General features: G+C 32.8%; 4 protein-coding genes across 4 annotated transcripts; 3 read left to right on the top strand and 1 right to left on the bottom strand.

Annotated features, from left to right (window-relative positions):
* Positions 1–15,471: 15,471 nt before the first annotated feature.
* Positions 15,472–40,602, top strand: LOC123268043. Its single transcript, XM_044732923.1, has 9 exons — positions 15,472–15,616; positions 15,680–15,879; positions 37,529–37,633; positions 37,696–37,863; positions 37,944–38,192; positions 38,280–38,431; positions 38,548–38,703; positions 38,873–39,177; positions 40,114–40,602. Exons 1-9 carry the CDS (start codon positions 15,505–15,507, stop codon positions 40,383–40,385), a joined length of 1,719 nt encoding a protein of 572 aa, XP_044588858.1. The 5' UTR covers positions 15,472–15,504; the 3' UTR covers positions 40,386–40,602.
* Positions 40,603–40,885: 283 nt separating this feature from the next.
* LOC123266673 (39S ribosomal protein L38, mitochondrial) lies at positions 40,886–45,012 on the bottom strand. Its single transcript, XM_044731037.1, has 6 exons — positions 44,825–45,012; positions 44,558–44,713; positions 42,481–42,808; positions 42,238–42,396; positions 41,959–42,095; positions 40,886–41,855 (listed from the first exon to the last, which is right to left on the bottom strand). The coding sequence occupies exons 1-6, from the start codon at positions 44,952–44,954 to the stop codon at positions 41,563–41,565; spliced, it is 1,203 nt and encodes a 400-aa protein (XP_044586972.1). The 5' UTR covers positions 44,955–45,012; the 3' UTR covers positions 40,886–41,562.
* Positions 45,013–48,546: 3,534 nt separating this feature from the next.
* Positions 48,547–50,369, top strand: LOC123267033. Its single transcript, XM_044731515.1, has 2 exons — positions 48,547–48,581; positions 49,471–50,369. The coding sequence occupies exon 2, from the start codon at positions 49,624–49,626 to the stop codon at positions 50,317–50,319; it is 696 nt and encodes a 231-aa protein (XP_044587450.1). The 5' UTR covers positions 48,547–48,581; positions 49,471–49,623; the 3' UTR covers positions 50,320–50,369.
* A 1,852-nt stretch (positions 50,370–52,221) lies between these two features.
* On the top strand, positions 52,222–54,585 carry LOC123266840 (piggyBac transposable element-derived protein 4-like). Its single transcript, XM_044731280.1, has 2 exons — positions 52,222–52,664; positions 52,770–54,585. The coding sequence occupies exon 2, from the start codon at positions 52,776–52,778 to the stop codon at positions 54,555–54,557; it is 1,782 nt and encodes a 593-aa protein (XP_044587215.1). The 5' UTR covers positions 52,222–52,664; positions 52,770–52,775; the 3' UTR covers positions 54,558–54,585.
* Positions 54,586–69,540: the final 14,955 nt, after the last annotated feature.

The following is a 69,540-nucleotide window of genomic DNA, read 5'->3' as shown; positions in this document are numbered from 1 at the left end:
GGTGGAATGTCACAGAATTCGTTTTAAAAATTTATAAATGTAATTTGAAACATTCTGACCAAGTTTTGAACTATTAAAAGCCATAATTGAAAAATATGAATTTTTTTTCGTGAACACCCCCGCAACCCCCCTTGTGGGTGGAATTTCGTGAAATCCGTTCTTAGCTGACCTCTACTTGGCAAAAGGAATATTCCTGCCAAATTTCAAGTCTCTAGGTCTTATAGTTCCAGAGATATCGTGATGAGTGACTATCTATATCTATAGAAAGTCTCCTATATATATATAGATTAATTTATATAAATTGACAGTAATTAAACTATTTTGGTCTAAATAAGAAAAAAAAATTAGGACGCCGGTTGACCCTAAAGGCCACCCCTGCAACTTCCCGCTCATTTAGTACTTAAGCGCTAAAAAATAAAACATTACGTTTTTGAGCTCTTCGAGCTCAAAAATATGATTTTTATGTCACTTTGTGCTCTTCGAGCTCAAAACTCTACTAGCAGTTTAATAAAACAATTTTTTGAATTTTCAAACGGCAATATCTTTTGAATGAATGAACCGATTTTTACGCGGTTCGCGGCAATCGATGCAGTTTTTGAAGCCCCATGAAGAATCTTCAAGTTTAAATTGATCGAGCCAGGAATTTCGAAGTAATTCCAAAAAAACGCTTGTTCCGGTTTTCTTTCGACAACGATAACTCACGAACGAATCAACCGATTTTGACCGGGCTTGCGGTGATCGGCGTGGTTTTTTGATTTTAAGAGCTGATTAGATTTTGAAATTTATTGGTGAAGCCATTTAAAAGTAATTCCAAAAAAAACACATTTCAAAAAACTTTTTTTTGTACACAGATTAAAAGATTTCTTGACTGGAGAATAAAATTCTTGGCTCAAGTAAATTTTCGGGTGCCCGAAGGAAGACCGAAGTTGTCTTGGCCGAAGTAAAAATTTTTTTTGAAATTTAATTCAAATTATCATAAATACTTGATACAATAAATTTTTATATTGGATCAAGATTTTTAGATACTTTAGGGAAGCAGCGCCACATACTTCAGCTGAGAAAAAAATTTTTTCACCTTGGGAAAATTTTTCTCTTGAATATTTGACACCCATTTTAGATTATTTTAGCACGCAATTATACATATTGAATGAAAGAAAATGGTTCAATATTATTTGATCTTCCCATTTGACATATTCGTCAATAAAAATATTAATGAAAATTTATTATCGAGATATTTAATTTTTTGGAGCAAGAGAAAAATTTTCTCAAGACAAGAAAATTTAATTCTGTCAAGAACTTAATTTTTTGGAGCAAGAGAAAAATTTTCTCAAAACAAGAAAATTTGCTTGATTTAAATAAATTGTCTTGGATCAAGATACGTATTTCTTGAAGCAAGAGAATTAATTTTGTTAGAATAAGTGAAATTTCTTGTGTCAAAAAAAAAAATTTTTTTTCGCCTAAGAAAATAATTAGCAAGAAAAATATTTTCTTGGTTCAAGTGAACCATTCTTTCTGTGTAGTTTTTTTTAGATTTCTCAGAATCTACTGGTTCGAATCGGTCTAAATGGTATTCAAAATCTAAGTTTGGTCAATCCCTTTGGAATGGCGTCAACCGCGATTAAATCGGTCAAGCCGTTCAATAGTTATAAGAGGGTCACATACATACATACACACATACATACACAAATACACACACACACACACACACACACACACACACACACACACACACACACACACACATACCAGCCACTATAGTGGCGGACAGCGTGGAAGAGGCCGAACTGCTAGTTCGGGAAACCATCGACACCGTCGAGACTTGGCTCAATAAGCATCACCTGAAACTCGCCAGACAGAAAACCGAGATGGTCGTTTTGACCCGTCAAAAATGGTTTCCAAAACCATTCGCTATGGACATGGGAGGAACAACGCTGACGTCAACAAGGGCCCTGCGGTATCTAGGGGTAATGATAGACGAGAAACTATCTTTCCGTGAACACCTCGACAGTGCATGCAAGAAAGCCAGCAAGACTGTGTCTAGCCTAGCACGAATTATGACCAACACCATGGGACCAAGAACAAAAAAGAGAAGAGTTCTTCTAGAAGCAGTCCACTCGGTACTGCTTTATGGAGCGGAGATATGGGCAGACATATTAAAGCAGAAGACCTACCGGCGAAAGATCGCAGCAGTACAGCGGCGAGGCGCTCTCAGGGTTGCCTGCGCCTACCGCACAGTTTCCGAAGCGGCTGTATTGGTCATTGCAGGAGCCGCGCCCATCGACCTATTAGCGTTCGAAAGAGCAAAACTCTATGACGCTAAAGACAGTGATGATAACATGAAGGACGCAAGAACGAGGATAAAGGCGGAAACGCAGCAAGAGTGGCAGGACCGATGGACATCGGGAGAGACGGGCAGATGGACGGCGCGCCTGATCCCAAACATCAACGTCTGGCTCTCTCGGAAGCACGGGGATACGGACTTCTTCCTGACCCAGCTATTGACGGGACATGGGCAGTTCAACGCCTATCTTTTCAAGATGGGTTTGCACAGCACACCAACGTGCAAATACTGCCCGGATAAAATCGACGACGCCGAACACACATTCTTCGAGTGTGCTCGATGGAAGGACTACAGAAGAAGCACCGAAGAGATCATAGGCACCAGGCTCTCCCCCTCAAGCCTGGTGACCTATATGATCAAACAAGAGGAAAACTGGTCAGCTGTTGCAGTTTATGCACAGCACCTCCTGAAAGACAAAATCGCAGAAAGGGACCAGTAGCCAGGAGTAGGTGTCGTGAGACGCAGCACGACTGGATTGAAGTAATGCTAACGCGGTTCCAATCCAGTCCCCCCCGTACCATCTGGGGAATAGGGGAAGAGGAATGTTTTTTTTAGTGGGTAAAAATCTCCACACTACCGACTATCGATATCTGCCGGAAGATGGGCGGCAGAGTTAACGATACCGGTGTCTTTTGAAGATCTTTTTTCGTACCTCTTTACTGACATCATCGTGAAAACATTCAGGGAAACTTCCTAGGGCCTCAAAACGTCAAGATCTGATGAGAACTCGATTTTCGAAAAACGGGGTAAAACCAATAACTTCCCGATTTTTTTTAATTTTCAATTTTCTTAGCGGGAAGTTAAAAAGGTAGAATAAAAATTTTTAAGTAAATAATTGAGTTAAAAGTTATTTTTTATTGACAAAACTTTTTACTACCGAGAATAAAACTGTTATTTTATTTTCATAAGTTAATTCCTATAGAAATTGAGGTAAACAATTTTTTAACTAACCGGTGACGTTAGCCGAGTCGTCTAAGGCGCATGGCCTATAGAGAACTCGGACTAACTTACCGGCCAGGCGTGGGTTCGAATACCAAGCTGGTCTTAGAAACCAACTTGGTTGATATTCGGCCCTTGCCGCGTAGGTTAAGATTTACACAACCCAAAAAGACCCAACGTATCACTCCCAACAGTTAAGAGTCGGCGATATGACCACAGCAGTTAAAACCGACTCTAAATAATAATAAATAAAAAAAAAAAAAATTTTTTTAACTTATTTGATCATTAACAGAAATATTTTATAAAAAATAAATTCCAAATAAAATATAAAGTATGCAAAAAAAAAACTTGTATATTTTTTACTCACATTTTTTATTTCTTATTCATTACGTTCCTCGGCGTATTCTCAGCGATCAAAAATCGGTCGTCCATGTTAGTGGAAACTTTTAATAGTACTTTGAGAGATAAAAAAAAAAAATAATGAAAGTATAGAATAAACTGGAGCATGAAAGTTGAAAGAATAATAATAATAAAAATAAAAATTTGAATATGATCGAAGAGAAATGTGTCTTCAGGCGACACTTGCAGAAGAATCGCTATTTTTTTTTCAGGCTATATTTTTCATAAGTTACTGACAAAAGAGACAGGAAGAAAATGGAGATTGATGCTCGGCGAACTTTTAGATAAAATGTTTTAGTTAAAACTTTACCTTATTTATTTTTACGTTAATGGAACAAAAGCGTGAGAAACACGATTAAGAATCAAGGTGTAACCTTACCATACTTTACAAAGCCGATTACTTGCGTAAGAGTTTTAGTAATATAAGAATAAGAGTCTTCATTTGATTATTTTCTTCTATTCAAGGAGGTACCTAAGCAAAAGTAAAGATTCCTAGCTTTATCCCACGCCGTATATTTTCTTCCCTTTTATTATAGCATAGCAGTAGCTCTACCTTCTTGCTCCAAGTGTATTGCCCACAGGGGAAACTCTATAAGACCATTATGAGATCTACGAACTTGATTACTTCCTTTTCTCTATCTCTGTATTTTCTTTCTTCTCGGATTCTTTTAGTTTTTAAGATAAAAAAAAATTATTATTTTTCTTATCTCTCGACACTTAGCTAATCAAATTTTTTTTTAATCACTTCATTTATTTTTATGTTAATATCATTCAAGCAAAGAAAATTTTATTAATCCATAATTTGATTGAACCGCCTTTAATATTGCTACTACTTTGTCGGCGGACTCAGGCTGGATGAACTTTCTTTTTGGATGAAGGACTTTCGACAATCAATTCTCGGTTTATATATTTATTACATAGTAACACTTTTTATTTGTTTAATAATATATTATTGATAATAATTTTTAAGGTTTTCTTTTACACAAATCTGAAACTAATGAATAAATAATTTTACCAATTGATGCAGTTTTTCGAAAGATACATGGAAAGAAATTTATAGGGATCTTTCCAAAGATTATGGGAATGGTTCCTATAATAAAATGATCATTATAGGTATCAATCCTATGCTCATTATGGGAATCATACCCATAGTTTATTGGAAACGTTTCTATACAATAATGGAATAGCTTCAATATATTATGGTTATGGTTCCTATATTGTATGTGCGTCATCACTATAATATTATTGGAATGGTTCCCATGATATTATAGGAATGGTTGCAATACTATTATAGGAATGGTTCCTATAATATTATGGGAATGACGCACATAATAATAGAAAAATGTTTATTTTCATAATAATGAAGCAATCACTTTAAAAATATAAAGTAATTATTATATATTTTTTTGCTAATAAATTTTTTTTTGTAAATGAAAATTGATTTCTCACTAGAGTGAAAAAATTTCTTTTTCATAATTTTTATTCACGTGTGTACTTAAGGTAGTACTACCGGTTTTAGAATTGACGTTCAGAATTTAATGAAATTTGGCATATTGGTACTTTATAATATCATAATTAAGCAGTAAAATTTTTGGAAGCCTGGCAAGTCCTGAAAAAAAGATATTAATATCTACATATTTTTGCTTTTACCATTGATCCTTATGGAAAATCACAGACTTTATTTTATTTCACAAAACTGGACGTTCAGATTCTTATAAAAATCAAGACAACGAGATAAAATAACATCTAGAACATATTTAATAACACTCAGTATGGTTTCCAAGAATATGAGAATATTTATTAATAAAAAACATTCAAAATTTATCTCTGTCTCTCTTTCTCCAATGTGATTTAGTATAGGGAAATCTACTACGTTAATCAAATAAGGTTAGGTTTTGGGATTTGACTCTTGTGGTAACGGTAGTACTACCTTAATCTTAAATTGTTTATTCCAACTCAGTTTGTCACACGAATTTTATTCCTGTGTGCGTCCCTCCCTGCGCCTAGTGTTGGCAACAGATCCACACTCGGTGTGTCACATAATTTTACTATTTTTGTATTAATATTATTAATTTGTATACTGTATATCATTTATCACTATTTATATTGAGACACTACAAAATGTCCCGATGTTACCAGCCTGGCGAACTACCACCCGAAATTTTCGTTACCGACACTAGCTAAATTAATGTGTAGCCCCGTGACGTCACAAGACGACACGAGGAGGGAAAAATCAGCTACGAACCTCAAAACTTGAGCGATGATCGACACTTTGATCTATCCCTCGGTGTCAACCACCACGCTAGATATTTCTTAGTCAATCTTACCACTATTACTACTATTCGGTGATTACTCACCAAAATCATATATAAAATCTATTATTAATTATTATGAAATCTTATACTACTTTTATTAATATTATCAGTTCATATTAGGTGATAATTCACCACAATTATTGTTAAACCACGTATATTTCTATCATTAAGTGTATGTTCTCTTTATTATCTATATTCTATTAAGTTGCGTTACCAAGTTATTCATAAAATTATAACAAAAGTGAATAATTGTGCAATAAAATTGAGCTCATTGTTAATACTACTATATATCATTATTGAAACAACACCACACAACTATTTCGGCCAATCTCGTCAATCAAAAGGGTCAATCAAGGACAAAGGGTCATCTTCGCAGTCAAATTTGTAAGTAATTAAAGCAAGTTAACTGGCACGCGCGAGAACTTTTGTCTAGACCTTTTCTATTAAACAAAATACCGACATTCATACGGAAGCGGAATATTCCAAAGAGCAGTGGATCCCAAAACTTTTTATGAAACTTAGGCGACTATTCTCTTATCCGCGAGGTTTAGTGGGCTAAGGAATTAAATTTTTTAAGATTGAAAAATTTAGTGTTTCAATGGCGCTCGAACAGGGACGCTGCTCTCAAATAAATGTCGTCTATTCCCTGTAAAGTTAGAAATTTACAAATTCATCTTTTATAGAATTAAAAATTCATTAATTATATAATACTTTACAGAAAATTTACTTAAAATTTAATTAACAAAATTTTTGTTAAAAAAAAAAAAAAAAATTACCAAATTCATCTAAATAGTGAAATTTTTGTTATATAAATTCATAAATTTATAAAATTAATTTTCCGAATTGACAAAAATTCTCACGTTCTCATATTAATTCATTTAGTTTAAGCATCATAAATTGAAAATATTCCTATTGTACTATAAATTGTAAAATTATAATCCTATTATTGTAAAGATAATTATGCTGATGTCATAGCTGAGAAGTACTCTCAGTAAAATTTATCAAAAGCATTTTCAGTATTAAATTTATCAGTATACAAATCTTTACAAGGTTATTGTCTAATACACTTTGTGTGCTGGGTCATAAGCCATCAACACGTTGCATACTCGAACTCAAGTAAAACACAACTCAAGGTCAATTCACGCGTATATTCTTCGAAAAATCGGTTGTCGTATACTACGTATTGAGACTCGGAAATAAAATAAATTCTTTTATTTTTCTATAAAGTGTCTTTTGTTCAGTTGAGCCGGAACTAAACCTTTCATCTAAAATAAATATTAGAAAGTATTTCACTATCGAAACTAAATCTCTTATTTGATTTTATTTTCAAAATAAACATTTAGTAGAAAATATTTTATTATTAAAATTAGATATCGCCGTTAAAATAATTTATTTTATTTAGCTTTGCAGTTCGAATTTCGATAATAATATTAATATTATTAAACCCAACGTTAAAATTTAGGGTTTAACCCAACGTTAAAATTTAGGGTTTAACCCAACGTTAAAATTTAGAGTCGCGTTTATTAACCGAATGCAATGCGCGTTTGCTCAATTAGACGAGCCCATGCCTGAACACCGACAAGTTAGGATTATTATTCAAAAATTTAATTCAAAATTTTTATTTAAATTTGCGGAAGAACATATTGACACTTATTCAATACTATATAAACGCGTTAGTTCTTGGCAACCAGTAGTAGATTCATGTCAACGCTCACATAATAACAAAGAAGCGAAATCTAACACGGATTCCGATTATAACCTAAAAACTCAAACGAAATTAAATGCCATTACTAAATCGGAGTTACCGAATTCTAATATGATTAAATCGGAAAATGACCAAAAGACCACGCTTTTTGCATTGTCGAGTTCAAACCCAGTTAACTCAGGTAACAGAATTCTAAAAAATGACCACTCGGACGTACTTGTATCCGCAATAACCACTTCCAAGCCGCGATGCAGGATATGTTCGAAAATTTACAAAAGACACTTAACCAATTATCTTCACAGACCGTGTGCGGCCGTTGTGGACGCAGTGGACATATTGCTGCAGTCTGTTGTTCACGAACTACAGACGAGATACGGAAAAGAGCTGGCATACGACCCTTTACAAAAAACCCGGATCCCGAAAACCAAGTAGTTACTCCGGTGATCTCCAATACACCAACTAAGGCTCAAATATCCGCGATCCAAACCCTTACGGCACCTATTTCTTTAACTAGTGTCCCAGTTAGGTCGGTTTCTAACAACTGCGAAGAAAACAGTTCAGAAATACCTGATATTAACCAAAACGAATTAGATTATGAGTATATGGACTATGAGTCAGACACTGAGTCAGAAATGCTTAGTTCAAAACCTGAATTAAAAATCAAATCCGGCAATGAACTTAATGACCTCATGCTTATACATAGTCTCGGCACACATGACTCAGACAACTTTAAAAAATTAAGTCAAATTAAACGACAACCATCATTTCAGACTAGAACTGAGAGTATTTCAAAGTTGTCGTCAGTAATAAGCATTGAATCAGAAACTTTATCTTCTGATCCCATAATCACTTGTAATATTAAGAAACAGTCATTTTCATTACCACCTAAATCATTAATACCGACCTCTACAACGTCAACGATCAACACCAAAGAAGCTTCAGCATCCGTCACCCAGCTCAACATTGGCAAAATTCCTAGACCAACAATGGTTCAGCCTGGCATAACTTCTACAGCTCCAAACTTCAGGTTCACTTATGAACGGCCTGAATGGTTTGAAAATATCTGTAAAGCAATGAAAGAAATCCATATCCAAATCCAGAAGAATACACAGGACATCCAAGCACTCCAGAGTGGCATAAAAAGACTCGTGCAAAGCCATTCTTCATTAAAGAATTGCCAACTCACCAACCTGGCAAGTTCTGTGCGTGAAGTAGAACGAGATGTCGTTGTCGTCAAACAACGACTTAACTCAATCGAACCTAAGATACAGAAACTGGGAAAATACCAAGATAAATGCAAGGAGCCTGTCCAACCAGAAACCGATTCACTTCCATTGACTTCCAAGGAGAAGCAAGACACTACTAGTTACAAAATTGGAACTAAAGATCGTCAGTTGGTTCCAAAACCAACTTTTGAAAAAATTAAATTCTCTCAGTCAAAAATTTCATCTCGACAAGGGTTGCGAGACGAGTTTCCAACTAGTCCAGTCACGGTAACAATTTTAAATTCGTTACCGCATTATCAGACACAAACAACACCAATATACGATGTCTCAAGTACTCGAAAGGATACAGCCAACCAAGCTTGGAAGCACGCTGAATTTAGTTTTCGTCCACCTGAAAACGAGGAAAAGGACAACTTCCAAGGACACTACCAAAGATGTGGAGTACCAATTCAACTTTTTGATCCAGAATGCCAGGCTAGTAACCGACGTTGGCCTGGATACAAAAACGGAATTGAGATAAATAACAACGAAGAGGACATCGAAGACTTCCAAGAGACGTGCCAGCGTTCTCTGTGAAGATAAACCCCTATTTAATCATTCACTTAATTATTTATTTATATTACTGTATCATCGTTCATATCATTATTTAAAATATCACTGTATCATTATACTATTATTATTACTTTTCTATGACACAATTATTACTACTAAAAAATTTATATTAAGCATTTATCATACTATTTCATCATAAAACTATAATATTTACTAAATCATTTATATCATCTAATATTATATCTGCCAGTTTAATTTGTTTTAATTACAGCTGCAGACCAATCAAAAAAAAAAAAAATAAGCAACAATTATAATAATTTTATTTTTTCTTAGCACAACTCAAATAGATCGAAGTCTAGACCGAGGTTTCGACCATTTGCTCAAGGGAATTCTCTATTCAAATTAATTATTAACTTTACAGGTGATTACTCACCAATCTTACTACTAAAAATTTTATTTATTTCAAAATTTTTTTTTTAGGTGATGACTCACCAATCCATCCACACACCCAATTTCCAGGTGACTACTCACCAATCTACTCATCTATCTCCTCATTCACTACTATAGGTGATTACTCACCAACACAAATCATACCACTATAGGTGACTACTCACCAACACACACTACTATTAGGTGACTACTCACCAAACCATACTACTATCAGGTGACTACTCACCAAACCTTCCATCCAAATCTTCCTATCATAGGTGACTACTCACCAAATCATACTACTACTAGGTGACTACTCACCAAATCATACTACTACTATCATAGGTGACTACTCACCAAACCATACTACTATTAGGTGACTACTCACCAAATCTTTCTATCGTAGGTGACTACTCACCAACTCTTTCATCAACTTTTCTTACTACTATTTCATCAAAGCATTCTTCCTAAGTGATCACTCACCACTAACTCCTATCACCCTACTATCCTCATACCCGGTGACGACTCACCGACTCTTTCAAAGAGCTAGCTCGGTTCAAAAATTGACGGGGTAGTCTTGGCTTGGCAGGGGGGATTGAGACACTACAAAATGTCCCGATGTTACCAGCCTGGCGAACTACCACCCGAAATTTTCGTTACCGACACTAGCTAAATTAATGTGTAGCCCCGTGACGTCACAAGACGACACGAGGAGGGAAAAATCAGCTACGAACCTCAAAACTTGAGCGATGATCGACACTTCGATCTATCCCCTGGTGTTAACCACCACGCAAAATATTTCTTAGTCAAACTTACCACTATTACCACTATTACCACTATTACTACTATTCGGTGATTACTCACTAAAATCTCATTAAGTTCTAAAAGTTCATTATTTAATTTAATATTCTGTATTACGCTCACTATTATTATTATAAAATTAGTTATAATCGTAAATATAAGTGTTCTATTTTACAAATATTTAGTCAACCTACGTTACCGAAATATTATAAATCCTATTCTAAGTGTTTATTTGGTGAAATAAAGTTTTCTTTTATAATCTTTGTCGCCAATCACGATTTATTATTGAGAATACCAACATCTATTTAATACGTCTACGACCATTCAAAGAAGTCCAATCGAGGAAGCAGAACAATCGTCGCCGTTAATAATATTGTAAGTAGATAGAATAAATTAACTGGCACACGAGGGAATTTCTGTCAGACCTCTAAAGTAAAATTGAATATATAAAAATTATAGACAGCATCCATCTAGGAAGCGGGATATTCCCGGGCAGTGATCCTATATAAAATTAGAAGTTTATTCGATTATTTCCTTCCCCGCGAGGTTTAATGGATTAAATAATTAAATTTTTAAAGTATACAAAAATTTAGTGTTTCAATATTTGACAATTTATGTATTATTATTATTAGTTCTTAAGTATTAATTTTGACATTTATTTCAGAAAATTGTATTGGAATATTTATAATTTCATTATTTTATTGTATATTGATTATTGGTAATAAGTCGTAGCCCTTACTCGCACGGGTAATTCCCTGAAGTATCGATTGCGAGCACAGGGATCAGTAATTTTGGTACATATATAAACGACTTGAGAGGCCCTCGTGATCGGACACGAGGTCTCGGAGTTTTTGGTAAAATAAAAATCGGGAGACACGCGGTAACCCGCAAAGTGTAAGTAGTGTGGATCTGGCACCTTCGTTCGAGTTCCCTTTTTTTTGGTGAGTACTCACAAGTTGAGCCATTTTATTAACCACGCACCGCGTTGTCTCCTGGCGAACAAATTGATATTAAAAGTCGGTATTAATTATTTGAGTCAGCCAGTATTTATTTATTGTTTTATTATCTTTTGTCGAGATAACCCGACTGGGAATTTCGGGTATATCTCTGTTCAATATTATTAGATATAATTTCTATTTTGTAATCAACGTCGTCGTAAATAAACGGTCTACTCAGGATTTAGATTAATAATTAACATTTGCACGCGGCAAGATTATTATTATTATTGTTATATAATCCATCCGGCTAAGAAATTCGGCACTGGACTTAGTTTTAAGTAATTTCTGGTCTTTTGAATAAATAATTTATTTGTTTTATTATTAATATTTGCTGATTGATTAATAATTTAATTTACGTAAATTACTTCTTCCTTTCTCTCCTAATATTAGTCTATTATTTATCTTCCCCTGAATACCTGCAGATCGGCCCTGAAAATTAAAGGGTTTGTTGTTTCCCTAGTTAAAAGAACAACTGGCGTCCAAAATCGTGCACTAACTCAGCCTGAGGAAAAGCTGCGGGTTACTTGGGAGGCTAAGAGCTACCTCCCAAGTCATTTGTTTGTTTATTTAGTAATTTGGTCAATTTTTGGGCGACCTGGACAAAATTACGTGTCTACTGACCGCTCCACTGTCAGCTGGATCGTAATTTTTGTTACATTACAGAAATAAAATTCGTGTGACAAGTTATTATTGTGTTAGATAATATTGAAAAATAAGACATTTTTTTTATAAATTAAATATTATAAAATGAAATATTGTAGCAATTCTAAAGTTTCTCTAATAAAAGGGATATTTTACCACTAATTCAGTTAAAAATAATTAATTATATACCTTAGTATTCAATATTGAAGGGCCAATTTTTCAACCCAAGATTTAATTATTCTTATCATTGTGAACATATCTATATATATTATATATAAATAGGCATATTCACCATTAAAAAGTACTTAAACCCTGGGTTGAAAAACTGGCTCTAAATTAGTCGAATGATCAAGCAAATATTTTATTACGAGTGTAATAACATTAAATTTTCAACGTCACAGAAACTTTATCGTTTTTCTATAATAGATTAGAAAAGTGATTCTTGTACTGTTGTGTGAAAAAATATTATTTCAATATTATAAGCATCATCACTATAATATTATGGGAATGGTTCCCATAATATTATAGGAATGCTGCCTATAATATTATAGAAACTATTCCTAGATATTATGGGAACCATTTCTATATATTATGGGAATCATGCCGATATTACAGCTATAATTATAGGTATCGTTCCTATAATTATAGGAACCATTCCCATAATTATAGAAACATTTCCCAAAAATTATGGGTAGAATTCCCATAATCTAAGTAATCGCTCCTAAAATGGTATAGGAAAATATTTCATTGAAATTATAGGAACGATTTCCACATTTTTCTCTCCGTGTACCGTAGAAATACTCATACATTCTAGGCGACAGGTCATCGAAGTTTTATTAAAACTACATCAGCTTCTTTGATTAGAAGTTTAGTTCAACATTACGGTACTTCTATAAGATAATTACAGTATAAAAACACTAGGGATGAGTTGCGATAAGTGTATTCACTTTGTGATAATAGGGTCCATCTAACTTTGAGTTCGAAGAGCATAGTTTTTTTTAGTTATCGAGGTATAGCGATAAACTTAATTAATACTACAGAATTTAATTCATTTTTTATTTAAAACTACTAAAATATATTTTATAAGTGTGATGAGTCTTTAAAAAAAAAAACAATCATGATTTTAATAACAGAAACATAAATTAAGACATTTGTTCGCATTAATTTTTGTGCTTGAAAAACTCAATAAATTAAACTGTATTTTTAATGTTAGATTTAGATTTATATGAAGTAGAAGATTATTAAATATTACAAGTGTAAATTTTGTCTTTTATTTGTAATAATTATGTTTAATTTAAAATACAAGTGACATCAGGTGATTCCATAATGGTCTGCCATATGTGTTTTTCTAAACTAGTGGCGACACATAATCAAAACAATATGTTTACAGACAAGTAAATAATAAATTGGAAGAAATACAAAAAATAAATGATTGACTATGAACAAGAATAATAAAAATAAAAGTGTGCATCTCTGATGGGAATAGTTATTCTTTGAGTAAAATTTTGGTCAATTTATTTTCATTGTCAATATGAACAGTTGTTGATTGTTTTCAACAATTGAATTAATAATCTAGAAGTTGAAAACTTTTTGTCTATTTAACGAAAGAAAATAATCTATATTTCAGTGGAATAGTTTATATGTACTTATAGCATTAGTAAATCTCATGAGTACGAGAACAATATAGATCAATATGTACAAACCAGTATTTCATGCATAAGTTTATCCTTATGTATACATATATACATGTTATATTGATGTAGATAAATGGAAATTTCAGGTTTAATGTACAGTTTATGGGTTATCGCGTTTTCTCCTTCTGGTCATAGCGACACTACTGAACCGTGAGTAAAGTAAGTACGTTCTCCCTGTTACTATACGAGATGAAAATATCCTCCGGCAATTTTAACAAACTTTGTACCTTTTTTTATACCCAAAACTTAATCTTGATGGTTATTTTATTTTTAATTGAAATTTTAATATATAAATAAATAACTTTTTATTTGTTTAAAAAATAAAAAAATTTTCAAATAAGTACCAATGTCAGTATGTATTTTTTCAGGACGCAATGTTTTTTTAATATTCTTTTGCAATATCAAAGTTATTGTTATAATTTCAAAAAATCTTAACTCTGCTGTTATTTTTATTAATTTCTTGTTAATTAATTGAATACAATAAATAGTTTATAATATTTTTCACAACGTGATTTGAAGTATTGTGAGATATAGAGAGAAGTTGTCAAAGACAGTCGTAATTAAAAAGTAGGAAAAATTTTATTGAAATAAAAGCTCGCATTCATTACTATTATTATTATTATTACTATTCTCTTGATTATAAAAAATATAAAACAGAAGATAAAATCTCTTGAGAATTTATTGACGTTGAAAAATTATTGCGTCGCATAAAAACTAAATGATTATATGACTATGGTATTGACAGTTGAATTGAGTTTCATGAGAAAATACAACTAAACCGTAAAAAAGTAAAAGAAGAAAATAAAAAAGAGTTTAAAAAAGTAGACCGAGGGGTAAAATCAAACATTTAATAACAATTTCAATAATGAAATTATAAAATTAGGTCATGATAATAACGTCTATGAATTTTTAAAGAGTGTCTAGACAATAAAAAATGTATAGGTACATCTTCCAGGACCGCGGAATCAATAGTAGTTAGGTCAGATGAATTTTCTCGTAACTAAGACATGAGTAACAAGAATAACCGTTTCAGAATATCACCCCAATTAAACTCGTATTTCAATTGAGGTATCCAATCAAGCTGCTTCTCATTAGTATTTTTATATACATTTCATACACCTACACGTGCAACTATATACATTTCATCCTATATCTTTATCATCATCCATTATATCCAGTCGGATGCATCGCCTGAAGGATTTCATTGAGTTAGAGTCTGGCGATACAAATACCACATCGATTAATCTGTCTATATATTCTTATCCCTGTACTTTTTCTTCATTGTTTAAATCTCTTCAAAAGATCTCATTGTATCTATCACCCGTCTCTATCTTCTTAAAATATTCTGCAAAAACAAACGAACATCAATATTTTATCACACTATATTTTTTTAAATTATCTTAATTACTCGGCATTTTAATTAATTATTTTTACTTCATACTGACTTTGAAATTTAATTAAAAATGAATAAACAAATTTTAAGTGTACGTGGATATAGACTTCACGGGATCAAAGACTCAAGATGGAGTATCAGGGATAAAGTCTATCAGTATAAGGGAGTATTGAAATTATACGGTAAGTACTTAACCAAAAAGTTGTTTTATCAATAGATTATGATTATACTTTTTTTTTTTACAGGGAGTCAGAAAAAAATCAAAGCAACCGAAGCAACAAGACTACGCAAGAGGTTAGCTAAGGAAATAAAAACTTTGAGAGATGAAATTAAAGAGTACCGAGAAATTCTCAAAGAAGTTGAGAGTGGAGATCGGCGGCGCATGCATCAAGTGTTGCAAGCCGACAAAAATATTCAGTTGGCTTACCAAGATCGAAATCCCATTGTAGGATAAGTTTTTGTAAATTATTCTAGATTACAGTCTCGTTTATTTATGGAAAATACACTAACTATTTCGTATTTTATTTATAACAATAAATTTGAAGGGTATAGATAGGACATTTGCTCACTAATTAAAGAATTAACTTGATTTAAGAGGAAAAATCGCGTGCCTAAAGGTAAAAGGGCTTATAACAATTTGCAAAGGTGAAAGGGCGCATATTTTTTTTTTTTTATTGCCAATCGAGTAGTAGACACATTCTGAGCTTAAAATTGATAAAAAAATTATAAAGGTAAAAGGGCGTATGTCTTTAATTATACGCCTTTTTACTTTTAAGAATTCGAAATTTTGGTGGTTTAAAGGTGAAAGGGCGTATAATTTTTTTTCGACCAGTTTACAAAAGAACATAATCGTAGTTTAAAAATGTGAAAAAAAACTTTCTATGGTAGTAACGGCGTAAAACCTCAACAATACAATTTTTTCAAAGTTAAAAAAGAAAATATATCCAAAAAACGCCATTCGGCCAAACCCGAAATGGAAGGTAGATTTCACTGATTGATATTCTTGATCAAATAATGTACATAAGTCAGTTGTACTACACATTGCCTGAAAATAGTTCAATTGCAATCTTAACTTAAAAAAAAATAACTAAAAATGGTCAAAATGTCAATGTAATAAACGTCAAATTATTTATTTTAAGAAATAGTTTTTATAAAATTTGGATTCTGGATGCTTGATCATGCCAAAACAACTGTTCTGTCAACGGCACCAGTAATATTCAATAGGGCGATTAAAACGGGAAATTTCAAAATATTTCAATGTTATCGGTCATTGTGGTTTTTTTTTATTACTTAATTTTTACGTAATCTGTTTTTGATTGGTTTCATTTCTATTTGTTTATATCAAGCTTTGTATATGAGGCTGTTATTTGAGTATAACTTCACGGAAAAAAATAATCGGCAGAGGCTACTGATTGGCGATCGGTAGCAGCTACCGAAAAAAAATCGGTAGAGGCTACCGATTTTTTCGGTAGAAGTTCCCAAAAAAATCGGCAGCTGCTACCGAAAAAAAATCGGTAGCAGATACCGATTATTTTCGGTAGAGTCTACCGATTTTTTCGGTGCAGGCTACCGATTATAACACGGAGAGAATTTTATGTTAACGGTAAACATCCTTATTTTGTAGCTTCTACTATGCAAGATGGTTATTAATTTTTGCAAAGTTAAGATGATAAATGCAACTATCCGGCGATTGTAATTAGTACAATCAGTATATATTAATTCCCACAATTATGATAATACGGTTTATTATCTAGATGGTAACTTTTACCATCGGAGATAGTTAAAATCTTCATGATTGTAATCATATAAAAACTACACAGGAAGTATAAAAAACTAAACTTTTTCGATTTTAGAGTCAGAATATAATAACATTCTAATGTTTGACATAAGAGTGAGTATTGAAAAAAGTATATTTATATTATTAAGAGAATAACAAAAATTTTGTCTCCAGGATAGTCATATGATAAAATCGGGTTTTTTTTAGTGAAATTTAGTGTCATTGCAAAGGTCTTGACTTGAATTTGCGCCTTTTTAAGGTTTCATATCATTCTCATCGATAGTCAATTTATCATGATAAGTATTTAGGCTGCATTCGAAAATGCTTCATTTCTAGACACATAATTAAGAAATGACCTTTTTTCTTGTTAACTATTGACATTTTTAAAGATATAAGATCATCCCAACATTACACTCATCGAAACCTTTCATTTGAGTACCCACATCAATTTTTCATATATAGTCCGGTCAATTTAGACATTCGAAGTTACATAAAGTCCCAACAAGCTGAATTTCTGTGAAGTTGTTCAAAACATAATTATAAACAATGTCTAGAAGCTCCCCATCATTCCCCTGTAAGGAAAAAATTTAATTCAAGGTCAAAGGTCAAAAAAATGAGTTTTTCGCGATTTTCAGCAAAACGGTAAGTTTTATCATAAAAGTACCTCAGACAAAAATTGTAGATCATAAAATTATCTATAAAAAATATATCAATACCTTTTTTCTAACGAGCCACCGTTTCTGAGATATAACGATTCAAAAAGTTATAAAAGTTGTTATCGTCATAATATGCACACGTTTCCACGCCACCTATGAGGTAGTGTACTTAGCGCGTTTTTTTTTAACGTGGTTTCCCCAGTAGGCCTACTCCACGGGTCAGTTGTGATCCTGTTTAATGTAAAACTATTGCAAAATAACGGAAATTTTCAAAGATTGGGAAAGATAAAAGCGATGTAAATGAAAAAAAAGTGTTGAAGTTTATTCGTCTTATTCGTAAGTTTCAAATTCTTGTTCTTCTTCTCCTGCTTCTTCTTCATCTTTATTTTGGATGCAAGTAAATTGCGTCAATAGCGATGTATCGCATGATACTTCGTCGGAGTCAAACGAATCCTCCATTGTTTGTGATTCAATATTAGAGCACGACCGGCCTTGACAATTTGTGCATGCCAAAGAACAAGACAGTCCGACTTTTTTGCAACCACATTTAGCACTGCATCCCTTTTTGCAGTTGCAAAAAATAGTGTTCAGCAGTTTTTCCGGCGCAGGTGGAAGTAAAGTTTGAACTGGCTCTAATATATTGTTGACAAACTTCCAACCCCAGTCTGTAGGGTCTAGCTGATAACCAAGCCACACTTGAACTTGGTAATATACTCGAAAAAGATGTTGGTGAGCAGCAACTGAGGTTGGAGGAAGACAAGCTAATGGAACTTGTTTTTTATTTTTAGTATTTTTAACGAAACATGCATATCGATACTTATCTAAACAGGTAGTTTTTTTAGGAGCTTCGTACATAGAAAGAAGAAAGCGGATGCCGTTGGTAATAACTTCTTGTTGAGTTGAATTACTCTTTTTAAAAACTTCAGCACATTGAATTAAATCTTGTTTTTCAAACATTTTGAAAACTGCTGTTTTACCCCTCCTGTAAAATGCAGATGTCGTATCACAGCCAGTTATTGCGTGTAAAAATAGTACATGATCTTTACACTTTACTAAAGTAAATAAACTTTTTGATGAATATATATCTGATTGATGCTGAGCTTTTCCTGGTTTTAAGAAAAAAATAGTTTTTTCTCACCTCCGGGCGGAAAGCGTCAATTTTCCTCCCGCTGCGCTAAACGAAAATGCCGCTTTCCGCCTCCGTCGAGGAGAAAAATAGTATACACACCACGGGCAGTAAATAAGAAAGCCTCAGATCACATGTTTATTGGCCTCGGCTTCGCCTCGGACAACAATTACATGTGATCTGAGACATTTCTTATTTTACTGCCCTAGATGTGTAATATACTATTTTCAGTTGGCGTACGAGCAGTGAGTAATACAAGTAAGTCAACATCTTCACCAACAACAATAGTTGTATTTGTCCTATTGAATTGCTCTATTGCTGTTTCAATAATCAATACATCAGAATCATCTAGATGTATATACGTGGCGTACTCATGCATATTATGACGATAACAACTTTTATAACTTTTTGAATCGTTATATCTCAGAAACGGTGGCTCGTAAGAAAAAAAGTATTGATACATTTTTTATAGATAATTTTATGATGGGGAGCTTCTAGACATTGTTTATAATTATGTTTTGAACAACTTCACAGAAATTCAGCTTGTTGGGACTTTATGTAACTTCACTCTCATTTTTTGGTCTAAATTGACCGGACTAATATTTTATATATATATATATGTCGGAAAAGCATTATTAGGGGCGTTAGTACAGTCCATTGGATTCGTTTATTCAATTATTTATTAATTTAGAATAATTAAAATATACGCTAACTTGTATAAACAATACTACGATTAATTATCCAAATATAATTAATATACAAGGTAAAAGCGCTGGGGAATGAGACCGAGAACGAATCCGGGGTCAGCAGGATATATTCGATGTCTTTACTTGATCAATGCTCAACGAGAACTACTCGTCTCAGTACCCTAAGTACTTCGTCTCTCAAAAAATATTTCGACAGCCCTCATTGTCTGTCGATATCTTTAACTGTATACTTTTTACTTCTATCCTGTGACCTCGGCTACGTTTGGTGACCATTGTCACTCCGGTCTCAAGCCCATTGCCATAAACATAAAAATTATAATCGGCTTAAGTTATAAATAATTATTAAATATTCTATGCTTTACAATTTTGCTTAAAACTAACAGACAAACTAAAATATTGGGAATTTCCCTATCTCTAGGAAAACCCAGCTCGATATTATCTCCGACACGGCCAACCTGACGTTCACACGTCCTCGGGTGCATATCTAAATATTTTATTACAAGCCATGTCATATTTTTTTTTTTTTTGAAGATATAACTTTTCTTTGTTCAGAGGCTAATTAAAGTGACAAAAACTTTCGATTATCAAATCAAATAAAATTAGTTTTCTTGAGGATGCCTTTTCAAAATTTCTATGATTGTCTATTCCAGCGATAACATGCAAGCTATATTCACTACCACCCCAGGTATAGACCCTAAGCACTCACAATGGTCTGCAACTGTATACTTCATACAGCAAAACTGTGTACCCACATAGTAATCCAACTATGTATACCTCAAGCCCCCGCCACATTGTCAACCACGTATGACACATGTAGTGCAGCTTACAACATCTCTGGCCCCCGCCATCTCACCAGCTGGCCTTCGCGCCCTGACAATTTTGATAAACAAAATTGATTCAAACTACCCTGAGTTTGCAGTTGCGACTACAGACTGGCGCAGATAGTGCGGCCAACAGATTTCTTTTGTCCCCGCCACTTCACCAACTGGCCTGTCATACCCTAGCCAAATCACTCTAGATTTGCTTGTACGACCTACAGCTTGGAGTAAGTGGTGCGACCTCAAGAAGAATCTTTTCTTATCGCCACCACATCATCTACTGCCCATCATACTCTGGCCAAACCAACCTTGATTTGCCATTGTGATCTACAGCCTGGTGCAAGTGATGCGACTTTCAACAACTACCATTAGTGCCTAGTCTTTCCCCGGTGGTTTCTGACTCTGTCTCAGAGTACTTCTGAGAAACTTCATGCTCATCGCTTTCATGATCATCTAATAAATCCAATTCAATAGGAATATAGAATTCAGGCATTTTTCTTAAGTTTTCATGACAATATTTATATGTTATATTACCCGTTAAAGACTTTAAGGTATAACAATTACCGTCGAGAATTTCGATCACCACGAATGGACCTCTGAACTTCGGATCAAGCTTTGTTTGGTGTCTTTCTTCATTTTTAATTAATACAAATCTCCTACTTTAAATGGAACTATCTTTGCTTTATTCTTATCAAATCTAAACTTATCATATTTTTCATTAACTTCTATGTTATCAATCGCTTTTTGTCGTACGTCAGAGATATCAATTTCTTTATCGTCTTGATCAACTATCATACCAAAAGGTCTAACTACTCTGCCAATTAGCAATTCTAACGGACTAGCTTTAGTAACTCGATTAGTAGTAAAATTAATTGCTAATTGAATTTCGTTTACAACTGCTTGCCAAGAGTTTCCACTCGTTTCGGCTGCAGTAAACATACTTTTTAGGGTACTCATTACGCAGTCTACCTGGCCATTAGCCTGACTTGAACCCGTAGCTACAAGATGTAATTTTGAGTTTTATGAGGTGCAATACTCTTGAAATTCTTTACTTGTGAAACATCTACCTTGATCTGCAGTTATACGGGTCGGTGGGCCAAACAATGATATAGCATTTTTCAGAGACTTAATAGTATTGAAACTATCTATTTTTCGAGTATGACATAATAAAACAAATTTAGTAAATGCATCTATCAAAATAATAACGTATTCTTTTAAATCGTTTTTACCCGTTGATTTACCTGTAATATCCATGTGCACAGTATGTCAAGGGATGCTGGTCTTAGGAATAGGATGAAGCTCTGCTTGTACTTTGCCTTGAGCTTGACTTGGAAACTTTACAGGTATAACAGTTATCAATGAATTTACGAACATACTTCGTAATTCCTTCAAACTAATAATACTCGCAAACCTTGTCAAGTGTTTTCTCCCATCCTAAGTGCATAATTGACTCGTGCACATGATTTATTACCGACCACCTAAAAGCACATGGTAAACAATAAGGCAAACAATAGGTAAACACAATGTTTTACCTCGCCTTTGGATTTTTCGGTGGAGTAACCCTGACCGTACTTCATAAGTTTTAGCAAGATCGGACGCAATCTCATCATTTTCTAAATCAATTACTATCTTACTAATTTCTGGGTCACGCCGTTGCTCAACAAGAAGTCAATCATCGGAAATTTCCGTCAAATTTATACGTTTCTGAAAAATTTTATTTGAATTACTACGCAATTGTTCTGTAACAGGATTACGCGAAAAGAAATCATCGTGAGCCATTCGTTTACCTTCTCTATACACAATATCAAATTTAAAAGTCTGTAAGAAAGCCCACCAACGGTGAACCCTTGGTGTTAGGTCAGCCTTTTTCTGAGAGGCTTTTAACGAATTACAATCCGTAATTACTACGAACGGTCGACCATGCAAATAATAGCGGAAAACTTTACTCCGTTAAATACAACTAGAGTCTCTATTCATATGAATGATATCGCGACTCAGCTGAACTAGTAGCTTTGCTATAATACTCGATAACTCTATTTGAACCATTAAATTTTTGCATTAATATAACCCCATAGCCTTCAGAGCTAGCATCTGTATGCAACTCTATAGGAAAGTTCGGATTGAAGATCAATAGTACAGGCTCACTAGTCAATACAGAGATTACGTTCTGACGGATATTTTCATGTATCTCAGTCCATTCAATATTTCTTTTGCTACCTGAGGTCAGAGGGTATAAGGGTTTCGTTACCTGTGGGTTTTGAGAAACGAGTATTTCGAAAAATTAACAGAGAAAACGGATTTAATGAAAATAACAACTAATTTTTGAAGTCTGTCTAACGCTTCCTCGATAGTTGAAGCTATAATCATAATACCATCCATATACACAATGACGTATGTATACGCAAATTATCCGAGGGATCTTACAACAGCGCGTTAAAAGATAGACGGTGCGTTCTTTAAGCCAAATGACATAGTCAAATATTCATATTTTCTATCAGACGTTACGAACACCGTTTGTTCAATCGATTCTGTCTCAACAGGGACTTGGTGGAATCTGCTAGCTGTGTCTCAGCACGTGAAATATTTTACATTAGAATTTCGAGCTATCTGATCAGCAATAAGGGGTAATAAAAATTTATCGTTAATTGTATTATCATTTAATGAATGATAATCAACATATAGATGATCCAAAACATCTTTCTTTTTAACCAATAATATAGGGCTTGCAAAAGATGAACGATTGGTACTTATAAAATTTGCTTTCAATAGTTCATCTACTCTTTCTTTTACTACCTGCTTTTCCTCAATACTACACTGATAAAAAAATTAACTTGACTCAAGAGCCAAACTCTTGAACCAAGAATACCATTTTGAAGAAAATGATTTTCTTGAGTCAAGAGAATAAATTCTTGAGCTAAGAAATTATTCTTGGTCTAAGAAAATTTTCTTGAGTCAAGAATTTATTCTCTTGATTCAAGAAAATCATTTTCTTCAAAATGGAATTCTTGGTTCAAGAGTTTGGCTCTTAAGTCAAGTCAATTTTTTTATCAGTGTAAGACAATACGGTCGCCCTTGTACAGTTACATTAGGGTCAACTAAACGTATTTTAAGTACCCCAGTATTAACACAAGTACTTGGAAACCCCTGAATAAATGAATCTGTATATTCTTTTAAGATCAAAATAAGTTTCTCTTTATCATCTCTAATTACGTCAGTATCAATATCATTTAAATGTATTTTACTAATAGATTCGAGTTTATTACACGCATTAACCTGATTACTTTTAGATAAGTTAAATTATTTGAAGTTATATTTACATCAAATCCTTGCCCAAGAATTTTACGACTAATAAATATGTCACATTTTAAATAATCATGTGCAATAGTATGAAAAAGTATCTTTAACTTATGGCTTTTAATAGTTATGTCAAACAAAATTTGTATAGTACAGTTCACGCTAACATTTCCAATACCCTTCAGAATTGTTAAATTATTTTTCCTTTTTCCTGCGATTCTACCCGGGAAAAAATGATCAGGACTGATCAGACCTGTTCATATCTGATCAGGCCTGAAATTAGACCTGAGCAGACCTGTTCATATCTGATCAGGCCTGAAATTAGACCTGAGCAGGCCTGTTCATGTATGATCAGGCCTGAAATTATACCTGATCAGACCTGTTCATGCCTGTTCATGTCTGAAGCATTAAATACGCTCAGACCTGATCAGACCTGTTCATGCCTGCTCATGCCTGTTCATGTCTGAAGCATTAAATACGCTCAGACCTGTTCATGCCTGCTCATGTCTGTTCATGTCTGAAGCGTTAAATACGTTCAGATCTGATCAGACCTGTTCATGCCTGCTCATGTCTGTTCATGTCTGAAGCCTTAAATACGCTCAGACCTGATCAGACCTGTCCATGTCTGATATCTAGCCAACACTGAGAGACAATTTTATTTAATAGTAATGAAATTTTATTACTATTTAATAAAACGTTTATTTGGCTAATCCCAAATAAAAATTTATTAAATATTAATTAAATTTCCTTAAATACTAATAAAAATTTTATTAAATACTAATAAATGTTTCTTAGTATGTAATGAATATTTATCTACATGTAATATAAAGAAAATTCATTAATCAACTAACTAACAAGTATTGATCAGTAATTAATTGAATAAATAATTAAGTAAAATTGAATTTTGTCGGAACTATATTTTGAAATACAAAGTCTACAACTGTTGTTATCCGAGTGGATGTTAATTTTTATGCACTTAAATTTAAAAATTTCACAAATGAATCGATAAGAGTTAGACATTATTTAATAAAATGAAAACAGAAGCAGAAAACCAGACAATGTAGGGACGCATTTGTTAAAAATAAAGACTATGATTTCATAAATTCAATCGAATATTTATTTATTTTTATTATTTAAAATCTCTACATGTGATTCGTCATGAAGTAAACAAATAGGTTAGGTTAGGATGTCTTGTTAAAAATCTTAATAGTATTTATTAAAAGAGTTTACTGTGAAAATATCTTTGAATGTAGTAGAATTAATTGATGAATATTGATTTTTTTTGGTTGGGAGTATTTCTTTTAATGACTTAATATTCGTATTAATGACAGCAAACGAAAGCGTCGTTCGTGGTTATTTTAATAAACACATATTAGTATTTAAGAAAATTTTATTAAATACTTATGAAATTTTATTAAATACTAATATAATTTTATTTATATGAAATATAATTTTATTAATATTAACTAAATTTTTTTTCAAGTCCAAATAAACTGTTTTATTACTATTGAATAAAATTCTCTCTCAGTGTAGAACCATATGTTGATGGAGCGAAAAAAAATACATAGCCGTTCCGAATAAATCACTGTAATATATGATTAATTATTAATAATTAATAAATTAGGTATAGAACTCCGTTAACTATAAGGATAAATCATGTATAAAATTTGAATTACTTGAAGTAGCTCGAAAGATACTCTCAAGTTAAGATGAATCATTTGGTCAAGAGGTAAAGTGTCAGTCTGAAGAGCGCGAGGTGTACGGTTCGAATCCCCGTCGGCACCGATTTTTTTTTTTTTTATGGACCTGATCGAGTCAGACATGAACAGATCTGATCAGACCTGAACATGCCTGGCCAGGTCTGATCAGACCCGGTCATTTTTCATACCTGATCAGACCTGAAGACTCATGCCTGTTCATGTCTGATCAGATCTGATCATTTTTTCCCGGGTTGATATTAAATTTCAAGTTATTCGTCTATAATATATAATTTTGTCTGTAGTTTTTATATACTTAATTAGTTAACTAACAATTTTCTTCAATAAAAAGTACCGGAAATTCATTTGTTTCATTATAAATTCATTAAAACAAAAAAATTTATAAATATAATAATTGTAATTAATTTCTGTTTATTGTAAACTTTGTTTTTTTATTATTTTGAAATAATGTTAAATTCAAAAATTTTTGATGAATAATGAAGTATATTGAGTTAAATCATTGATAAGTTGAAATAATAAATTTTGTTCTCTTATTAATTAATTAATTATTTTTTTCCTCCTATTCGGCTCTCTGTAACTTCATTTCTGTTGAGTTTAGAAAAAAAATGGACATCTACAATTTTGTAGAGAATTAAATTTTCTGGAAGATAGTTAAGAGCGAAATTGAAAATAAATTTTATTCATGTAGTTATTTTAAAAATGGAAACAAAAGAAATTTTACAGTGTTATTTAAATGAGAAAGGAGACCCCCCTTGCGCCAACTCAATTTTTAAGATATTAGGCTTAAACTTTAGGAGAATTTTTTTTTATATTGAAACTTTTAAGATATCGATACTGCCATTATAATACGTCGTATCCTACATTTAGAAAATTTTATAGCAGACGGTAAAAACGATTAATTTTTAACATTGATTAAATGGGATTCGACTGACGAAAATATTTATTTAAAAATAGTTATTAAACTATTTGACCTTTAAAATTTTAATACGCCTTGCACAATATTGTTATGATTCCATTTTTCAAAAAAAGTCAATTTGTCAAATTTTGTGGGATACGACACATTAAAATGGCAGCATCGACATATGTTTAATCGAAAAAAAAGAAAAGTTATTTTGACACAGTCTACTATACATTTTGGTATTGAGAAGGATTCAGAAAAATTTACAAACTTGAATTCATATTAATTAATTTCAAGTCAACGCATAATCGGAAATGTGGAACTTTTTTGGTATTGAGAAGGATTCAAAAAGATCGAAAACTGTTAATTCATTCAAATCTTTTTCAATCCTACTCACAACCCGAAATGCAGAATTTTTTGTTATTAAAGAGGATTCAAAAAGATTAAAAATATCAATTCATTTGAATCTTTTTCAATTCTTTAGGAGTTCAGAAATTTTTATATTATTTTTAGTATTATATGAAGATTTTTTCTTTACAAATTTAATTAATTATATTAAAAAATTGATTATAATTTTCTTTTATTTTTAATTATAGTATTTTTTTTTCGAGTGTTAAAATTGTCTCTCGTTTGGCTCTTTGTAAGAGGCCCGGGGAAATTCCCGCAATTAGTTTAGGGCCCCGATACATTAAAGGCATTAGAATCCAAATATATAGAAAAAAATGGTAGTTTTGTTATATGTAAACAAACTCACTTATACTTGAAATAAGAAACACCTAAGTAATGACAAAGAACATTGACGAAAAGGATTTACCTCAAACAGAAAGATTTTAGAGTAACAATATTCAAATAAATTTTTAACAATACTCACTTAGAAAATCAAAGTTTACGTGTATTTTAAATAAGAAATCTTCTCACGCAATCTTTGAATTTTAAGATGTTTAATCAGATTTATTTTGAAAATAATCAACTCTACGGCTATGACTTATTTAACTTGATTTGTATAAAAATGAATTTCTTATTGAAAAGTATTTGTGCAATTTTGTTGTAAAACCAGTACTTTACGGGAAAAATTGAAAAAAACTGATAAATTTGAGCAAAAATCGACTCAAGAATTTTTTAGCAGTGAGACGGTTTAGAGAACATATACGGTTTAGCCATACACTTTTAAAGATTTGCCTACTATTTCACCTATGGCCGATGAAGTTACACTGAATGACGCGAAGTTATAGATGATTGAAAAATAAAAATATAAATTTACGTGTTAATTAAAGGAGAAATTTCCAAATTCATTCAGCAAGTACTTAGAATTGAAATTAATAGATAGATAGATAACTTTATTTTATGCCTAACTCTTTTAAAAATAGCTCATTTTTTGTGAGAATTTTTTTTGTATGTGTTGACAACAATATTTTGTGAATGGAGTTAGAAAAAAACAATAGTCGTCTCCAACGAAGCATTCTAATAATTATTTATACTTATCTATAATTATACATGATTATATTTGGCCATTTTTCATATATAATCACATATAACCAATTTATATAAATATTTTTTCTCGGGTAAAGATAGTAAAAGTTTTAATTATATTGAATACTTTTGAATTGTATCTGACAATTGAAAAGTATTCAAGAGATACCAGAATGAATCCCGTTCAATACTTTTGAATTCCACGTCAGAATTGAAAAGAATTCAAACGATAAAAAATTTAATCCTATTCAATACTTTTGAATTCCATTATAAGAATTAGAAAGTATTCAAATGATCGAATTTTCAATTCCATTTAATATTTTTCAAAATCTCCGTATGGATTGAAAAGAATTGAAATAATTTTCAATACTTTTCAATGAGTATTTTTAATCAGGGCCACCCTCTCCTAACAGTTTTTGGCCGTGTGTAAATTCATTGTTACAGCCAAAAACTGTTAAATTAAATGAAAAAAAATAATAAAATTGAAAGAATTGAAGCGTAAATACAGCGTTTTGTTGACTGTTATAAAGAAATTTTTATATTTTGTTGATAGATTTTAAAATTTTTTGTAAAATTTATTATTATAGCGAATAATCATAAAAATAGATATTGCAAAACTCACAATTTTGGAGCCAAAAGTGATACAAAAAATTTTCTTGGCACAGATTTGTGAAACACTGAACGATCTACTAGAATTTTCTCAAACGTTATGGCCGGAGATCAAAATTTTAAACATTAAATGGAAAAAAATCGAAATTTCAAAAAATCTATATTTTTTAACGTAAATAAAAACGAGAGGGTTGACGTTAAAGACTGGACTCTAAAAGCTTTTTTTACAGAATTTAATACTGAAGAAGGATCAGTAATGGTTTTTCCGAAAAATAATGTTCTGCATAGTTTGCAGGAGAAATGAAGGTTAAAAAATCATTTTTCCATGTTAAATCAATGGTAAATCTTCAAATTCGGTGATGGAGTTCTTCAAGTTGATATTAAGGGCTCAAATTTTTACAGAATTTTTTTTATAGCATATATAACAAGAATTTCACATGCAATCGAAAAAAAAAAAATTATCGACTTTTTTTGGAACACCCTAATATCCGGAGGCACTGTAGTGCCTCAAGCCAAGTACACGTTCAACAACATATGTAATAATATGTGTGAACGTGTAGGCGTGAGGCTACAGTGCCTCTATTCTCAAGTCAGATGTCAGCATAACCTCACCATATTTTTAACTCGATTTATTTTACTACGTTCGTATCAACACTTTACACTCGCTTCAAATAGTTTAATTATTAGTTCTTTCTATAAAACACCAAAAACTATATTGTTTTTTTCATTATTTAGCGTTATCCTAATTTATAAAATTTTCGCTCTCCCGTTTTTCGATCCTACGAGAGATTTTACTAATTTCGGTCGAATTTTTTATTTCGAAGTTGGTACAGTTTAATTTTCTGTGGATAGTATACTACTGTGTAGTATCACAGTTAGTCCGTTTCCGTTTGGCGTCTGAGATCTTCTCCGGATAGTTACTCTGCTCCAGATTTTTAAGTTGGTACAATTCAATTTTTTGAGGATAGTAACTACTTTATAGTATCAGAGTTATTCCATTTCGATTGGAAGTTTGACAAAATAGGCGGTTAATTCAAATTTGAATTTATTAAAAATTTTATTGCGGGTATTTGTAAAATAATTAAATGCAATTTTATCCACAGATTCGGTAGAATCTGGCGCCAAGTTCCGTTCAAATCCGTTGTAAACGGAGCGCCAGACTACTGAGTGTGTTTACCGTAAGCAGAACGGTATTTCGAGGTTGCAAAATTTTATTTAATTCTACGGTACTTTTTGTTCCTAAATTTTATATTATAATAGTAATTCATACTTTATTTTACTGATATTAGTTCATTATATTCAATTATGACAATTAATCTACTTGAAATTATTAAATTTTATCAACGTAAACTATAGCAAGCTCAAAAATTTCGATCCTGACTTTTTTTCGATGTATAAAAAGTGACATGCCACAGACTAAATAATTTGAGAATGCATGGTAATCCTTCAATAGATGGGGAACTACAGTTAAAAAAATACATTTCACAGCTTGCATCTATACCCGCCAGGGTGCGCTAAAATTATTTTTACATAAACTGTAGCTTCAAGGGGATAGTTTGCTATAAAAAATGCAGCCAACGCGAGATTTAAGTTGGTACCAATTGTAAATTTTTATTATAATTACAAAAAATACTAAAATCTGAACAAAAACAGTTTCACTGTAAAAAATCGTTAAGTCCACGTTCATAAGACTATTAAGAAAAAAAATTTTTTTTTTTTCCTTACAAAAAGATATAAAATAAAAAAATAAAAAAATCCAAGTAACCGATATGATTGTATAAGATTTTCGGAAATTAAAAAAAATTTTGTTGTAAATTTAAAAATTAAAAAAAAATTTTGGAACGTACTTGGTGTGCGTCATTGTGTATTTCAATTTTATTAAAATCCTAGTAAATAGATTTTACGAATTTCATTAAAAGTAAAATATTTTGCAACCACGCACACTAAATACGTTCTAAAATTTTTTTTTTAATTTTTAAATTTACAACAAAATTTTTTTTAATTTCCGAAAATCTTATACAATCATATCGGTTACTTGATTTTAATTTTTTATTTTATATCTTTTGTAAAGAAAAAAAAATTTCTTTTTCTTAATAGTCTTATAAACGTGGACTTGGCACGATTTTTACAGTGAAACTGTTCTATATATTCAGATATATATTAAGATGATCCTCTCCACATTCCTTTCTCAATCCTTTCCTACCAATATCCTGTTACGTGAATGTGGAACGCTTCACGTAATAATTACCGTAACTCCTATTCTTTCCCGCATCACAGCATTATTTATATTTGTAAAAATGCTTGCCGTAAGATGGACGGTGTGGCTTAATGTATATAGAATAAGCGAAAGGAAATTTAGTATAGACCGGATAGCTCAAATGGTAGAGTAGCCGACATGTCTTCGGAAGGTTCTGGGTTCGAATCCCAGTCCGAGCTATCTAATAATTTTTTTCTCGCATACTCTATAAACTCACAAATATAAATAATGCTGTGAAGCGGGAAAGAATAGGAGTTACGGTAATTATTACGTGAAGCGTTCCACATTTACGTAACAGGATATTGGTAGGAAAGGATTGAGAAAGGAATGTGGAGAGGATAATCTTAATGTGAGTTTATAGAATATGCGAGAAAAAATTATTAGATAGCTCGGACTGGGATTCGAACCCAGAACCTTCCGAAGACATGTCGGCTACTCTACCATTTGAGCTATCCGCTCTATACTAAATTTCCATTCGCTTATTCTATATACATTAAGCCACACCGTCCATCTTACGGCCAGCATTTTTACAAATATAAATAATGCTGTGAAGCGGGAAAGAATAGGAGTTACTATATATATATATATATATATTAGACTGATTCAAAAAAATCGACTATTTTTTTTTTTCTTAAATATATCGAAAATGTTGTTGGAAATGGTGAAAAAAAAATCCTGTGAAAGTTACAGCCCTTAATATTAATATTAAGATGTCCCGCATGGTAAATTTCAATGTCCTGTATGATTAACATGGGAAAGCTTGTTCTTTTGAGTTTAGAATTTTATAACTCTTTAATCGTTAATCAAAAAAGCTAGACTAAATCATTTTCTTGTGTAAAATTGAACGCTCTACAAAAAAGCTATCTTAGAATTTTTCGATAAACCAACGCGTTTTGAAGTTATTCAACTTTAAAATATAATTTATAATATTTTCTCATTTTTTTTCCAATTTTTTGACGAAACTATCAAGTTTATCAAAAAATTTTGTCAAATTTTACAAATTTTTTCTATTTTATATTTCTTTTGATTTAACAGATCCTTTTATTTAACTGTCAAATTTCTCATACTATCGTATCTTAATTTTTCAATGAATTCAAATTATTTTTATTTTTTTTTTTCTTAACCTTGTGACATTAGAGTAGTTTTATTACAATTCGGAAATTTTTTCCTATATTCACTGATAACAAGTAATAAGTATTGCAATTGTTCTTCATTTTTTGTAAAACACTTATTGTAATGTTCGATCAACGCTACCCCACGTTCCGCTACATCGTTAACCACAGTAAATTTATCAAAAAACTTCACACATTCATTATAACTTTCATCAAGAGGCCAAAAATTCACATCTCTTTCCATAAAATCATACGGTAAATCAAACGCTGTAAAAATGAACATAGAATCTTTTAATACAAAATCACTCATATCTTTCTGCAAAAATCCTTCAATGTCTTCTTGTCTCATCTCCAATTTTTTGGCTTTCGTATTAAAACCATCTCGATTCTTCAAATTAACAATAATTTGTTCTTTCACTTCATTTTTTACACATCCATCAAATAAAGATATAACGGCTAATTTTTCAGATAAATACCATAGGTGATTCTTCATTTTTTCAGTAGTTGCAGTTGATATTTCCAAATTTACTGCTTTGTATCGAATTAATTTCTGCATGAAAATTAAATCATGTTGTGCAGCCAAAGTCGCTGAAGTCGAAGTAAACCACGCTGTTATATAATTTGTGATGATAAACTTGCATATTTCTCGGAGGCTATTTATCTCATAAGTTGTGAGTTTGAATTCTTCCCGAAAAATGAATATTTTTAAACAATATATTGCTTTGGACATCCAACGAGCATGACTCATAGCTCCTGGACTTTTGAACGAAAAATTTTCTTTTGGAACAACTCCTAAGAAAACTGATGACAGCTCCAAAAATTCTCTGTAGTCACTCCTTGGATGATATTTCTGCAAAGAAGTTAAAATTCAAAATATTGATTCATAAACTATTATTTTCCATTCGTCGAAAAGAAAAGAAATAATGAATGAATTTGAACCAAAATACAAATAATTTTTGAACCGATAAAGTTGATAAGCTTTATTTCTTCTCAACGATTTTTTAAGATATGCAACAAAACTTAATCACTTAACACAGATCTTACCTGCAAATATTCTCCAATGAATCCTAAAATTTCATCAGTGATGTCTGACAAAGCTTGATCAACAGCGGTATCTTCTATACCCGCTTTGAATTTTGATTTATCAATTTTGTTCCAAAAACCTTTGAATCGATTGAAGATTGGCACGTTCGGGCCTGTTTGTTTAGGCCAATATACTTCAAAAACGCTTTTTAAAATAATTTCAAACATGTGGTGACGACATGGTAACCAAATAAGTTCCCGACCTAAAGCTTTCTCTAATTCAACACCTGCGCCGTGATAAATACCTAAAAAATAAAATTCAAGTGAGATATTGGAATAATGCAAATTGTATTTTAAACTTGTTGTTGCTCACAAAAACTTAAGAAACAAAAAAAATTTTCAGTTTTATGTTAATGATCTTAAAGTATTTTAAGCGAAATTGTGTAAATCTTACAAATTTATTTCAACGTCATGAGAAAAATTTTGTAATGTTACCTGTGTTAGTAACTGCAGTATCAAAGCACACTGCTTTAACATATCGACTAACACCCCACTGATCTAGAATCGAATGTACAGCTCTTGCTTGTTCTATTCCAGTCCCAGAATTTATTTTTGGAACTCCTAATAATTGTTCTTCACCAGATGATGATAAATTAATAGGCAGCCTATCAACGGTATCAGACCCAACTATATCACTTAAAAGTTTCCCGTCCCAATGAACAACGTAATTATCATCCAATTTCAATTGTTCCTTTAGTTCTCTAGCTATAGCTTCTCTTAGAGATATACGTGCTCGTCGAATAGTACTGTAGCTTAAATTAACATCATTAAGATCATATCCAACAATCTTTGAAGTTGCAGCTATGATATAAGTAGCATTTCTACTGCTTACATTTCCGCGATCTAATGCAGCAACAAGTTCAGGTGTCATTATAGACATTTTTGAAGTCACTTTTGGCAGAGATAATTCATCTTCGAAATTTGAAACATGACTTATCGTTGATTGTGATATTGTTAGTGTACTTTGGCTTGAACTAATGTTACTATCTTGGCTTGGAGTGATGGTACTATTGTCAACCAGTTCATCTGAATCTGTAAATTATTAAAACATCGTACTTTTAAAAATGTTCATAGCTCGATATATTCTTGAAAGCTCATGAAGTAAAAAAACATAAAAATCGCAAAGCTTTTTTCCCGTGATTTTTTTTATACTGCTTTTTGACCGCAGCATCCAAAAACTTTTAACCAAACTTTACTGAAAATCACACTTTTTGCAAAAATTAATGAAGTAAAAATAATATAAAGATTTTGTGTGCTTGCTTGTCTACTTAATGCGAAAAGTAAAAAATCTCCATATTTTACAATTCTTTTTCTATCATTTTAAAGTCAATAAATTAATCAATCAGCAACTAACATGAAATATTTGTGAAAAACTTGAATTAATACATACTTTCTTCATCTACCTCCATCAGTTCTTCATATGTTAGAGGTTTTTGTGGAAAATTATCAATAAATCCACGCTGATCTGATGATCTCTGGGCTAGCAAAAATTCATTTTCCTCTTTACTTAAGGTTTTGGCTGCTTTCGTGTGAGCAATATCAAATAACTCCTTCAACTTATTCTTAAAAACAGTTTCATTTTTGATTAGCGTGAATGATTGTCTCCGTTTATAACTACGCTGCAAACTTTGCCACTTTTTGAACATTCTCAATAACTTATTGATGACATTTAAAGTCTCATAAGTAAGAATTTGAGCCTTTTTCCATTGTTCTTGAACCTCGGTCACAGTAAATAAAGCACTTTGTTTAACACCACACTTTTGTACTTTATGATTATAGAAAAATAAAGCTAAAACGTCCTTAAAAGTTGGAAGTTTACGTCCAACAATACCAGTTATTGGAAAACCAACTAAATAAATTTCTTTATCCATTTTTTATAATCGATTTTGTCCATTTAAAAAAGGACTCAGTTACGAAATAATTCAAAGAAGAATAAATATCGTTCATCAAATAATTGGACAAATAACCCATAAAAAAGGAATTCTAGGATATGAATTAATTGCAAAAAAATGAATTTAAAATACAAGCCAAAAATATTCACGAAAAACAATGATAAACTATAGCAACAATCAAAGTCCGAATTTGGAGGTTAGAACACCGCGTCACTCACAGTTATCAATTGAACAATGGGTTATTATTACCCAAATCAAAAAAGTTCCGTTAAAGCGTCGAGTCGCGGAATAATGAGCGTTGTAGTGCGAGGTGGTCAGATACTAAGGGAGAGGGCGTCCTTGAAGCTTTTTTGATGGTATGAATAGTAGTGTGGTTAATTAAGAACAAATAGTACAACCGATGTCTTCTCTGTTTCGCGCTTCGATGATTTTAACTGTGAAACTAGCTTCGATAAATAAAAAAATTAAATCAGTACATTTTTATTAAAGTAATAAAATTAATTGCATGAATTTGAAATATATAATATTATGAACTTATAAAATCAATTAAATAATAGATGAAAATAATTTTTAATTGAAAATAAAATTAATTTGAATTTATTGAAAAATTAAGATACGACAGTATTAGAAATTTGACAGTTAAATAAAAGGATCTGTTAAACCAAAAAAAATATAGAATACAAAAAATTTGTAAAATTTGACAAAATTTTTTGATAAACTTGATAGTTTCGTCAAAAAATTGGAAAAAAATGAGAAAATATTATAAATTATATTTTAAAGTTGAATAACTTCAAAACGCGTTGGTTTATCGAAAAATTCTAGGATAGCTTTTTTGTAGAACGTTCAATTTTACATAAGAAAATGATTTAGTCTAGCTTTTTTGATAAACGATTAAAGAGTTATAAAATTCTAAACTCAAAAAAACAAGCTTTTCCATGTTAATCATACGGGACATTGAAATTTACCATGCGGGACATCTTAATATTAATATTAAGGGCTGTAACTTTCACAGGATTTTTTTTCATCATTTCCAACAATATTTTCGATATATTTAAGAAAAAAAAAATAGTCGATTTTTTTTAATCAGTCTAATATATATATTCACAAATAAAATAATTTAAAAAATAATTTTTTGGGACTTGGATGATATTTTTCGGTTAGTTTCTAAACAGAATCTATACCGATTTTTTCGATTGCGGCTACCAAAAGGTATTTAATTTAATAAAAATTTATAATAAAAAAATACCTAATAAAGACTCCTCATTTTTAATATTTTTTATTTAAGTAAGTGTTATTTGTACCTCAAAGTTCCTTTTTTTTATTCATTAATAAGTGAGAATTTAACTTCTCGTTAAGAAGATAAGAAATTTTCAAAAATTGGTAATCGGTAGCCTGCACCGAAAAAATCGGCAACTGCTACCGATTTTTTTCGGTAGCAGCTACCGATTGTTTTTTTCCGTGTTGTCTTGTGAAACTATTATTTAACATTTGGTACAAAAAATACAATTTTTTTTTATGCGCTCTTTTACCTTTAAGTAGTACTTTTCTTAAAGGTGAAAGGGTGTATGTCTTGAGATGCGCCCTTTCAGCTTTAGGATACCAACTTTTTTTTTTCACAAATGATTACGTTTCAGACAATTTCAAACCGAATGGCAAAAAAAATTTTTTTTATACACCCTTTCAGCACAAATCCCTATTAACCCTTAGCTATAAGTCCTTTTACCTTTAAGCACGCGAAATCTTGAACCAAAAATTCAATTTTCGAACACAAATTTCAAATTTCGCCAAAACTTTCGGTCTAATCAATTTGTGTTTAATAATAAATCATAGGATTCGAAAAACTGCGTCGAATGCTATCAACCGCGTGAAAATCGGTTTATTCATTCAAAAGTAATTGCAGTTTGAAAATTTAAAGAATAGTGTTTTATTAAACCTCTATCAGACTTTTTAGCTCAAAGAGCTCAAAATAGCACATAGATTATATTTTTGAGCTCGAAGTGTTCAAAAATTTCATAAGTACAATTTTAAGTGCTTAGGTATGGAATTAGCGGGAAGTTGCAGAGATGGCCTTTAGGGTCAACCGTTTTCCTAATTTTTTATATTGTTTTTATTAATGTAACATTTTGATAGATTTTTTATGTAAATTTTGTATTCAAAAATTCTTACGCTGAACAAAAATAAAACTGTTTAAATATTTCATTTTATACAAGATTAATTGGATTAACGAATTGATCAATAACAAAAATTTTTTTTTGTTTGTTAAAAATAGGTCATTTGCAAAGTATTAAGATTTTATTTTATTGGTAAAAATATTTGTGTTAAACGAACAAAATTGAATTAAATACTTACATTGATTTCCGTATTTCTTTTCAAAAAAATATTTTTAATTTTTTCTACCAAAAATAAGCGAAACTGTACCTAGTCAATACTAAATTTTTGAATTTGAAATATTAATTCAAATATTACTCCTAAGAAAAAATATTAAAAAAAAAAATTGTGTGAATTTAAAAAAAGTAGTGCAAGGTTTCATAAAATTTAAAAAAATTTTTAAGAATTTTCACTTTAGCCTTATATAATTTCATACAAAGTGATAAAATTAAAAGAAATTTGAAATAAATATTTTTTCTCATGTATCAATAGTATAATTTAAAAAAATTTTAATCAACTTGAAATGTAGGTCGTCTATGAAGCACTCAATCAGGACTGTAGTTTACGAAGGGAACAATTAGACGAGTGCTATTACCTGAAAAAAATTAAGATGAAAGAGTTCTTTGACCTGAAGGTATAAAATACCATTAATTAATAATAATCATAATAACATGATAATCAATAATTTTTACTTAGCTAGAATGCACGATTTTAATGAATAAATACGACGAGCAAAACCAATTAAGAGATCCTGATCCTCATCAACAAAAACTAGCGTCACTTTATCAAAAATATGTCGCTAATAGAAACGCTGCTGAATCGATTCGTAACACTTATTTAGCGATGATTAAAATATTGAAAAAGGTTCAATCAAACGGAATATGGATAAGTTAAGTGATATTAATGAATTGATAAGTTGAGATAAGAAGAATTTATTTTATTAGGACACAGTTTACTTCAATGCAATAATAAACGCTTTGAAAGAAGATAAAATGGAACAATGCAAGGTACTACTTCGTGCTATATTTATGGGTCAGTTAGCAGCGGAGGAATTGGATGACACTCGAGAGAAATATAAAAAGATGGCTCGGGATGTTTGGAAAAATATGAAGGAAAGAGAGAGAACATTAAATATTCTACGTAGCCGGGTTGAGAACCTTTGGGCTGATATCCGAGAGCTTGTTCGAGTTGAGGTTCGTATATTGAATTTTATTACAATAATGTTACATTATATTGTTATCATTCATAGTAGTAATATTCATTTTAATTTAATATGATAGAGTGATCCAATATTAGAAGTGATGGATAGACAGCCAGCAGATAATGATCATGATGATGATGGATTGGAGCGACATATTAAACTGTTGGAGGAAACTTTTGATAAAGTTAAGGAAACTTTGATGGCACGATCTTATGAAGAATTATTTGATAGGTGATTTTGTTTTTATTAATCTTTATATTTTTTTTTCTTGATAATTAAATGCGATGATAATGAATGAATGAATGAATGAATGTTTGTATTAACGTTAGGATTAATTGATTTTTCAGATTTGAAGAACAAGCGAGGCAGAAAAAACATTTACTGAAAAAGTTAGAAGATAATCTTGAAGTACGTGAGTCATTGATAAATAAAAGAAATTGTGCTACTTTGATTCTGGCTGACTTGAATAATTCATTGATTTCAACTAGTGGAGAATATGATAAGCAAGTATTTTATTGTGTATTTTATTTTCATGATTATAAGTTGGAAATAATTTATATCGAATATAAAAAAATTTCTCAAAGAATTTTAATAAATATTATTAAACTTTACCCGATTATTTTCAGAACAAAATCAAACTGACTCTATGATTGAATGTATTTTTTATTTTAGATACAAAGCTGACAAAAAAGAAATTTTAGAAGAAATAAAAATAGCAAAAAAACGCGAAGATGATTTTATAAAATCAGAAAAATCACGTGAAGAATTATTAATAAATATAAAATGCGCATTACAAAATATACTTGCAATGATGGTTTTTATCCGACCCGGTTGGGGAGGAGTTAAAAAATCACCACGTGAAAAAAAACGTGACAGGCGAAAAACGTCTGAATCAAGCGACGGTAAAGCTTCTCGAAAATCTAAAGCCCAATTTATTGAACAAGTGGAATATCATTTAGAAAAATTCGATCCCGATGGTAACAACATACTAAGGGGGCGTCCATTAATTACGTGAGGTGTTCTAGGGGGGGAGTGGATCATGCTAAATCTTACCAAATCTCACTTAGGGGGAAGGGGGGGATCTTAACAAATATCACGTAATTTTTTCTCTAGCAGAAAACAGTGTAAAATTGCGTGAAAAAGTATTTCTATAATAAAATATGGCCAAATTTGACACAATAGTGTTTGTCGTATTCGTCTGAACCCTGCAGAGCAGCAAAGTAGCGCTTGATTGTTTAATTTGATTATTGATCGATAGGATTCACTACTTTTTTAGGTATAGATTTCTTTAGAAATCTATCGGTGGTAGCCGGTCTCATGTCGTAATTTTAATACAATTTTGTCATAATATGTTTAATTATCTTCAATTTAAACTATTGTTCGTCGACTTTTAATACTTTTTTCAATTTATTTCGTAGTTGAGAAAATTCAAAAAAAAATCAATAATAAATTAAATTTTAGCTTTTATCATCAAATGACTTTTATATGTAAAAAATCCTATTTTTTAGGTAGATGTCTTTAAATATCTATTTGCTGTAGTCAGTCTCATATCGTTATTTGCAAAAATATAATAAAAAATAAATTTTAGGACATTACGGCCTTTTAATAACGTGTTTTTTTCAATATTCAAACAAGAAATCTACCTATCCATGTCGGGTGTAGCCGAATGGCACTTTTTTCTCAATAATCCAACCCGTTTACAGCCAAAACATAAATTTTGAATAATCTCGCGTGAGATTAGGGGAGGGGGAGGGAGTTGAGGAAAATCTTACGAAATCTTATCAAGGGGGGAGGGGGGGGGTTAAAAAATTCTCAAAAATGTCTCACGTAATTTATGGACGCCCCTAATTAACATAATTTTTTTTCAATGAAAGCATTAAAACAATATTAATATTAATATCCTTACTTTAAAGTGTTAACGCTACTCAATCAAGTAACAAAAAAAGCAAACATGCTTTTCGGATTATCGAACTTTGAAATGACACCAGAAGAAAAAGAGAAAGCGAAAAATTTATACCAAAGTTACGTCGCTGAAAAAAGATCAAAAATTTACTACGAAAATGATGTAGTAGAACGAAAAGAAATTACAGTTGAGCACGAAATCATTGATTTGTCAGTAATATCAAGATCTGACATAAAAAATCAGAGCAAAAATTTAATTGAAATGTGTACGAGGCTCGATTAAATAAATTATTAAAAAATTTAATGAATTTTTTCTATACACCCCACCACATGGAAGTGACGCAATTTCCTGATCTTAAAATACCTCTATCGCAACCATATTACCTTTATTAGGGTAATATGAGTACACGTACATCAAGAAAAAAAACTCTAAGTAACACGCTTTATATTTTGTGAAAAAAAAAAAAAAAAATATTTTATTTGGCTATAAGTATTAAGAAAAAAAAATTTTACGTGGATGTCCGAATATCTGTATTTTGCTATATTTTGGTATGGAGTCATAATAACTCCCGGAAAAATGGACGCATCAAGACGGGATTTTTTTTATTAGCTTCAGAACTATAGCAAGTGGTTTTCTACTATTGATAGCTGTATGATTCGGTGTCATTTAATATATTTAATTACTGCTTCAAAAGTCTCTATATTATAATGCTCGCAGCCGCTTCCTCATACATCTTCATACTTGAGTTTTTCATACATTTTCAACATAAGAAATTTAGAAACTACTTTTAACTAATTTTTAAACTTTATTACACAACAGTCGTTAACAGCTACACAAAGCATTGATCTCGGATCTTCATCAAAATTTCTGAGTTAAGATTTGCCACCACTACTCGACAACAGACTTAACAAATATTCATTATCAATTTAAGCAGTTGCATTAAGTGGTATCATACTATTATCTCAATTAATTTTCACTTTAACATTTATTTCTAATAATAATTCAACAACATCTTTACGATATAACTCAACAGCGAAATAAAGAGAATTATTTCTAAAAGTTCGACAAGTAGAAGTGGCAATACTTTTGAACATCAATTTAATTGTATTTAAATCATTATTTCTTACAGCTATATCCACAAAAACATAGTCACTTTTTATATTTTTCAATATTTGTCTGTGGACTTCGGAGTCTTGTATTAAAAGTTTTGTTCTATGGGCTTTTTCCCTCGTAAAGAAAGCTGAAGTATACGTATTGTAGTTACAGCAATAAATTGGTTAATTTTTTTCAATTACGTTAACAGAAAGATGTTATTTTTTCGACACTAAGAAAAATTTCAAACAATAAACAGTAATAATGAAATGATTAATTAAATGCATTTTTAGTGCACTTTTTTATTTTCAAAATTTTTAAGTTTTTTTTTATTTATTGTACAATATAATAACGTATTAATTTTTACTTATTCAATATCATTAATTCTTCCTTGTTTCAATTGTTCTTTTGACAATTCTAATTTCAACCACGATGGCATATCTCTGTCGAAGGCATAAGCTCGTGGATACTTCAATGGTCGTTCAGGTCCCTTAAACGGATGTGTTTTCTGTAACTTCTTCATTAAGAAATCTTTGTTTATATCTTTAGGATCCCGATAACGATCCATGTATAAATTGAATGGTTGTCTGATGGGGAACCACTCTTGAGGACGAACGTACGGCGGTGGAAAATCGTACTCAAACTTTGGAGATTTCATTTCTAAAATTTTTTTTTGTAACAAATATATTTCGCGATTACTATATATTATTGTATATTAATCTATCAATCATTATTTATCACCAATAGATGTGGATTAACTTACTTAAAGTATGATGGTAAAAATCTTGCAAGCTCTGATCCCACTCAGTTTGGAAAAATGCCAGGCTTGCTGGAGTTATAATATCTTGGTATTTACGGTAGAAGTCTATCGTCTTCCAGTTACGCTTTTCCAACTCTAAACTATGCAATAAAATTAATAAATAAATTAAATCAATTAACCCTTTTTTTAATTATTTAGTACTACCATTTTCCAAAAGAATATGAAAAAGCACTCTTTTATCTGTGACATAAGTATAGTATTAGTGAATAAATATTTACTTACCAAGGCACCTCCTTGTGATATTCAGAAAAATCTATCTGTTTATCTTGCTTATACAGAATAAAAATATATCTGCACAATCCGATTCCCATAGGAGGGATAGGTCTCATATAATCAATCAAAAGATCGCCTTTGTCGATATTATTTCCCGGTATATTCCCACTGAAAGTTTACTTATTGATTATTAAAATTTATGTCGAGTAAATTGAAATAATTATTAAATTTTTGACATTGAATCAAACTTACATGAACCAATGACAATATTCAAGTTCCCTGCTTGTAAAATTAGCATCAGGTGTAGTGAGCAACAAAGTCCAAAGAGAATCAGGTGCTGCTTTGTAGTTTATTTTAGGCACTTGTTGGGTATCTGATGCTTTTAATAAATTACCTCGGTGGACTGTTGGAATAAATTCATCGTTGTTATCATATTTGATATCCATCGGTAGTGAGGGGTAGAAGTATGCATCTCCGAATAAATCAGAGAAAATGTTGTAGTGTTCAGCAATGGTTTTTATTTGGTAAGGTGCTATTGTGATCGACCAGTCCTTTTTTATTTCCTCCAAATCAAGTATCACTACAATTACAATTAAACAAATAATTTAACTATTTATATTACAAAAGTACTGAAGATTATTAATTTTTGTTAAGATCTGCTCAAGTATTAATTTATTGAGTATTAGAATTCGTCTGATAGACAGAGAAAATTGTATAGTAAAGTTTATTATCTAGTTATGGTAAAATCTATTAACTGAATTTGATAATAGCAAATATTATTTAAATAATTAAGTGAACAATCTGAATTGTAGTATTTACCATCCTGATAGAAACTACTACTATTATGATGGTAATCAGTAATAATAACTTCTATTATTTTAATTAGTTATTACTATTATCAAAATTGTAATTGATAATATAACCTGATGGTTGCAGTTACCATCAGTAATAATAATAGCTCCTATCTAAGCTAATAAAAACTATTAAAAAAATGAAGAATCTGCGTTACTGTGGATGTATTTCTAAATAAACTACAAGCAGCTGTAGCGCAGTGTGGTGCACAAAAAAACGGGATTATGTCTGAAATAAGTTTCAACGCCAAATTTTTCAAAAAAATTTGAAATTTCCAAAAAAATTAAAATTATAAAAAATCAATAAAATCAATAAAATTCAAATTAAAAAAAAATATGGATATAAATAAAGGATTTAATTAAGTAAATTTATATTATTTTTTCTTTCAGAATTTTTAAAATCTGAGATGGTTACATTTACAATCTTCAATTATAACAGCTATAATTTTTAATAATTATAATTATTACAATTGTCAATGATACAACCTATTATTTAATTACTAATTAATTTTATTACCATTTCAGATAGTTATTATGTACATAATTTTAATTCAGAATTTTTATTATGTACATAATTTTAATTCTGAATTACTATTATGTACATGATTTTAAGGAAGTGAGAATTCGTCCGATGAAGCATGAGGCACGGGTCTATGCATACACCACACTCGTGTAGATATTTCATACGCACGGGGCACAAGTACGAGCACGGATACAGTGTATGATAGATCCGTGTCCCGTGCCTCACCGGACGAATTCTCATACTCTAATTTTAGTTATGACATTTTTATTATGTACATAATTTTAATTCAGAATTTTTATTATGTACATAATTTTAATTCTTATTTGTATTAAATTTGAGATCAAAAGAAATTAAAATGTTATAAATAATCACTCCAAAAATATAAATCTACAGGAGCCAATTTAATTTATGTCACTACATAAAAAAAATTGTTAGTTAAAATTATGTCCTCACATAATTATTAAACTCTTATTTTTAATTATCATGACACATAATAAAAACATTCTTTTTGTCATCAGCTCAACTCAGAATTTTAATTCTTTGATATATTATTATGTCTCTACATAATAATTATTCCTTAAAAAATATAAGCATAAACATAAAATTAATCTATTATATTTTGATTATGTTTTAACATAAAATGTGCATTTTTTCTTTTAGTTGTTAATTTTAAGATCTTTTTTTTTCTTCTATTAAATAGTAAAACGGCGTGCCATAAAATAGAAAAATAGAAAAATATTTATAGCTTTTTAATTAGCAGACATTTGATAATTCTTTAAATTATGTTTAAAAATATTTGCATAAAAATTCTAATAAGCAGCAGAATGACCAGTAAAATTTTTTTAAATACTTTTTTTATAATTCATTAGATTAGAAAAAATTAAAGCAAATTTTTCATATCTGCTGAAATTCGCCCATGTAATTGTAAATTAAAAACATAAAAATATTTTCTTACATTCTTTTCTACGCGATTTTTTTTCTAACTCTGGATTTTTTCGCACTTCCTTAACATATTCCATATAACTCGTAGTAGTTTCCCTCCTTGATAATTTTATCGGCTTAAATCCAATATCAACTTTGAAATCCAATTCCGGATCCGTACGCCTCATTTCTAAAAAATTGAAAAAATATATGAATATAAATATATTTAATTCATGAAAAAGAATAATAGTAAATAAGAGTCATTGGAGGTTATAGCTGGTATTTACAAATATAATTTTACCTTCTAAACGTTGTTTGAGAGTTCTTGCCACTCCAGGAGGTTTACCTCGAATTTTATGTCCATGTCGGAGTTGTTGATAATTAATGACTAGTAAATCGTTTTTTAAATAATTAAATAGTCTACTAGACATTTTGAAATAACAATTCACGATTGTTACTTGCTACCCGGTGTGATAATTATAACACCTTATAAGTCTGAAGGGCGCTTGCGCAGCGATTCACTGAAAATATCACTAATAGCGGGTTATTCAAATTTAGAGATTTTTTCTAGATTATAAAAAAGTTTGTTACTTTAAGAAAAATAGCTAAGAAAGAAGAAAACAAAAAAATAATAAATATTAATTTAAAATGCATTATTTTTTCTTTTGTTTTATTTTTTATGATGATAAACAATGTTTATATTTTTTGTAAAATAAATGTTATTTTATTAAGTATTTGATCAGAAAAATTTATTTCTTCATAAAACTACTTCCCAAAGAATAAATGAAAATTTTTCATTAAATTTAATTACTAAATAAATTTTCTTATTATTGATTTGAATACTAACTGAAAATTATACGAAATTACTTAAAATTTGAAGTTTAATAAGGTATTTAAATGCATTTATTTTTTGGAACATGATGAATTACATGATATACACTGTAAAAAATTTCAGTGTAAAGTTGGACCCAGGGACTTTTACACCGCCGTGTAAGTGTGAAATGTCGGTGTAAAATTTCCTCCGTGTGAAATTTACACGAGTGAAAATTTAACACGGTGTAATTTAATGTTTTCCACTATTCCGTGTTATTGTTATTGTTATTATTCATAACTTTGAAAATTGAATAACTATTACTAGCAACCTTGCAGTCTCTATGTGACTGCCGTGACTTGTGAACTATAAATAAATAAAATTTTGCTTTCTTAAATAATGACTTCTGTTAAATTGCAATGTACTTTTTTAATTATTGATGTTTTTAAAGATATAAGCTCATTCCGATGTTACACTCATCAAGACCTTTCATTTGAGTACCCACATTAATTTTTCATACATTTATATATATTATATATATATATATTAGGGTGATTTTTTTTTTTACTTTATTTTTTTTTTTTTCGGTCCCATCGTGAATTCTTGTTGGAAATACCCAAAAAAAAAATTCCCTGAAAGTTTGAGCTTTTAATATTAATTAACGTCCTCGACCAAGGCATGTGAATATTTCCCATTGAAAATACACAAAAACTTTGATTTTTAATTTTTGAATTTCTAAAGCTCAGCGGCATTTCATGGGATCACTTTGATCGAAGATGGTTTTTTCTTAGAATTGAACGCTCTACAAAAGTGCCCATTGCCGCAAAGTCGTGACTCACACTGGCAAGGCAGTACGGGCCACTGAACCTGATTTTTTCATAAAATTGGCGTTTTTTCGCATTTATCTCGTAAATATCAAGAGCTACGGAAAAAATGTAAGTGACAAACTTGTAGAGAATTCAATTTCCAACAAAAAAAGTCCTATGGACCAAATCGCTAAGATCAATATTAAGCGAGATATTAAGCCTTGAATATATTTTTTCGTGAAATTTTGGCCGATCATTGATTTAAACTTATTAATATCTTGTTTACTTTCTCTGTTTTTTATATTTTTTCTTCAATATATTTTTTAAGGCTAGAAAACTAAAGCAAAATTAATAATCTACAATATTTAACCTTTAATGATAATAAACATTTAATCAAACTCTTTTCTCTTTGTTTCTTCTCCGTCAGTAGGTACTTAATAATCTAATGGCAACGTTGCGATGTAACTAACATCGCGGTGATTCCCCCATCAGTTGATCAACAACGTTTGACAAAAAGTACGCGACCAGCGAAAGCTCAGTCATTGTCCGCAAATCGAAAGCCTCTCTCCTCTCCAAAAATCCCCTCTTTTACGTAACCTTGAATTAGTTTAATAAATCGCCCGCCTAATTGCAGCGCTTTCTTTGTTCTTTATTGTGTGATACTAATGCCGCAAATATCGAGAACAAAGCTCAGTGAACACTGAATGTACTCGCGTCGCATTTGTATGCTTTACGTTGCGTTACATTTTTCTATCATTTTTATTCTTGTCAAAGATGTCTGAACAAATCGGAAATAGAGTTTATAATTATTTAATTGGATTTGAAATTCATAATATTAATAATATTAAGTTACCTTCGTGTAGGGATGTATTGAATCTCTTTATGTACAAACATCAATCCTTAAAATTAAGTATACGAGCAAGTGCTAGTAGTGTGATCAGTGATACGAATGCTATTTGGGCTAATCTTTTGATTCCAACTTCTCGACCTCAGCACAGTATTAAAAATTGGAAAAAATTCACAGTGACTACATGAAACTGAAGAATCATCGAAGTCGTGCAAAAGACATCGAAAAGACAACGAACAAATGTGGAACAGTTTAGCAAACGTCTTGATAAATTATTTAACATTGCAAATTGTGCTGCACTAAAAATTTACCGAAAAATTTGCAGCAATTTTGACAGATTGTCGTAAAGGAAATAGAAATATCCATCTACCAGCAATTGACGTTATACCAGAAGAAACTTCTGGAAATCTGTCTGCGATGGAAGTAGAAACTCCCAATAATGAGGAAATTGGTTAGTTCTAATATTATAATAGTTTTGTTTAATTATATTTGATTTGTTTAACATTCAGCTAATATGTTTACTAATTCACTGTTAACATTTTTCATTTCAGGAATGAAATTATCCCAACAGTCGTCCTTAAATAGTTTCTGTAGTTCCATATCAAATTCCAGTGAATTGAAGCGAACTTGTTCAGACTTTTGAAGATACAATGCCAGCGCCTAAGAAAAATAAAATTGATATTCTGACTTCGGAATTAGTATTAGCACTAGATAGAACTAAAACTAGTAACAGAAATGCGATGTACATCATTTCTGCTGTTATTCAAAAGTTTAGGACTTGAGATTGATAAATATAATTTAAGTTACTCCACTATTCGCAATGCGCGTATTTCAAAAGAGAAGAAATTGTCGATACGATCAAAGAAGAAGAAATTTTTGATGACTCTCTCGTAGTGCACTGGGATGGAAAGATGCTTCCTGCGGATATGGTCAACCAAAAGCAGAACGATTATCAATACATGTCAACACAATAAATACTGATAAAAATTTAAAAACTCCGATTCTCTCTGATGGCACAGGTGAAAGCCAAGCTTCAGCCATTCTTGAAACGCTGATAGCGTAGGATCTTTGCGATAATGTTAAAGCAATGTGCTTTGATACAACTAGTTCAAATACCGGTAAGTTAATGTTGTGGTTGAATGAATTTATATCACAGTATTTATTTTGACTTGGGAAGAAATTTTCAAATAAGAATTTGATTAATTTTTAATTATTTTTACGAATGTTGAGTTAAAATACAAGCTGAGTCAAAAATTTGAATAACTGATAATTAAATAACAGTTTATCAATAACTAATTCTTTGTTTTAGGTTGTTTTAATGGCGCATGTGCATTATTAGAAGATAAAATTGGCCGTGACTTATTATATCTTGCTTGTCGCCATCATACTTCTGAATTGATGTTACGAAATGTTGCAGAAGTTGCTTGGCCAGTGACGAATAGTCCAAATGTACCAATTTTCAAAAGACTCAGAGATAATTGGGAAAAATTGATAAATCTGCGTATGAAATCGGCACAGAGGATAAAAATATTGCACTTATTTTTAAATCAAAAGAAAAGACGATATTCTTGACTTCATAGAAAATCAACTGAAGGTATTAATTAATTCATAAATAGTTTTACCATTGAAAGAATTATTATTTATAAAGTTAATTTCTTTTACAGTCATTAGATCTTTCTGATACACTGATAGAAGGACTTGTTAATATTTAATAAGCTTTATTAACTGTTAATAAATGATTTTTTAACATCATGGGATTTGATAAATATTTATTAACAGTTAATTAGTATTCATTACGTAGAATTTATTAACTGTTAATAAATATTTATTAATTTATTAATAGTTAATAAATATTTGTTAACTGTTAACAAATATTTATTTAGGATAAAAAGCAAAAATAGCAATCTTCTTTTGACACTTTTTATAACCCTATAACTGGAATACATTGATAATAATTCAATTCACTTAATAAATTAACGTTTTTAATATGTAAAAATATAAAAAATGATTATGAGCTGTGATAGAATTTGGTAGTTTACAATAAATGTTATTATAATGTAATATAATTAATGCAAATAATTTATAAGGATGATTTTTGTTTATAAGTAACCTTCATATCATATGACATTGCAAGCCAAACAAATTCACTCAACCAAGTATTTATTAACTGTTAATAAATATTTGTTATCTATTAATAAATATTTATTAAATATTATTAAATGTACTTTCCTCCCTAATAAATATTTATTTAATGTTAAAAAATATTTATTAAATTAAATTATTATCTTCAAATAAATCAAATTATTAATAGTAAATAAATCCTTTTATCAGTGTAGTTATTTTGCATACTTCGATATAACTCGAATTTTTAAGTGATTTAGTTTTATAAATTTTGCCTTTTTAAATAATATTTTTTACTTTAAAATTCTGAAAATATCTTCTTTTCTGGCCGCAATTATTAAATTTTTCTTATTTTTTGTTAGAATCATCATCCGAGAAATGATTACAAGGAGTTTTTGGAGCTGAGCTGTATTTTTTTGGGTGGTATCAAAAGTCATAGAGCCGAATTTGAAGCACCTGGTGCTTTTCATCACGCACGGTGGTTATCAAAAGCTCTCTATCGCTTGAAAATATATATGTTTAGAAACCAGTTTAAAATGGGAGCAAACGAAAAAAAAATTTTGCAGAAAATATGTATTTTCATCGTAAAATTTTATGTAAAAATATGGTTTACTGCTCCTAATGCAATAAATGCTCCAAACTCGGATTTGCAATTAGTAAAAGATCTTATTGACTACAGAAAAATACATCCAGAAATTGCAAATGCAGCACTCGATAAATTGTCTCGGCATTTGTGGTACTTACACGAAAATCTTGCTTGTTTAGCTCTTTTTGATGAAACTGTGTCAGTAGAAGAAAAAGTAAAGATCGTACAAAAAATAAATTCCCAGGTAGCGGTCAAAAAGCCTAATAAACGTTTATCAGTCGCTTATGAAGAAATAACGTCGTTATCTGAGAAAAACATAAGCGATTTTGTTAATCCAAACTCGTTGTTTATTTTTGAGCAATTTGAGCTCCCCTATGAATTTTTTCATACAGATCCAAGTTTGTGGGAATCAAATCTTGAGTATAAACGATGTTATGATACATTCAAAAAGTTAAAAGTAGTAAACGATACTGCGGAAAGAGGAGTAGCGCTAGCCGAAAGTTTTAATGAAGTATTGACTTATAACGAAGATGAAAGACAAAGAATTTTTCAAACTGTTCAGCACCATCAATCTCAATACACATCGTGTAAAAAATCACAATATATTGACAATGAATTAATCTAACAATTCATTTTTCTGCTTTCAATAATAATTAATTGGTATTGTTGTTTTTATTTTTATTAAATACTTATTGTTGTTAATATAATTCGAACTATTATAATTTAATAAACTGTTAATAATATATAAATTATTTAAGTGTAATTGAATTCATAAGTTTTATGCAGAAACTCGTAAATCCATTATTTATTAAAGATTCTTAAGATATAAGCTTTTATAATGTAAGATACTTATCATATCCTGTTTTTCTAGCCTTAAAAAAATATATTGAAGAAAAAATATAAAAAACAGAGAAAGTAAACAAGATATTAATAAGTTTAAATCAATGATCGGCCAAAATTTCACGAAAAAATATATTCAAGGCTTAATATCTCGCTTAATATTGATCTTAGCGATTTGGTCCATAGGACTTTTTTTGTTGGAAATTGAATTCTCTACAAGTTTGTCATTTACATTTTTTCCGTAGCTCTTGATATTTACGAGATAAATGCGAAAAAACGCCAATTTTATGAAAAAATCAGGTTCAGTGGCCCGTACTGCCTCGCCAGTGTGAGTTACGACTTTGCGGCAATGGGCACTTTTGTAGAGCGTTCAATTTTAAGAAAAAACCATCTTCGATCAAAGTGATCCCATGAAATGCCGCTGAGCTTTAGAAATTCAAAAATTAAAAATCAAAGTTTTTGTGTATTTTCAATGGGAAATATTCACATGCCTTGGTCGAGGACGTTAATTAATATTAAGAGCTCAAACTTTCAGGGAATTTTTTTTTGGGTATTTCCAACAAGAATTCACGATGGGACCGAAAAAAAAAAATAAAGTAAAAAAAAAAAATCACCCTAATATATATTATAACCAAATTTTCAAGGGGGGTATACGGGAACTTAACTAAACTTAATTCTAAAAATAAAATCTGGATTATACTTCGTTATCTTTCCGATTCTTGGTCTCTAGTCTCGATAAAATAGGGCGCCAGGTAATTTTTAATCACTAGAATTACCAAACTAGTGAACACGGAACGTAAAGAATTTTTATTCGCTAGGAATTCTCAAACTAGCTAAACTTAAACGCAAACTCAAACAATATCAGAACTCAAACTTAAACTCAACCGTAATTAGATAATTTTTATTCGCTAGAAATCATCAAACTAGCTAAAACGTAAACTAAATCGAAAATACAGAAAACTTAACAAAATAAAGACCAAAAATCAGAAAGACAACGGAATACCTCGGGATCGCTCAGTGTGCTGGTTTGTGGAGAGAGGGGGTGGTTCGGGTAGAGAGGATCCATAATTGTAATAATTTTATACGCAACACTAAAAATTTATCATTAAAACAAAATCGGTATTTATTTAGTAAACCGCAAACTTAATTAACAAACTTAATCTCAAATCCATATAAAATTACTAGAACGATATAGCTAACAATATCAACGCTATAGCCAAGTTACAGTACCTTATTCTTACAAAATAAAACAAATAAATAAATAAATCTTAATGACTCGAATAACAATCTCAATTAAATCTATCAACAAAACTCTAAATTCTTTATAATACAAAAGTTTACTATAAACGAGACTATCCGAGATCTCAAGACCAAAAACTAAATTATTAACGCTCAAATTACAATAAATAAACTAAAATCATACCTGATATAAGCAATGCCGATGCTGAGTAACTTTTTATACTAACTTAAATAAACCTCCTAACTATATTCATTTCTGTAACGTAAACTAAAATGCAAGAGACTAAACTCTTAACCTGTAGCTGCAATAATACGCACATCCGATCACTTGAAGTGATCAGAGGCGACTCTCCAACTCGACTGTCTTCTACGAGGTCTAAGACTCAACTCTCTTTATCAAAATCTAAAATCCAACTATCTTTAACAAAATCTAAAACTAAAGTATTCTTAACCCTCAAGAGAAGCACTGGGTATGGGATACCCAGGTATAAATTAAAAATATTTCTCCTTCAGAAATGGTTACAATGAGAAGGTGACTTTACCTAGGGGAAAAATCTCTACTATCCCCACTACAGATTCCCCACCATAGTTATCTTGAGATGTGAATACGGACTAAAATATAGGCGGCCGTAGTCAGTCTATGGGTATGCGCTACCCAGTGCTGTTGTAGCGTCAGTATTTTGTTATTTTATCTGACTCAACGTTTTGCATAAAATTGTGTTTTTCAGTTCTTTTTTTGTATTTATATAATTAGAATTCTAAAATATCTATTTTAAAAGAATTCTGATCGATATTTTATATCATCAGTCAGTTTTATTATATATATTGCTTAGTTCAAGTGCATTTTTTGGAGTATTTACATTGAAATTTTACCGATCGTGACAGTTTTTCGTAAGTAAATTATAAATATTACATTTTCTATAGTATTTTTTATTAAAAATTTGATTTTCTATTTTTTTAACATTTATTTATCGGTTTCTTTCATTTTTTCTCTAGCTCAAAATGAATACACGTTCTCGTACTCGCCGTGCGTCTGAAGTAAACGCATTATATGAGGCTGCAGATGTTTTTGACGACGAAGAAAGTGAAAGCGAGACTGAATCAGTTTTTGAAGTGCAGCATAATGAGAGTGATGAAGACGGAAGCGAAGAAGAGCAGGTAGAAGCTGTTGAAAGTAAGTCATCAAGCAATGAGTCTGAATCAATACCTAGTACATCAGGCAAGAGGAAACGTGGTCGACCAAGCTATCTGCGTGGCAAAAATAATTACAAATGGTCTCTCAACATACCTGATAGACGGGGTAAGCGTGCTCATACGGCATATACTGCAACTCCGATAGGCCCAGCAAGCAGAGTTACGAGCCCATTAGAAGCTTGGAATGTGTTTTTTGATGAAGAAATTTTGAAAATTATTTTAAAATATACAAATCAAGAAATAACACGGAAAATCGTAGATTATAATAGAAGAAATATTCAAATAAAATCACATCATAAAGAAGTAGATATGGATGAATTGAAAGCCACTGTAGGATTGTTATATTTTTCTGGTTTGCACAAAACAAATCATACTAGTGTAGAATCTTTATGGTCACCTTATGGAATGTCTCTTTTCAGAACCACAATGGCTGTAAACAGATTTAAATTTATAATTTTATGTATTAGATTTGATGATAAGAGTACACGAAAAGAAAGAAAAGCAGATGACCCATTTGCAAATATCAGAGAAATTTGGGACAAATTCATAAACAATTGCAAAAATAATTATCAGCCTGATTCTAAATGTACAATAGATGAACAATTGCTTTCTTTTCATGGCAGATGCCGTTTTAGAATGTATTTACCAGCTAAACCAGATAAATATGGTCTCAAAGTTGTAACTTTGAATGACTCTACAACACATTATTTATTCAACGCTATTCCTTATTGTGGCGCAGTAACTGATAAAGATCGTAATGAATCAGTGCCATCTTATTATGTCAGAAAATTGTCAGAACCAATTTACAATACAGGTAGAAATATAACGTGTGATAGATGGTTCACATCCATTCCCATATGTGACAAATTATTAGATGAATACAATTTAACAATGGTTGGGACAATTAATAAAAATAAACCAGAAATTCCAGCTTCGTTTAAAATTGTAAAACCCCAAGATGATAAAATCCGGTTCGCATATAATGATAAGAAAATTCTTGTTTCGTTTAATCCTAAAGGCAAAAAGATTGTATTATTATTGTCTTCATATCATCATAGTGCTAGAATCGATTCAGACACTGGAAAGCCAGAAATTGTAACATTTTTTAATAAGACAAAAGGAGGAATTGATAGTTTCGATAAAAAATGCCATGATTTTACGACTGCTCGAAAAACCCTGAGATGGCCAATGCGCTATTTTTATGGAATGCTGGACCAAGCTAATGTGAATTCTTTCATTATTTATAATTTAATAAGTAGTAATAAAACGATAACTCGGAATGATTATATTTTAGATCTATCTTTATCTCTTATTAAGCCATTTTTGATAAGAAGACTTCAACTGCCTACTTTACAAACGACATTACGCTCACAAATAGAAGCTTTCCTAGATTATAAAGATTTACCTGAAACAGAAGACCCTAGAGATTTGATAGCTGACAATAAACTAGAAAAATATAAGCGATGTGGATTTTGTCCCAGTTCATTAGACCGAAAAACATGTTATAAGTGTTTAAAATGTGATATTCCAATGTGTAAAGAACATACAGCCAAAATTTGTGAAAAATGTAGCTTGAAGTTATATTCTTAATTTTTTGTAGCATCAATCCATTTAAAATATAAGTTTTATAAAGTAATTTAAATGTTTGTATTAATAAAAGAATAATGAATCCATATTTTTTAATTAAGTAATATCATTCTAAAAACACTGAACTTTACCTAACTAAATAAATATCTTTTATCAATTACAGTTAAATGACGAAATAACTATCTAAAAGTACATTTAATTCCCTTTCAAATGCCGTCGGGAAAAATTTTTTATCTATAAATTCTGCCTAGATATGGTAATTTGAATAAAACACCTCATTTTAAGGGTTTATGTTGATTTTTTTCTATATTATTCAAGATAATTTTTTCTTTATGACAATTCTATGGATATATTCTTAATCTACACTGTCTAAGCTTTAAAATGAAAAAAAAAAAATTCTATATCGGACAATTTGATCGAAAGATATTATTAATCAAAGACACGCGGGTATGGCATACCCAGTGCTTCTGGATCGCGCAGCAGCGATAGTGCTTCTCTTGAGGGTTAAACGTGACTCACTCCCAACTAAAATTTCTATATTCAATTAATCCCCATAAACATTTTAATCTCTAAATCAAACAATTGAGGCTCGGAGTACGGATATTCCTTTAGTGGATGCTCTCCGGGAACTGACTACTGCTGGGATCAAAACCAAAAACGTAACTCAAAACGTAGCTTAAACTCAAAATTAAAATATCAAAAACGTAACTTAAACGTAACAAAAACTTAACGAAAAACGTAAACGTAAACGTAACTCAAACTGATCCCATATGCTTTCGTCATGTTCCTCTATATTGGAGCGCTGGCGGCTCAACCAGACCTAGGCATTCCACCCGGAAGTCTCAAAGGGTTAGACCAACGTCTCACATCAAACGAAACCGGGTGACTTATAGTCCCGCTCCTCGGTAACGCTGATTTACCCACATACTCTGCAACCTCCAAACTCAATAACTCAAAACTTACAATTTGAAACTCAAAACTAAAAATTCAAAACCCACAAACTCAAAATAACTCAATAAAACCCATAAATAACTCGACCTCTATATTTTTCAAAAACTTGACTCTAAACTGACTCTAATTTCAAAAATCTCAAAAGCTCGACTGTAATTGTACACTGATAGAAGGATTTGTTTATAGTTAAAAATATTTGTTAATATTTAATAAATCATTTATTAGAGACCACTTTTTAGTATTAAACAAATATTTTTTAGTATTTAAAATGATTTGTTTGTATTTAATAAATCTGATATTCATTTATTAAATATTAATAAATCTTTTTAAATACTAAGAAATATTCGTTAAGGACTAAAAAGCGGTCTTTAATAAATAATTTATTAAATATTAACAAATATTTTTAACTATAAACAAATCCTTCTATCGGTGTAACTCTCTAAATTCACACTAAAACTGTAGCTCCTCGTTACTCGGCATCTACACTCGGGCTCTACTCACTAAAGACTCGCTAAGAACTCACTGAAGGTTCGCTAAAGACTAAGTTTTAATCCTCTCAATTATTTTCTATAAAATTTTGGCCTTGGAATATCGGCTTAAAATCACAAAAAATCCGTTGGCGCTAGTGACGTTCATTTTAAATAGACCCCGGTCGATAAAATAACGTCACAATATGTATATATGAAAAATATATCAAAACGCATGTGGGTACTCAAATGAAAGGTCTTGATGAGTGTAACATAAGGATGAGCTTTTTTTTTTTTTTTTTTTTTTGGGCGAGAGGAGGGAAATCTTCAAAAGACACCGGCTAGATGTTGATGATGTTGGTTGCCGGTAGTGTGAGATTTTTACTCACTAAAACCCTCCCCTCATTTGTAAACCTGATACTGCGGGACCGCGTTAGCATTACTTCGCGGTAACAGGCCCCCTCCAACGCTACTCGTGTAGCTATTTCCTCCTGTAAACTATTCCTCCGCTTCTTCTCCTTTTTCTTCTTTCCTCTTCTCCAGCAGGACCTCTCTCACATACCCCGTCATTTTTGCCCAGTTATTCGCCGACGCCAGCATCCAAGGAACGACGTCTTCGGGCCTTTTAGGCACTTCCTTCTCTTCCTGCCAACGTAGCCGTGTTTCAGACCAACGTTGACAGACAAAAAAGGTGTGCTCGGCAGAGTCAGCAACTCCCGGACAGTACACACAGTAAGGATCGTTTCGGATCCCCATACGATGCAAGTAGGCATTGAACTGACCATGACCAGTCAGGAACTGTGTGAGATAGTAGTCTACCTCCCCACAATCCCTCAGTACCCAGTCACGGATCTGCCCAATGATCTTATAAGTCCAACGCCCTGTCTCCCCAGTTTCCCAGCGCTCTTGCCAGAGCGCAAAAGTCCCCTCACGTTCGCGGATTCTTACGTCTTTCAAAGGTCCTTCGCCAGTCCGTCGGGCATCCCAGATCCGCTTCCTTTCGAGACCCAGGAGGTCGATTGGAATTACACCTGAGATGACCAACACGGCTGCCTCTGAGACCGTTCGATAGGCGCAGGCTATCCTCAGCGCACCTCTTCGTTGTACCGATGCCAGTTGTTTCCGATATTTCTCTACTTTGAGTGCCTCTCCCCATATCTCTACTCCGTAGAGCATGATCGAGTTAGTGACACCTATGAGAGCTCGTCTGCGGCTGCTCTTTGGTCCCCGGACATTTGGCATAAGCCGGGAAAGATTTGCCACCGTCGTTGCTGCTCTTCTGGTCACACTGACAATCTGGTCTCGAAACGTTAATTTCGAGTCGATTGTCACTCCGAGGTATTTCAGGGCCCCCCGACTCTCAATGTGTTGATCCACAACTTGAGTCTGGAAAGGGCTCAGAAACCACCTCTGAGCTGTGAGTACTACCACCTCCGTCTTCGCAGTGGCTAGCATCAAGCCATGCTCGTTAAGCCATGCGTTGATGGAGGCCGCAACCTCAAAGGATGAGCTTATATCTTTAAAAATGTCAATAGTTCACAAGATACAAGGTCATTTTTTAATTACATATTTTCAAACATATATAAGCTCATCCTGATGTTACACTCATCAAGAGCTTTCATTTTACTCACATGTATTTTGATATATTTTTCATATATACCTATATGTAATATATATAAAAATATGAAAAAATGATGTGGCAATTAAAATGAAGATTCTTGATGAGTGCAACATTGGGATGAGCTTATATCTTTAGAAATATATATAAAAATATATTTAACACTATAAACATTCGCATTTTTATCAATAGACTCTAACATAAGATCCACCATATAATTAGATAAATTTTTAATAACTTGAATGTTAACATTCTTGTTGAACTTTCCAATGATATTAAGATTTACGTTGGAATGATTTTGTCCCGTAAAATAGCATAATATAAAAAAAATATACTTTTGAATATTTATTTCTACATGTTTATATTTATAATCTAATTTCGTACAAGTCTGAAACTAAACAATCAAATTAATTAATGAGAAATTTTCAGGAAATACATTTACACGCTTGGTGGTGTAAAATTTAGGATTCACACCGTTCAAATTTAACATTATACTTAGTGCGATTTTAACACCGTCCGTGTTAAAAATTTTTACACCGAATCATTTACACCACACCGAGTCCAAAAAATTTTTTTACAGTCGCCAAAAGAACGCGCATTTCCTGTTGAATGTAACAGAAATGAAAGAAGAAGACATGCGCATTTACGTCATCAGAGAGTTACAATTTATATTATACGCCGACCGTAAATTAACTTTGCCGAATTGAAAACTTGTTTAAATTTAAAGTGAAATATTGATATAGTTCGTAAAAAAAAAATACAAACACAAAACTTGTTTCTGCAAACGGGTATTATATCATCAATTTATCATAAAATAAAATAAGCACGCATAAAAATTTTCTGTTAGCCCGAGAAAAAATCTAATATATAAAATTCTCGTGTCACAATGTTCGTTCCCATACTCCTCCGAAACGGCTTGACCGATTCTCATGAAATTTTTTATGCATATTCAGTAAGCCTGAGAATCGGCTACTATCTATTTTTCTAACCTCTTAGTGATAAGGGGTGTTCACCCCAAAAATTTTTAACTTCCCGCTAAAAATCTCAGATTTTCAAAAATCGGGAAGTTATTGTTTTTACCCCGTTTGGCAAAAATCGAGTTTTCATCAGATCTCGACGTTTGAAGGTCACAGGAAGCTTCCCTGACTACCCCCGCGATGTTGTCACTATGTCTGTATGTATGTGTGTGTGTGTGTGTGTGTGTGTGTGTGTGTGTGTGTGTGTGTGTGTGTGTGTGTGACTATGTGACTCGCTTATAACTTTTGAACGGTTGAACCGATTTCATCGCGGTTGGTGCCATTCGAAAGGGCTACGCTGAACTTAGATTTTCTGAGAATTTGAACCGATTCGGATCGATAGATTTTAAGAAATCTTGAAAAATCTTAAAAAAAATAAGAAAAAAATCATTTTTGAAAGTAGTTTTTTTGGAATATCTTTTAAACGGCTCTATCGATCAACTTCAAAAACTAATCCGCCCTTAAGCTTGAAAAACCACGCCGATCGGCGTCAACCCGATCAAAATCGGTTGATTCGTTCGAGAGATAGCGTGAACGAAAGAAAACCGAAAAAAACCGAAAAAAGTGTTTTCTTTACATAACTTCGTCATTTCTTCTCGGATCACTTTTGATGACATAGCATAATTTATAGAGCTTAAAAAACCGCGTCGATTGCCGCCAAAAACGTAGAAATCGGTTAATTAGTTCAAAAGATATCGTCAATAAAAGATTTGAAAACAAGTGTTTTTTTAAAATCACTGCGACATTTTTAACTTCCCACTAACAAAATCGAAGATTTTCAAAAATTAGGAAGTTATTGTTTTCACCCTGTTTTGAAAAAATCGAGTTTTCATCAGATCTCGACGTTTTAAGGTCATAGGAAGCTTCCCTGACTACCCTCGCGATGTTGTCACTGTGTCTATATGTATATATATATATATATATATATATATATATATATATATATATATATGTGTGTGTGTGTGTGTGTGTGTGTGTGTGTGTGTGTTTTTTTTTCCTTGTAAGGGGGGGGAATGCTCTTTACGCATTCCAGGCATAGATGTTTTTTATAAATGTACTGTATAGATGTTCTGCATAGATGTTTGGCCTGGATATGTGGCGACTCGACGCAGCGTCATACTAAAACTCGACGCTGGCGCCCCTACCCACTAAACCCTAAACCCCTTTCTCTTCTATCCTCTGATCCCCCATGGTACCGCCGTAAGGCATTTCTTCGCGGGGGAGGAATTAGCTGCCGCTCTTCCTTCTGGTGGCTAAGATGTTTTTTATTTCTATCTCCCTTCTAGTTTCTGTTTTCTGCTCTTTTTCTCTCGATGGACCGCAACTCTGTAAGCACTTCAGTGGCAAAGGTGTTCGTGGCGTTCCAGACAGCTTCTGATGACAGCATTTCTTCTACTATTGTCTCCGGTTGAATTCTCTTTTTTAGAATCTTCTCTAATTCATCGCGCTGTTGGTTAAAACGAGGACATGCAAAGATCACGTGCTCCACGTCTTCAGCGACACCTGGGCAGGATGGGCACTCCGGAGAATCGTCGTGCTTAAAGCGGTGAAGATAGGCTCGGAAGCAGCCGTGTCCTGACAACATCTGCGTAAGGTAGTAGTTAACCTCTCCATGACTCCGGTTCAACCAGTCGTCGATCCTCGGTATAAGACGATACGTCCATCTTCCTTTTTCTGCAGCGTCCCACTGGAGCTGCCATCGGTCGAAGCTGTTTTGCCGTTCTTCAGTTCTGAGCTCTTCAGCGCTTAGTGTAGTTGACCTTTTACGATGATAAAGGTTCCGTCTTTCCTCAGCGAGGACTCTGAGAGGCAGAGTTCCGGAAATAACGCACACTGCTTCCTCGGATATTGTGCGGAAGGCGCTGGCGACTCTTAAGGCACACCGTCGGTATACTGGTCCAGCCTTCCTCCATGATTCTTGCATCTCGAGAGCGTTGGTCCAAATAGATATACCATATGTAAGCACCGATGTGACTACAGATGATAACAGTGCCCTTCTGCTCTGCTTTGGCCCTCCGATGTTCGGCATCAGTCGTGCTAGACTTGTTCCCACTGCTGACGCCTTGGCACTGACGTGTTCTACCTGCTGCTTAAAGTTGAGTCGGGCATCAAGCATCACTCCTAAATATCGAATATAAGGTTGTGATGTGATTTCTTGTTCGGCGACTTTCAGCTTAATTGTCTCTACCACTTTCCTGCTGGTAATAAGCACTGCCTCAGTTTTGTGTTGCGCCAGTTGCAGGTTCACTGCGTCCATCCACCGGTTAACGCGCTCGAAAGTGAGATCGAACACATGGTTTATCTCGTCAAGATGTTTGGCAACGATCACTACGGCTACGTCGTCTGCATATGCTACGAGTTTGACGTTTCTTGGCAGAGTTAGTCTTAATAGGCCATCATACATAATATTCCACAGGAGCGGGCCTAGAACTGAACCTTGTGGTACACCTCCAGAAATAGCATACTCCCTTGGACCGTTCTTCGTGTCATACTTCAGGACCCTGTTTTCAAAGTAGCTTGATACGATCTTAAGAAGGTATTCTGGTACATTCTTCTCTTGGAGGGCCTGCATGATGCATTCCCAATTGGCGGAGTTGAAGGCATTTCTGATGTCTAGGGTCGCCACCAGGCAATACTTCTTCGTTCCACCCTTCCATCTGGTTCCTGCGATTGCTTCCTTGGCCGTATCAACAACCAGTTTGATTGCGTCCAGGGTTGATCGTCCTTTCCGGAATCCATACTGATTGTCTGCCAGGAGTGGGTCGACTACTGCTTCAATTCTCTGGTGAATTATGCGTTCGAATATCTTACCCGCTGTATCTAGCATGCAAAGTGGGCGGTAAGATGACGGTTCATCCGGTGGCTTTTCCCTTTAGGAAGCAGCACTAACCGTTGCTGTTTCCACTTTCGAGGAAAAATCCCTTCTTTGAGGCAGGTGTTGTAAACATCCAGGAATAATGCCGGTGCTGCCTTTATAGCTGTTTTTAAGGCAATGTTAGGGATTCCGTCTAATCCCGGTGCTTTATTATTCCCTACGCGGTTGCAAGCCTCCGTCAGTTCTTCTTCCGTGACAGTTGGAATGTCCTCCAGTTCTCCTTGGGCTAACTGGTAGTGAAGCTCGCGTTGCTGCGGAAACAGCGCGGTAACGATTCTCTGCAGAAGTTGTGGGCATGTGGGTGCCGGCATTTGTTTGACTTTTAGGTGATTCATGACCACCTTGTACGGTCTACCCCACAGGTCTTTGTCCACCTCGTTGATGAGCTCTTTCCAGCATTGCCTCTTACTATCCTTGATGGCTTTGTTCAGTAATCGACGGGCTTTTTTGTACTCTGCGACCAGCTCCGCAGAGTTAGGTCGTCGATAGCCACGCTGGGATATTCTCCTTTTCTTTAGACACTCTTTCCGAAGAACGCTGATGTGGTCGTTCCACCAGTGTACTGCCGGGCGTTGGCTTATGCTGCATTTCCGGACCATACTTGCGTCACAGGCCTGGACAACTCTTTTCATCAGGTCCTTGGTCATTTCTTCTGCGGGTCCAGTAGTAATCGGTTCACTATTCAGGGCTATTATCAATGTGCTTGTGTCAAAAGACTTCACTTTCCATCCAATGGTATTGAGTGACTTGATTGGTCTTCTTGTATTCCGGTCATGTAATATTTCCCAGAGAATTGCCTTGTGGTCGCTGGCTGTGTAGATATCCATCACCTTCCAGTCGTATTTCCCACTGATGAGGCTGCTGCTGACGAAAGTGAGATCTACAATAGAGCTTGCTTCCCCTTTAGTATAGGTTGGCGTATCACCACTGTTGAGCTGGACTACATCTAGTGTAGTAAAAGCTTCCAGTAGTGCTTTTCCTCGCGCATTGGTCTGCTTGCTGCCCCAGTCTACTGCCCAGGAGTTGAAGTCACCGGCAATCGCGACTGGATAATGCTGCTTGGCGTCCTCGGTCAGTTTGTCCAAGAATTCAGTGAATTCAACAATGGATAGGCTAGGTGGTGCATAACAGCTGTAGAAACGGATGCCGTTAACTGTTGCTGCTACAAAGCCGGCATTATCATTGTTAACTACACTCTGGAAGGGATGCTTACCACAGGACCAGATGACAGCCTTGGTAGTGCTGTCAGATTCCCAAGACTGGGTATTCAGGTGTTCGTAAGGCTCTGCTATTAGTACTAAGTCAGGCTCTAGTTCGCGGATAGTTTGCATGAGCAGGTCATGCGCAGCCTCACAATGATTGAGGTTGAGCTGCAGTATCTTCATGTTCTTTTGTTTATTAACCTCTGAAGCGCCTCTTGGAATACCGGGCATTTGTGGTTGCCGGCGTAGTGGGCAGAGTTCTCTGCGCTTTGGTTTTCAGCGCATAATGCACATTTGGCTGGATTCTTACAACCAGCGATCTTGTGCCCCTCTTGTCCGCACCTGATGCAAAGCTTAGATCGGTCTACGCTACTTTTGCACTGAAATCCATGATGCCCGAAGTGCCAGCACTTGAAGCATTGGGTTGGTCTTCTCGTGGCTCTAATTCGGCAGTTTACCCAGCCGATACGGATTTTACCGCTTCCTTCCAATATCTTCCGCGCTGCAGCTGCTGGTAGAGTCACTACGGCAGTCTGGGTACCTCTGTAGGCCTTTCGGATCTTAATTGCCTCTAGCGATACCTCGCAGGATTCTCCGGTTGCCATCTGCAAGGCGGCTTGAATGTCTTTCCTGGTTGTAGTGTCATCAAGGTCTCGGATTTCGACGTCTTCCTGTGGACCTTTGCAGATCACTTTGGCCTCTTCTTGTAGGATGCCCTCGATGGTTTTCTGTAAAGCTTGGCCTTTATCGGAGCTCTTCCTAGAGAGCGTAATCAGCATGTTTCCGGCCCTAGTTTTATGGATCTTATCCACCGTAGTACGGACCTGCTCGTCAGGGACATCATTTTTATTTTACGCAAAATCTCAGCGTACTTCGCCGGCTCAGCTGGGCGGATGATCAGTGCGTCTGGCCTGATCCACTTTCGCGATTTCTTCCGTTTAGGTTCAGGACGGGGCTCCTCGGGAAATTGCTTTGGGAGCTGTTCTTTTCTTTGCCTTCTTTGTTCTTTCTTGGACTGGACTTTCTGCCAAGCAATCGCTTTTGTCCGTTCGTCCCTTTGCATTGTCGCTCTTTGTGGAGGGCTTTGTCTCAGGTCCTTCTTCTTGGTGACTTGGCTGCACGTTGGGTCTGGAGAGGATCGATCTTTCCTTTTCCAGTCTTCGTGACAGTTTCTCGTTTGTCTTCGATGACCGATTCACCGTCACCTTCGGCTCCGGTATCCATTGCTTCGTCAGTCACAACTACAACTTGGTTGGTTTGCCCCGGTGTAGCACGAGGAGTGCGTCGCGATGCTAATCGCCATTCTTCATCCAGTTTTTTGAACCTTCGAAGGGCGTTAGTTACACTAGTCGCCTTGGTCTTGATCTCCTTGTGGATATTGACTTTTGACTGAACGAGATTATTTAACTCATTAGTCAGCTCCTCCAGGCGTTCCAGCGCTTGCGTTCTCTTCATTTCAGCGCTTGCTTCAATCGCTGCTTGTTGGGCATGAAGCCCGTTTTCATTCTTGTTTGTTTCCTGTGAATTACTCATACTTTTGATTTACCAGCGCATCGTACGGAGTGGAGCGGGTTGTCATAACTAGGAACGGGTGTACCCTCGGAGATAGTACTCCTACCCCAGTTCCCTGAGGCCTAGCCGACACTTAGCCAGTCCCGGAATACACGGACGGACTAGACTCGCTCGGAGCGGTGAAGATTCCGACCTCTAACACTCACTGCGTACTTCCTGATCAAGGCCCGAAGTGGCTGGCTCCTGACCCACTGCTGCAACTTACACCTCGGTAGAGCAAGCTCACATCAGCCGTGGCCTGCATCGTCGGAAACTACGATACAGGTTCCGGTCACTCCCAGTGGGTCACAGCAGAGAACGATCGTCTTGTTAGGTCAGTTAGTGCGACCAACCCATTAAAGGGGAGTTTTGTCCACGGGAGCGTATTTTGTTTGGTTATTTTGCTTGGCTCCTACCCGCTGTACCTCATCAACTAAGAGATTAAGTGTCATCCAAGGACAGCGAGCGTTCTCCCATCCGCTCGGGGAGACGCGCCCGGTAGCAGTATCTCTTCTGCCCCGAGTGTGTGTATGTGTGTGTGTGTGTGTGTGTGTGTGTGTGTGTGTGTGTGTGTGTGTGTGTGTGTGTGTGTGTGTGTGTGTGTGTGTGAAAGTATGTGAACCGCTTATAACTTTTGAACGGCTTGACCGATTTCATCGCGGTTGGTGCCATTCGAAAGGGCTTGACCAAACTTAGATTTTGAAAACTTTTTGGACCGATTCAGATCAATAGATTTTGAGAAATCTTCAAAAAACTGAAAAAAAAATTTTTTTCAAATGTGGTTTTTTTGGAATAAATTTTAAACGGCTCAAAGGTTCAATTCCAAAAACTAATCAGCTCTTAACCTCAAAAAACCACGTCGATCGCCATCAGTCCGGTCAAAATCGGTTAATTCGTTCGAGAGATATCGTGAACGAAAGAAAACCGAAAAAAGTGTTTTTTCGGAATAACTCCAAAATTCCTAGCGCGATCAATTTAAAATTTGAGATTCTTTGTGAGGCTTGAAAAACTGCGTCGAATGCTTCTAATTGCGTAAAAATCGGTTTATTCATTCAAAAGTTATTGCGGTTTAAAAATTCAAGAAATAGTGTCTTATCAAATCTCTATCAGACTTTTGAGCTCGAAGTGCTTTAAAGCATAGAAAAGCAATCTCTTTGAGCTCGGAGAGCTCAAAATAACCCATGAATTGTATTTTTGAGCTCGAAGAGCTCAAAAACGTCATTGGTGCAATTTTAAGCGCCTAAGTATGGAATTAGCGGGAAGTTGCAGGGATGGCCTTCAGGGTCAACCGTTTTTCTAATTTTTTTTTTATTTTTTTGATAAAATTTTTTTTTTTTTAATTTTTTTATTATGTGGCATCAAAAAATACATATAACTCTAAATTTGCACTTTTTTATCACCAACCCTTGCTTTTTAATAGTCATTTTCATAATTTTATCATTTTCTATCCCGCTCGATAACATCAATTATTATCACTTGGTAAGTTATCCCCTCCATGTGTCTACCGTTGTCACTTCTCACCCTGTAAACAGTACGGAGTAGGGATGTTACCTCTACAGTTTTCGGCTATTATTAGTGTTTATGCTTCAAGCGTAGTAGTTAAACATTTTTACTATCTCAGTGTAATTCTCATATCAAATATATCCTCGAGTATCTTTATTATTTATTTATTAATAACTAATATTATTGAATATAATTAATTATTAATAACTAATAAAATTATTAATTTTGAGTGTAAATCGCACGATCAGTTAATTAAGTGACTTACATAACCTCTAGAATACTCAACACGTGTCACGAGTTCCCGCCAACAACGGCTATTGAGTTGTAAGTATAAATTATTTTTTACGTTTATTATAAAATCAAAAATTATTCTTTCTTATTTATTACGAAAATATTGTTGAGAATGGTGAAAAACGAATTCGGTGAAAGTTAGATTTTTATTACAATTGGGAAATTTTTTTTTCTGTTTAATTATAAGAGCTCTAACTTCGACAGAATTTTTTTTTTCACTATTTCTAACAATATGTATTTTCGATATAATTAAGAAACATAAAATTTTTCGCTTTCGTGAAACTATCTAATTTTTACATGTATATTTAATGTAATCAAAAATAAAATAAATGATTAATATAATAATTAAATAATTCAATCAGTTCTATTCATGTGTGTTTTGTATTGTACAGTGAACAATGCCAACAAAGCGCAAAGGGGCCAATTTGAGCTGTGATACAAATAAATCTAGAAGCATTCGAAATAGAAGAGCCCAAAGAACCGAATAACAAGTTCAGGAAGAAAATACTGGAGCGCGTGTGAGAATGGCGCAATTGCGCCAAGAACAATCAGACGATACACGAGCTGAACACAATGAAGTCATGAGATTAAAACAACGACAATCACACCGTTTTACTGTCAATAGACGCAGAGCGAATGACCAACAACGCCAACAGGCATATCGAGCATTTGTAGCTACATCATTTCTGCGTCTAGCATTCCAGTATGAGCCCGATATTGAATATTATGCTCATTCAAAAGTAGTAATTGGTGCTATGGACAAAGAATGCCCGTATTGTCATGCTTTGAAATTCAAAAATGAACCAGCCGGGATGTGTTGCGCGTCAGGGAAGGTACAACTACCTGTAATTGAAACACCACCGGAACCATTGAACGGTTTGCTTATTGGCACAGATCCAGATTCTAACGTGTTCCTGAAGTCCATTCGAACATTCAACTCATGCTTTCAAATGACATCGTTCGGAGCAACAGAAATAGTTCAAAATACTAATGCAAATGGTCAACAATACACTTCTACATTTAAAATCAGAGGCCAAGTTTATCATAAAATAGGCTCATTGCTGCCAATGCCAAACGAACCACATAAATTTTTACAAATCTACTTTATGGGCGGCGAGAACTCCGGAAGCGCACTAGCCAATCGGGTGGATGCACGTTGTGGCTACAATAACTTTGATTCATTCTTTGCTAGACGCATCGTCAGCCAGCTGAATGCTCTATTGAATGAGCATCCAGAATCGAGGTGCAACTGATTTAATGAACACTGAAATGAATCGTGAAATGCAGTACAACACTGTAGAAACGGCGGCGATTGTTACTCGCAATGTCCCACTAATGAATGAGGAACAAAGAACCATTTACGACCGCAGTATGCTCGCAGTTTCAGCAGGACAAGGTGGGTTCTTCTTTTTAGATGCACCAGGTGGAACTGGCAAGACATTCCTTATTTCGCTAATTCTCGCCAAAATACGATCCAATGATGGCATCGCATTGGCCGTTGCATCATCGGGCATTGCGGCAACTTTATTGGATGGAGGCAGAACAGCTCATTCAGTATTTAAGCTACCACTAAATATTCAAAATAATCCTGACGCAGTGTGCAACATAAAAAAACAATCGTCCATAGCCACAGTGCTGAAACAGTGTAAAATTATCATCTGGGATGAATGTACCATGGCACACAAACATTCGCTTGAGGCGTTGAACAGGACATTGAAAGATATTAAAAACAACGACAAACTATTTGGTGGCACTCTGTTAGTCCTTTCAGGTGACTTCAGACAAACACTTCCCGTCATTCCACGTTCAACATACGCTAATGAAATCAACGCCTGCTTAAAATCATCGCCATTGTGGCGTAATGTTGAAATAGTACAGCTGAAAGTAAATATGCGCGTTCAAATGCTTCAAGATCCATCCGCTGAAACATTCTCAAAACAACTCTTAGATATCGGCGATGGAATAAGTCACTATAGCTGAAACTGGATACATAAAATTAGCGAATGATTTTTGCACAATCATTGATTCGCAAGATGCTCTCATTGAACAAATATTTCCCGATGTACACACGAATTACATAAATCTCGAGTGGCTTGCAGAAAGAGCAATGTTAGCTGCAAAAAATGTGGACGTTGACATTTTAAATCTGAGGATACAACAATTATTGCCAGGGGATTTGGTATCATATAAATCTATTGATACAGTTTGCGATGACACTGAAGCTGTAAATTTTCCAACAGAGTTTTTGAACTCACTAGATTTGCCAGGCATGCCACCACATAACTTACAATTGAAGGTTGGATCTCCAATTATTTTGCTTCGTAATTTGAACCCGCCACGGCTATGCAACGGTACGCGATTAGTCATTAAAAAATTAATAAAAAACGTTATCGAAGATACCATTTTAAATGGCAAGTTTCGAGGTGAAAATATATTGATACCACGGGAAGAGGCTTTTTTTCCCGAAGACCAAAATCCCGAAAAATTGTTTACCATCCAAGACGGTGGGTAATAGGGTTGCGCGGAACAACGATAGATGGCGATAAGAGTATTGTAAAGGAGCCGTGAATCATGTGAATGCGAGGCGAAAAAATAGAAAAGGAATCAAATACAGAGTAAAATACTACCCGTACGACTGAATAAGAAGATTTTGCAATGCATTCAGACGATAACGAGCCCGTTTCAATTCACACGGGTGATTTCAATACTGTTGCAGATAATAATAACAGTAATCAGCTGGCTAAGGCGATTATTACTAAAAAGAATTAATTATGAATTAGAAATTATAAAAAAAACAAATTATTTAATTAATAATTATAGGCAATACCTAAGGATTGCCAACCCGTTTAAATTTGAACGGGTAAACGTTATAGTTGTAAGGAAAATAATAGCACTAATCAGTCAGCTGAGGAAATTATGATTGAAAATTATTTATTGAATATTAAAAATTACAAATAAAAATGATTTTATCGAAAATTGTGCGTTATACCCGAGAATAGCAAGCCCTTGTAATTTCGAACGGGTGACTGTTATATTCGCGGGGAAAATGATTGCAACGATAATTTTAATAGGGGGGATTAGCATAAAATATGGTTAATTATATAAAAGTAATCAAAAAAAAATAATTTTCTTAATTATTTAACCTTATGCGACAGGAATTGCACGCCCGTTGAATATTAAACGGGTAAACGTTATATTCGCGGGGACTGGAATTGCAATAATCAGTTGGCTGGAAGGATTAGTATTAAAAATCATTAGTTATATAATAATAAATAATAAAAAAAAAAATTTTCTTAATTATTTAACCTACTTTCCAAGAAATTTCACGCCCGTTTAGTTTTGAACGGGTGACTATTATTTTCGCAAGGAAAATAATTGCAAAGATCAATTGGCTGGGGGGATTAGTATTAAAAACGATTAATTATATAACAATACACAATAAAAAAAATAATTTTCTTAATAATTTTACTTACTTTCCAAGAAATTCCACGCCCGTTTAGTTTTAAACGGGT

This window comes from Cotesia glomerata, linkage group LG6 (genome assembly GCF_020080835.1).
Source record: "Cotesia glomerata isolate CgM1 linkage group LG6, MPM_Cglom_v2.3, whole genome shotgun sequence".
Taxonomy (NCBI): domain Eukaryota; kingdom Metazoa; phylum Arthropoda; class Insecta; order Hymenoptera; family Braconidae; genus Cotesia; species Cotesia glomerata.
The sequence above is the reverse complement of the archived record's forward strand: the minus strand, read 5'-3'. Positions and strand labels throughout refer to the sequence as shown.

Bases quoted from the DNA above. Each gene is read 5' to 3' on its own strand.
- LOC123268043 (XM_044732923.1), top strand. From the start codon at position 15,505: ATGAATAAACAAATTTTAAGTGTACGTGGATATAGACTTCACGGGATC. The intron at 15,880-37,528 runs GTAGGATAAGTT...CTTGAAATGTAG, and splicing joins ACCAAGATCGAAATCCCATT to GTCGTCTATGAAGCACTCAA. The intron at 39,178-40,113 runs GTAACAACATAC...CTTACTTTAAAG, and splicing joins AGAAAAATTCGATCCCGATG to TGTTAACGCTACTCAATCAA.
- LOC123266840 (XM_044731280.1), top strand. From the start codon at position 52,776: ATGAATACACGTTCTCGTACTCGCCGTGCGTCTGAAGTAAACGCATTA.
- LOC123266673 (XM_044731037.1), bottom strand. From the start codon at position 44,954: ATGTCTAGTAGACTATTTAATTATTTAAAAAACGATTTACTAGTCATT. The intron at 42,397-42,480 runs GTAAGTTTGATT...GTAAACTTTCAG, and splicing joins GAATATTGTCATTGGTTCAT to TGGGAATATACCGGGAAATA. The intron at 42,096-42,237 runs GTAAGTAAATAT...TTTATTGCATAG, and splicing joins TATCACAAGGAGGTGCCTTG to TTTAGAGTTGGAAAAGCGTA.
- LOC123267033 (XM_044731515.1), top strand. From the start codon at position 49,624: ATGTTTAGAAACCAGTTTAAAATGGGAGCAAACGAAAAAAAAATTTTG.